The 70,315-nt window shown below is 45.0% G+C and overlaps 4 protein-coding genes across 8 annotated transcripts; 3 read left to right on the top strand and 1 right to left on the bottom strand.

Moving 5' to 3' along the window:
• Positions 1-12,640: 12,640 nt before the first annotated feature.
• LOC139340707 (progonadoliberin-1-like) lies at positions 12,641-13,135 on the bottom strand. Of its 2 annotated transcripts, none has more exons than XM_070976632.1 (3): positions 12,994-13,135; positions 12,806-12,907; positions 12,641-12,730 (listed from the first exon to the last, which is right to left on the bottom strand). In XM_070976632.1, exons 1-3 carry the CDS (start codon positions 13,129-13,131, stop codon positions 12,683-12,685), a joined length of 288 nt encoding a protein of 95 aa, XP_070832733.1. In that variant the 5' UTR covers positions 13,132-13,135; the 3' UTR covers positions 12,641-12,682. The 2 variants fall into 2 exon arrangements, with proteins under 2 accessions (XP_070832733.1, XP_070832742.1); XM_070976641.1 differs by having other exon boundaries at positions 12,806-12,904.
• A 15,760-nt stretch (positions 13,136-28,895) lies between these two features.
• LOC139340687 (zinc finger protein 271-like) lies at positions 28,896-36,035 on the top strand. Of its 3 annotated transcripts, none has more exons than XM_070976620.1 (6): positions 28,896-29,109; positions 30,951-31,084; positions 31,308-32,260; positions 32,352-32,535; positions 32,639-32,767; positions 34,439-36,035. In XM_070976620.1, the coding sequence occupies exons 2-6, from the start codon at positions 30,967-30,969 to the stop codon at positions 35,134-35,136; spliced, it is 2,082 nt and encodes a 693-aa protein (XP_070832721.1). In that variant the 5' UTR covers positions 28,896-29,109; positions 30,951-30,966; the 3' UTR covers positions 35,137-36,035. The 3 variants fall into 3 exon arrangements, with proteins under 3 accessions (XP_070832721.1, XP_070832712.1, XP_070832704.1); XM_070976611.1 differs by having other exon boundaries at positions 28,902-29,109; positions 32,636-32,767; XM_070976603.1 differs by having other exon boundaries at positions 28,918-29,510; positions 32,636-32,767.
• Positions 36,036-36,349: 314 nt separating this feature from the next.
• gaa2 (alpha glucosidase 2) lies at positions 36,350-47,386 on the top strand. 2 transcript variants are annotated; one of them, XM_070984091.1, is made up of 21 exons: positions 36,350-36,519; positions 37,323-37,447; positions 37,677-38,240; positions 39,034-39,179; positions 39,308-39,473; positions 40,088-40,184; positions 40,660-40,779; positions 41,050-41,168; positions 41,253-41,384; positions 41,462-41,572; positions 41,665-41,778; positions 41,870-41,954; positions 42,056-42,173; positions 42,336-42,469; positions 43,397-43,548; positions 43,741-43,889; positions 43,987-44,128; positions 44,262-44,360; positions 45,068-45,232; positions 45,791-45,937; positions 46,360-47,386. In XM_070984091.1, the coding sequence occupies exons 2-21, from the start codon at positions 37,352-37,354 to the stop codon at positions 46,420-46,422; spliced, it is 2,919 nt and encodes a 972-aa protein (XP_070840192.1). In that variant the 5' UTR covers positions 36,350-36,519; positions 37,323-37,351; the 3' UTR covers positions 46,423-47,386. The 2 variants fall into 2 exon arrangements, with proteins under 2 accessions (XP_070840192.1, XP_070840184.1); XM_070984083.1 differs by having other exon boundaries at positions 36,383-36,417.
• Positions 47,387-51,913: 4,527 nt separating this feature from the next.
• On the top strand, positions 51,914-66,416 carry micall2b (mical-like 2b). Its single transcript, XM_070982036.1, has 16 exons — positions 51,914-52,073; positions 53,908-53,956; positions 55,930-56,071; positions 56,148-56,335; positions 56,618-56,745; positions 57,210-57,944; positions 58,028-58,233; positions 59,300-59,363; positions 59,900-60,042; positions 60,239-60,303; positions 60,610-60,733; positions 60,876-60,978; positions 61,963-62,036; positions 62,115-62,229; positions 64,421-64,467; positions 66,062-66,416. The coding sequence occupies exons 1-16, from the start codon at positions 51,931-51,933 to the stop codon at positions 66,136-66,138; spliced, it is 2,403 nt and encodes an 800-aa protein (XP_070838137.1). The 5' UTR covers positions 51,914-51,930; the 3' UTR covers positions 66,139-66,416.
• Positions 66,417-70,315: the final 3,899 nt, after the last annotated feature.

The following is a 70,315-nucleotide window of genomic DNA, read 5'->3' as shown; positions in this document are numbered from 1 at the left end:
CCAACAATGGGCAAAAGAGCCAACACTTGATCACCAGGACTGAATTGATGCCTCTCAGCTCGTCTGTCATACACAAGCTTCATCTTTTCCTGTGCCGCCGACAGCTTCGGCCTTGCCAACTCTCCTGCAACATACAATCTGTGCCTAAACCCATTTACAGTCAACCAAGTTTTTCGGGGGATCACTGCCTCTAAAGTTGTAAGTGTGGTCGACATTAGCAGAGCTGTACAAATCTGTAAAAGATCAGACACAAGTTTGTTCAATGCACAGTGTGGTTTGTGTTCTGTATACAATGTGGTGTACAGCCAATGGACATAAAGCTAATACATAAAGAATGTGTTTTTTAGCCATTGAATGTACATTTTACTGAGCAGGAATTCAGTTGGATGTGTTGTGCTTTAAAGCTGATATTAACGTATGACATACACCTTTATGTAACAATATTTAAAACACTGACGTGAAAAGTGATATGGAGGAGTAATTAAAGATGCCTTCATGTACATGCCAAAATAATCAGCAGGACACTGCAGGGAATCGAACCCCATCCCAGTATAACCAGGAGTACCATTACCAGTGCCTTTTGCTTTTTGGTGCTACATTGAAGGTAAAGCAAAACCTGCATTAGCAACAGCACGTTTGTGGCCAGGGTACTTATTATGCAATAATTTGATCTCATTAGGTCATACAATGTGGTGACTAGGCACTTCCTGCAGTTTTGAATAGTGCTAATATATCTATGTAACGGAATAATCTTCAATAAATTTGTGATTAACCATGCTGTTGTAACACAGGAAAAAAAACCTTGTTCTTTTTAGATTGAACAGGCATTTAAAGATTAACAATGACAGACAACAAACACAATGTCAGCACAGCCAAGGGACCACGCACCGAGTGTGCAAAGTGTGAGAGGCTGCACCAAGTCAACGGCAACCATTGCAAGAGAGGCATCTGACAGTCAACAGCAAAAAGTGTCCATTCACAATGTCACAGCTGGAGTTTATGGACACGTGCTGTCCAAGAACGGAATAGGAGCAGCTCAGTCTAAGATCGAGGCAGTGGAAAATACACGTCCACCGACTAATGCTGCTGAGGAGAGGAGTTTTTTGGGTCTTGTGAACTATTGTGGCAGGTTCATCCCTAATCTAGCCACAACATCCGAACCACTGAGGAGGCTCACAAGGCAATCCTGTAAATGGACTTGGGGATCAGAGCAGGAAACAGCATTTGTGGAGTTAAAGAGACAGCTGGCCAGTTCACATGTAATGGCATACTTCAAACAAGATGCAGAGACTCATGTGGCTGTGGATGCTAGTCCAGTGGGATTAGGAGCGACACTGAGCCAGAAACAAAGTGATGAACACACAAACCTGTCTGCTATGCCAGCCGTGCCTTGTCTGATGTACAGCGTCACTATTCCCAAACTGAAAGAGAAGCACTCGCTATCGTGTGGGGATGTGAGAAATTTCATGTATTTCTCTACGGAAAGGACTTTGTGCTGGTCACTGACCAGAAACCTCTAGAAAAGATCTATTCACCAAAGTCCAAACCAGCAGCCAGGATTGAAAGATGGGCTTTGCGGCTGCAGCCCTGTCGCTTCAAGGTCGTGTACAAAGCAGGCCCACAGAATGCAGCTGATTGGCTGTCACGCCTGACAGTCACATGTCATGTTAGCACATGAAGGCCATCAAGGAATAGTTAAAACAAAACAGAGACTGAGAACAAAAGTGTGGTGGCACTGGAGTTGATCGACAAGCAGAGGAGCTAGTGAGGTCATGTCATGCGTGCCAAGCAAATGTGACAAAAAGTAGAGATAAATCTGCAAGATCCAGATTCACCAAACACCAAAGTCAGTCAGCACGTGATGAGCACAGCATCAAGTGTTACAGATGTGGGCGTGCCGGACACATGAGCCGTGAGTGCACAGTGACGAAGAACAAAAAGTGTAATAACTGTGGAAAAGAAGGACATTTCACAAAGATGTGTCAGACAAAGAGGATGCATAAAGTAAACAGAGTCCCAACCACAGTAACACACCAAGGACCAGTGACAGTGAAGATGAGCATGTGTTCACAGTGAATGACTGTGCTGCCGAGGGGACACTGTCCATATTAATAAATGACCAACCAGTTGACATGTTGATAGACTCGGGGGCTTCATGTAATATCGTGACAGAATCCAAGTTTGAGCAGCTGAAGTCAGAGTTACATCAAGCTGCAGCGTCCAGAGAAGAGAGTCTATCCATTTGGCTCTACAACACCACTACATGTAAAAGGTGTTTTCACAGCTGAATTCAAAGCTAATGAGACATCAGAAACCATCACAGCAACAGTCCAAGTGATTGATGAGGCACAAGTTTGTGTGTTAGGCAGACACACTGCTGTGAAACTGGGACTTCTACACATTGGACCTATTGAACATGTGAATACAATCCAGCCACAAGATACGACAGCTTCCACAGCTGACACAGAGGACAAATACAAAGACTGTTTTCAGGGCTTAGAAAACTGAAAGACTTTCAGCTGAAGCTGCATGTGGACGACAGCGTACAGCCAGTTGCACAACCTGTTTGCAGGATACCTTTCAGAGTGAGAAAACAAGTGGAGGTGAAACTGAAACAACTCGAGGAAGATGATGTCATTGAGAGAGTAAATGGACCGACACCATGGTATCACCTCTTGTTGTTGTGCATGGTAAGAAAGAGCCTAGACTGTGTGTGGACATGCACAGGGCAAATGAGGCCATAGTGCCAGAAAGGCACCCAATCCCCGTCATCGACGACATACTGGAGGACATGACAGGAGCCACAGTATTCTTGAAACTCGATCTGAAATGGGGGTACCATCAAATAGAGCTGGAGCCAGAGTCCAGATCACTCACCACTTCTGTAACACTCACAGGCCTGTGGTGTTATAAGAGACTGATGTTTGGTATCTCATCTGCGCCTGAGATATATCAACACATCATTGGACAAGTACTGCAAGGCATCCCTGGAGTGCACAACATATCAGATGACATCATCGTATCAGGAGAAACCATACAGCAACACGATGAGAGGCTGCACCAAGTCAACGGCAACCATTGCAAGAGAGGCATCTGACAGTCAACAGCAAAAAGTGTCCATTCACAATGTCACAGCTGGAGTTTATGGACACGTGCTGTCCAAGAACGGAATAGGAGCAGCTCAGTCTAAGATCGAGGCAGTGGAAAATACACGTCCACCGACTAATGCTGCTGAGGAGAGGAGTTTTTTGGGTCTTGTGAACTATTGTGGCAGGTTCATCCCTAATCTAGCCACAACATCCGAACCACTGAGGAGGCTCACAAGGCAATCCTGTAAATGGACTTGGGGATCAGAGCAGGAAACAGCATTTGTGGAGTGAAAGAGACAGCTGGCCAGTTCACATGTAATGGCATACTTCAAACAAGATGCAGAGACTCATGTGGCTGTGGATGCTAGTCCAGTGGGATTAGGAGCGACACTGAGCCAGAAACAAAGTGATGAACACACAAACCTGTCTACTATGCCAGCCGTGCCTTGTCTGATGTAGAGCGTCGCTATTCCCAAACTGAAAGAGAAGCACTCGCTATTGTGTGGACGTGAGAAATTTCATGTATTTCTCTACGGAAAGGACTTTGTGCTGGTCACTGACCAGAAACCTCCAGAAACGATCTATTCACCAAAGTCCAAACCAGCAGCCAGGATTGAAAGATGGGCTTTGCGGCTGCAGCCCTGTCGCTTCAAGGTCGTGTATAAAGCAGGCCCACAGAATGCAGCTGATTGGCTGTCACGCCTGACAGTCAACCAGCCAGTACAGAAAGGTACAATGGAGGACCACGTTTACTGGGTGGCTCAACATGCAGTGTTGCCTTCACACCACGACAAACGGAGGAATGGTCAGCAGCAGACCTCACTCCAGTTACTCTACGGGACTGTATCAAAACTGGTAACTGGAGTAAATGTGAACCTGTTTATCAAACAGTCAAATCTGAGCTTTCCACTGTGGGGAAAACAGTGATGAGAGGTTCCAGAATTGTAATTCTTCAGGCCGCACGACGACAGACGCTGACGTTAGCACACGAAGGTCATCAAGGAACAGTTAAAACAAAACAGAGGCTGAGAACAACAGTGTGGCGGCCTGGAGTTGATCGACAAGCAGAGGAGCTAGTGAGGTCATGTCATGCGTGGCAAATCAACAGTCTGACTTCACAGGAGGTTCCTATCGGCCAGAGCTCCCAGCAAAACCATGGCAGATGCTCGCATTAGGCGTGTGTGGACCATTTCCATCAGGACACCATCTGCTGGTACCGACTGACTATTCCTCCAGGTGGGTGAGTGTTGACATCCTTCAGAAACCCACCTCTGTCAACATAATAAATGGTCTGAGACACTCATTTGCAACATACGGGCTCCCAGAATGCATAGGGACAGACAATGGTACTCCATTTGTGTCCAAGGAATTCAAATCTACAGGAACATGGGAGCACACATCGCCGTGTCACGCCATACTGGCCGCAGGCAAATGGCGAAGTTGAAAGGCAGAACAGAACTCTTTGTAAGGCCATACGTGCAGCTCATGCTGAAGGAAAGGACTGGCACACTGAGCCAGTGTGTCACAGGCTGCAGCCCGGCCGAGCTACTATTCAACCGCCAGATCAGAACCAAACTCCCTGAACTGTCAGAATCCCAGCTGCAGCCTACAAGACACGATGCTGCTGTTCGCACAGCTGATGCTGTGAGGAAGGAGAAGGGACGTATGAATGCAGACAGAGTCAGAAGAGCAAAAGAAAGCAGGGTGACAAAGTGCTCTTACAGCAACAGAAGAAAAACAAACTTTCAACACCATCTGAACGTGACCCCTATTCAGCGATGGATCGAAAAGGTCAATCAGTCCTTATTGAAAAGGATGGCAAGAAGATGATGCGTCATGCATCATTTGTGAAGCTATGGGTTGAGCCTGAAGAAGACGCCGCTGAGCCGAATCGTGTAACTGGAACTGCTGAAATAGCGCCTGATGACGCTTCCCAGCAGGACAGTAGAGCTCAAAGGACCAGCAGGCGGCCAGATCATCTCACACACTTTGTGGCTTAGACAGACAGTGACAAAGGGCAGAATAATCCCCGCTACTTGTCTTAATGGCAGGGTAGAAGGGGAGGGATGTAGTATCTGGCAACACACGTTGTGTCTGCGTCATGAGGTCAGAGAGTACGTCACTTGTATGGCAGCAGGAGTGAAGCAGATAAAGAGCATGGTGATGACTGTCCCAGCGGAGTATGGTTACTAATGCTAAAAAGAAGTTGAAAACATTACACAGGTCCAGCTTTGTGACAGTAAAAGCACTCTCTGTCCTCCCTCCTTGGGCTACGTGCTTTGTGAATGCTGCTGTGCTGCTGTAGTATACTGGGACTGATCAACACAGACTGACTGGACAACAGTCTTGTGAGTGAGCGCATATTCGTCCACAAGCACAGCAGCGGAGGTGAGAGTGGCGACTTCCTGTTCAATCAAATATACCACCATGCTCAGACAAACATTTCTCACTGTAGGTCTGATGAGGGGCTTTTTATCATTTCTAAATGTCTGCCTGTGCTGCAGGGACCAGCTCATAAGCACGTAAAATTGCAGCTTTAACAGAATCGTAGTGCGGGCTGTCCTCCACTGGGAGCGCAGCTGCAGTTTCCTGAGCTTTCCCACCTTACACTGCACAGGAGACACCGCACCTCTGGCGGCCACTGCGATGCGGTAGCGATGCGTTCGCTAAGTAGGAGTGCAAAGTACAAAGCAAAGTACGAGTCTACTTCAGTTTCTCGGAACACAGTAATTACAGCAATGTGTTTGCTAATGTCAAAAGGTTTTTGAGAAGTGGTAGAGGAAGGAGATACCTGGGGCATCAGCGAATGCTCTCGGCGCGCGGGTGTCTCTGTGAGCCTCGAGCCGCGGCTTTATCAGCCTCGATTTCCAGCCGTTTTATCTCCAGCTGGATCTGCCTCTCCTGTGTCTTTTCCTGAGCTTCCATCTGGCGACGTGCAAGCTGTACGATTAGCTTCGCCTCCACTCTGGAGTCAGTACTAACAGACAGCGGACGAGCCACCACTTTTTGTTATGACCCAGCTCGCTACGGGTGAGCCTCGGGCTCTAGCTGGCGTAGCCGCACGGCTTTGTCAGCCGTTTTATCTCCAGCTGCCTCTCCTGTGTCGTTTCCTGAGCTTCCATCTGGCGACGTGCAAGCTGTACGATTAGCTTCGCCTCCGCTCTGGAGTCAGTACTAACAGACAGCGGTTCATACCGAGGCAGCGTGGACGGAGTTTGCGGCCGCTCAGCCGTTCCAGTCTCTGCTGCTGAGACTGTTGGAGCACCGGTAGGATCACTCTCCAGCATCGCTGGCTCTGGTTGAGCCAGCACCAAGAGGATCTCTAACCCCACCCGCAATTTGAGCCAGATCATCTCTGTGGCAGCTGTCCAACTTGTCCGGGAATCTTTTAACATATATCCCGGACGAGACACAACTTTTTGTTACGACCCAGCTCGCTAGATATGAGCCTCGAGCTGTAGCTGGCGTAGCCGCGCGGCTTTGTTAGCCTCGATTTCCAGCTGTTTTATCTCCAGCTGGAGCTGCCTCTCCTGTGTCGTTTCCTGAGCTTCCATCTGGCGACGTGCAAGCTGTACGTCCAGCTTCGCCTCCGCTCTGGAGTCAGTACTAACAGACAGCGGTTCATACCGAGGCAGCGTTAACGGAGTTACTGCTACTGAGACAGTTTGCGCACCGGGAGGAGCATCTTCCGCCGGCACCCCGATCATCTCCAGCTCTACCAGTTTATCTAGAACAAGAGCTTTAAGCTCCCTTTTCAGAATTTGTTTCTGGAACGAGAAACTGAAATAAGTCGCAACTTGCGCCAGATCATCTTTGCGGCAGCCGTCCAATTTGTCCAACGAAGGACTGGCCAGAAACTGCTGCAAAGCGAACGACATCACCACCACACAGACAGTAACTAAGACAAAACCATGTAAACACTCTGGTTTAAACTGTAACTGACCTTCGGGAATCTTTTAACAGATATCCCGGACGAGCCCCCGCTTTTTGTTACGACCCAGCTGGCTAGGGGTGGGGAAGTAACAATGATTTAAATCAAAGTATTCAAAACTGTTTTAAATTACAAAAGACCAAGACAACGAAAAGAGCGAGTGGGTGCTTTTCAAACAAATGAAATAATCAAAACCAAAAGAAAACTCTCCTAAAATGAGAGTTAAACTAAATATAAAAGAGACCTAACTAATACTAACCAAAGAAAACTCTCTATAAATGAGAGTTTAACTAAATATAAAAGAGACCTAACTAATACTAACCAAAGAAAACTCTCTAAAAATGAGAGTTTAACTAAATATAAAAGAGACCTAACTAATACTAACCAAAGAAAACTCTCTATAAATGAGAGTTTAACTAAATATAAAAGAGACCTAACTAATACTAACCAAAGAAAACTCTCCTAAAATGAGAGTTTAACTAAATATAAAAGAGACCTAACTAATACTAACCAAAGAAAACTCTCTAAAAATGAGAGTTTAACTAAATATAAAAGAGACCTAACTAATACTAACCAAAGAAAACTCTCTATAAATGAGAGTTTAACTAAATATAAAAGAGACCTAACTAATACTAACCAAAGAAAACTCTAAAAATGAGTTTAACTAAATATAAAAGAGACCTAACTAATACTAACCAAAGAAAACTCTCTATAAATGAGAGTTTAACTAAATATAAAAGAGACCTAACTAATACTAACCAAAGAAAACTCTCTAAAAATGAGAGCTACCTAAATACAACACCAAACAAAATGGAAAACAAACCCTCCTAAATGAGGCCTACTATTCAAATGGAAACAAAACGAGAAGCAAAATACAAGAGAAAAGCACCCCTAAGCCTACTGAAGCTAACAAATCAAAACTAAGTGTATGTACAAATCAGCCCCCCCCCCCCCCCCCTAAACCTAGCTCAGTATCGAGTCTGGTTGCCAAACAATACAAAGAGTTGAACTCTGACAAATCTGTCACCTGCTGCTACACAAGTTGAGAAACCTGCACCTTTACCTCACTGTGACCTCTGTCTGTCCAGCCTTAAAGCAGTTCAGGTGAGACCAGAAGCTGCGTCTCTTCTTTGCCGCTGCCTTCTTTGCTGTCTTGGTCTCCCTCTGTTGGAGCTGCTGCTCCAGATGGTTCACCGTCACCTGCAGTCTCTTCTGGTTCTCCTCCATCTCTCTCATCTCCTGGAGCCAGGTCTGTTCATTCTTGACCAGCTCCTCTAGGAGCTCCTCCTCGACAGATTCGGTGTAGTCTGTGGCCTCGTTGAGCAAGTTAGAGAGATGGTCTTTCTCCTCTTTGAGATCCACGATTTTGGTCTCCCTCTGTTGGAGTAGCAGCTCCAGATGGTTCACCGTCATCTGCAGTCTCTCCTGGTTCTCCTCCATCTCGCTCTTCTCCTGGCACCAGGTCTGTTCGCTCTTGACCAGCTGCTCTGTGAGCTTCTCCTCGAGAGCTTCTGTAGCATCTGTGGCCTCTTTGAGCGAGTCAGAGAGATGGTCTTTCTCCTTTTTGAGATCCACGATTTCGGTGTCCCTCTGTTGGAGCTGCTGCTCCAGATGGTTCACCGTCATCTGCAGTCTCTCCTGGTTCTCCTCCATCTCGCTCTTCTCCTGGAGCCAGGTCTCTTCGCTCTTGACCAGCTGCTCTAGAAGCTTCTCCTCGAGAGCTTTGGTGTGGTCTGCAGCCTCTTTGAGCAGGTCAGAGAGATGGTCTTTCTCCTTTTTGAGATCCACGATTTCAGTGTCCCTCTGTTGGAGCTGCTGCTCCAGATGGTTCACCGTCATCTGCAGTCTCTCCTGGTTCTCTGCCATCTCGCTCACCTCCTTGCGTAGGATGGTTTCTGCCTGTTCAGCGCTGTTCGTCTCTTGAGAGCTGGCTTTCAGAAGCTCATCCCGTCTGCAAATTTCTCTTTCCAAGTTGGAGACAGTGTAGCCGAGTCTCTTCTTTTCAGTCCTCAGTTGATCCCTTTCATACCACACCTGGTTCAACTGGATCTTCAGATGGTTGATCTGGCTCTGACTGCGTTGAAAGGCATTTTGCAGATGGGAGAATTCAGCGGGATGGACTGGATGGGCCTGACGAGCAGGACCAGCCAATGGACCCCTTTGGTAGCTTCTGGGGTTGCCTCTCTCCGCCATTGGACTGTCTAGTAGGCTGTAGTTGTCTGTAGCAGAGAGCAGTTGTCTGTAGTAGAAAGCAGTTCTCTGTAGTAGACACTAGTCACCTGTAGTAGACAATCTCGTAGTACAATGTGTTCGTCAGTAGCAGAATAATAATCAATCAATAAATGAATCGATGTAATAATCTGTACTGAGGAACGCGTATCTCTCTTGTGTGTAAATCCAAGGTCGATACTGCTCTGCTGGGGTTCGCAGCTGAATTTATTGGTCTGGCATCAAAGCCAATTCCATTCTAGAACTACATCAAAGCCACTTCAATCCCATTGGCTGCACACATGATGACACTTTGGTGGGCGGGGCTAATCCAGGAACACATGGCTCCTTTTTTTTTTTTTTTTTAAGATTCTTCCATCAGGCTGTGAGATTTCTGAACTCATCCTCTGCACTTCACCATAGAAACTGTTTTCATTTTTGGACCTTTTATTCATTTATTCATCCATTTTTGTTTTGTGAGGAGCATAAAGGGAATATAGCTGTCCTTTCATTGTGTTGTACAATGACAAATAAATGAACCTTGTACCCTGAAACATCAGAACAAGAGACAAACAACAGTTCAAGAGAGTGTCTTTGAGGAAAAGTTGAAGGTTCAAGAAGCCTGTGGACATATGTAAAAACAGGGAAACATCAGGATGTCATGAAATCTGTTTGGTAACTGCAAGACATTTCAGCACCATGAGATGGAGCCAGAGGCTAAAACAGCTGGTCCTCAGAGAAAGAGACCACTTCAGTGTGTGGACCAAAATCAATGTGTTCAGTCCATCTTGTTTGTTTAATTGCAGATGAAAAGTGGAAACTACCCCACATATCATCTTTGGTGTCATCTTTGATGGCGGCCTCAGTGTTAGTTACAGTTAAAGTGTAAAATTACTCACAAATCAGTCATAATGGGCTCTGTCCGTGTCACATTTATATGCTACAATATTATCTCATTGTCACTGATGCATTACCATGTGAGAAGAGCTGCTTTCACTCATTTTACATCCTCTGAGGTGTCTTATTTCACTCCATGAAAATATTTTGGATTCTTTCAGCTCATTGCAGGTTTTGAACCTTCATCTGCAAAGCAACTCGAAACTACAGCTGTCAGAAAAAAAATAACATATTGTCCTCCAAAATGTAGGAGACTACAAGTATAAAGTAAATGCTCAAGGAAAGTACAAGTACCTCAATCTGTTTCAAGAGTTTTTATTCTGTAGCTGATGTTTCCTTCAGCCCAGTAACCTTCAGCCTTCCACTCTGAATTCACCTGAAGTTGGTATTATTGAATTCAAAACACAGTTATTTAGGTTGAATAAAACTTGGCTGCACTGCACAAATGTTTCCAACTGGTGGCTCAGTGGTTTCATATTAATTCTAATCTTAAATCTCATCTGTGTTACTTGCATTAAGTCTACTTTTTCTCCTGTGGCTTTAAAACCATGAAAGCGTCTTTTCTGCCATCAGCGGCAGCTCATCTCTGCGCCGCTTGCTGTAAATGTGAGCTGTCATGAGTGTTATGTGCCGGTGAGTGTGACATGCTGTCAGTGCTGATCAGGTCTGTCCACTCATATCTTTGACTCCCTTAAAGGTACAAATCCCACAGCGTAAAAATCCTGCTTTCAAAACCTGATTTACAGTAACAACATTTCCTCCTTAAATAACCCACTAAAAACATGCAGAAGGTCACCGTCTGACCAACGCTGACGAAAGAGGATGAGTCCGCGGGCACCGGCGTTGGCTGGCGGCTGGCCGGAAGAACACACACACACACACACACACACACACACACACACACACACACACACACACACACACACACACTGAAGCCACCACACATCAACTATTTGACCAATCACGTGCGGCTTGAACGGAAAAAGTTGAGAAAAAAACGAAAACAAAACAAACAAACCAAAAAAAGCCCAAAGCGGCTCGCGCTCTGGATCCAACCGTTCACTTCAAACCAACACACGACCGACACATCACTACTACATTACTACTACTGTGTTACGGCAGAAAGTGTTCAGCACCTACCTAATAGGGGGTTTGGGGCTTAATCCCCGATGATGATGATGATGATGATGATGATGATGATGATGATGATGATGATGATTATTATTATTATTAATAATAAACTGGGCTGTTAAACATACAGTTTAAATGGAGTTTGAAGGAAGAGAAATCGTCTTGTCTGACACGAACGAAGTGGATCTTTACTATTCATGAATATCTATATTTTGAACTCCAAAAAGAGTTCATGGTTCATTGAAAAATGAATTCAGTCCACGGTGCTCTTCTGTCGGCTGGGAGCCGATGGAGCGATTTGTGCTCCTCTTTACAGCCAATAACACAACAACGCCTGGACATGATTCATAGCACAGTGCTTTCGATAACCTGACAGCGGATCTGTGGGAAGGTGGCGCTGGGTGGAGAGACACCGAGCGCCGAATTCAAACGGCCTGTGTGGACGCTGCAGGCAGGGCGCTGACAGATCCGAAGTGTTTCACACTTTGTATGTGTGTGGCAGCACCAGAGACCCAAACAAGTGAGTTTTTAATAATATGGGACATAACTGTGAAAATCGTTTTATTTATTTATTTTTTATTTGAATTTCTGATTGGGCGGTCTTACGCGGGCCCGCCCATGCCCGCCGTGGCTCCGCCCATGCCCGCCGTGGCTCCGCCCCTGCTTTGACCCACTGTGACCTGCTCCTGAAGCTCTGGGCTTCGCCTCGTGTTCGTTCACTGCTGCACTGCCTCGAATTGTTGTGTTTTACTCGGTTTTCTGTGTTCTGTGAGTGTCTGTTTCATTTTCCGTCTCATCTCACGCATTGTTTTTATTTTCATGCTTTTCTTTCTTCGTCATTACGAGGTTTGATTCTCCGTCACATTCATTTTCTCTCCCTGCTTTTATGTCTTTTTGCTGGAAGCACCTGATGCACGTGATTTCTTTGTTGTAAAGCACTTTGAGCTGCAATTCTTGTTTGAAAGGTTCAATACAAATAAAGTTTATTATTATTGTAATGAGAAAACTAACAGAAGACCGTGCACAGTACATTTTCAAATGTACTAAAATACACTTCAATTTAAACAGCAGCTTTCGCTCCTGCAGCTCGTCGTTGGTGCTCACACAGCTCACACAGCTGATGTTTGTCACATCGTCACTGTGTTTGTCTCTGACACTCCTGATGCTGTCGATCAGCTAAAGCAGCCAAAGCACACCAGCTTTCCATTCAGCCTCACACTGAACGGGATTTTTAGAGTTAATGTGCATATTTTCTGTTGCTCCAGCTGTGTTCAACGTCATCAGGAAGTTTGAAACTGCTGGAGAATAAACAAGAATCACCAGGAATTTAAATCCTCCAAGAACAGAAAACATCCAGTCAGTCAGCCAATAACCACAAAGCCTGTGATATGCTAATACAGTGATTTATTGAGGAAACAATCAGGCATCATTTCTTAAATGTTCTGTGTCCATTGTCCCTGTTGGAGACGCTGTCCTGAAAGACAATCACAACCATGAGATCAAACCTCTGAGCACCATCAGGAAAACTACAAAGAATTAGAAAACTTACCAGAAATCCTCTCATCCTGTACATTTTGGGATAAAGTGGCTCCTCTGCACAGCCCAGAGTGCTGCAGGGGGGGTCCACGCGTGGAAAGCCCTCGAGCATCTGCTGAAAACAAACATCACGATGAATTCAAGCAAAGCGCAGCGGAGTGGAGAGGAGAGGAGAAGGCAGCGAGGCTGACGCTGGCTCACGTTTCCCGGCGAGTCGGAGAGGCCGTCCAGCTCCCTCTTCCCTCCCGGGCTCAGTCCATACGACCAGTGCTGACAGCCGCCCTGCGACAGCACCGCGCCCACCAGCAGCAGCCACAGCGCCAAGCTCTGAGGAGCCATTCTGAGGGGAGGGGGCTTCAGACGACACACAAGCATGTCACTGATCCTCACTTCCTCTGTCACGCTCAGCCTGAAGTGACTCTGACTGACCCTCTGACTCCAGGTCTGCTTTCCTTTGTGAATCCTGCTGCAGCATCAGCTAAGGTTTATATGAACCTTCCTCTGAGTCCAGCTCTTCCTCACAGGGGGTCACAAAGTGGGATTAGGCAGCACTTACTGGCGACCCGCAGAGCTGTTTAACAGATCACACATGATGAGGGACGAGCTTCAAACCACTAACCATCAACTTTCAGCCATTTCCTGCCTGCCTTTCTGCTGCGTCTGTGCATTTTGAAAGTCATCCACTGATGACGGAGACAAAGTAAATGAGGAGGGGGCTCAGTCCAGTGCACACCTCCAGCAGGTGCGTTTGGTGCGTGTTGATGTGCACTAACAGCTCCTGGCTGAGGAGCGAGGGGTCAGCAGTCAATGCAGGTGAAACACAGTGAAACTGGTTTTTCAAAAACTGGGAATTAACTGTGATTGTGCTGAGTGGTCCAGCAGGATGTGATGATGATGATGATGATGATGATGATGATGATGATGATGATGATGATGATGATGATGATGATGCTGTGAACAGATTCACACACACACGACCAAAAGCATGAAAGACAAAGACTTTTCTTCTTCTTCATAGCAGTTTATTTATAACAGTCATTTATGGAAATTAATTTCCACGGTCGAGTGCAATAATCACTGGGTTTGACTCACCTGAGCGTTTCCAGCCATGGCCTGTGCCATGCCACAGTGAGTAACACACACTCGCTCTGTTGGTCGGTGTTGTGCATGACAGCGGAAGAAGTATTTAGATCCTTTACTTGAGTAAAAGTACCAATACATTAATGGAAAAATACTTTTAAAAAAGTACTAATTCTGCAGAGAAATGGCCTCCAGTGACTGGTGCATCATCACAGATCACAGAGAAACATGTGATCAAGTATGTGATGTAGATTAAAAATAACATGTTATCCATTATATTTAATACTAAAATACGCATATTGTTCTACATTAAGAGAAAATAGCAGTTATGTCTCCAGTAAACATTGTTAATGGATCCTAAAAGTTAAGAGGATGAACATGAAATAAGACATTCAGTAATTATCTGTCCACACGTCACCTTAATTCCAGTTTGTGAGACGATCCTGCAGCCAAACATCTACTCTGAATAAAAAATCAACGGCAGAGAGAAAAGAAAGGGAAGCGAGGAGACAAGGAGAGAGATGAAGGAGAGAGCCGATCGTCCATTCGTGCACTTTGTGTGTTCAGCAGCTCTTCAGCAGCTTCAGACTGATCAGTAACCGTCCTGCCTGTGAGGAAGATGAAGATGATAATCCCTCCTGCATGAGTCACAGCCATCAGTGGGAAAACGTCCTTGTTTCAATGAAAGAAGGACCGAGACGTCCATTTTTGACAGGATGCTCGTCCTCTTGGTGATATGTGATGATCTCTTCATTTTGACCTTTGACCCAGTAGCGGATGCAGAACGTGATAGATGGACGGGCGTGGATTAAGTCTGGGCGGGCCTGATCCACCAGTTCGCCAAAATTGATGAGGTGTGTGTGCGCACGCATGATATATATATATATATATATATATATATATATATATATATATATATATATATATATATATATATATATATATATATATATATATATATATATAAGAGCAATCATAGCGACCCCTGTTGGCAGCCCAAGTACTTGCTATAAGTGTGGTCGACATTAGCAGAGCTGTACAAATCTGTAAAAGATCAGACACAAGTTTGTTCAATGCACAGTGTGGTTTGTGTTCTGTATACAATGTGGTGTACAGCCAATGGACATAAAGCTAATACATAAAGAATGTGTTTTTTAGCCATTGAATGTACATTTTACTGAGCAGGAATTCAGTTGGATGTGTTGTGCTTTAAAGCTGATATTAACGTATGACATACACCTTTATGTAACAATATTTAACACACTGACGTGAAAAGTGATATGGAGGAGTAATTAAAGATGCCTTCATGTACATGCCAAAATAATCAGCAGGACACTGCAGGGAATCGAACCCCATCCCAGTATAACCAGGAGTACCATTACCAGTGCCTTTTGCTTTTTGGTGCTACATTGAAGGTAAAGCAAAACCTGCATTAGCAACAGCACGTTTGTGGCCAGGGTACTTATTATTCAATAATTTGATCTCATTAGGTCATACAATGTGGTGACTAGGCACTTCCTGCAGTTTTGAATAGTGCTAATATATCTATGTAACGGAATAATCTTCAATAAATTTGTGATTAACCATGCTGTTGTAACACAGGAAAAAAAACCTTGTTCTTTTTAGATTGAACAGGCATTTAAAGATTAACAATGACAGACAACAAACACAATGTCAGCACAGCCAAGGGACCACGCACCGAGTGTGCAAAGTGTGAGAGGCTGCACCAAGTCAACGGCAACCATTGCAAGAGAGGCATCTGACAGTCGACAGCAAAAAGTGTCCATTCACAATGTCACAGCTGGAGTTTATGGACACGTGCTGTCCAAGAACGGAATAGGAGCAGCTCAGTCTAAGATCGAGGCAGTGGAAAATACACGTCCACCGACTAATGCTGCTGAGGAGAGGAGTTTTTTGGGTCTTGTGAACTATTGTGGCAGGTTCATCCCTAATCTAGCCACAACATCCGAACCACTGAGGAGGCTCACAAGGCAATCCTGTAAATGGACTTGGGGATCAGAGCAGGAAACAGCATTTGTGGAGTGAAAGAGACAGCTGGCCAGTTCACATGTAATGGCATACTTCAAACAAGATGCAGAGACTCATGTGGCTGTGGATGCTAGTCCAGTGGGATTAGGAGTGACACTGAGCCAGAAACAAAGTGATGAACACACAAACCTGTCTGCTATGCCAGCCGTGCCTTGTCTGATGTAGAGCGTCGCTATTCCCAAACTGAAAGAGAAGCACTCGCTATCGTGTGGACATGTGAGAAATTTCATGTATTTCTCTACGGAAGGGACTTTGTGCTGGTCACTGACCAGAAACCTCTAGAAAAGATCTATTCACCAAAGTCCAAACCAGCAGCCAGGATTGAAAGATGGGCTTTGCGGCTGCAGCCCTGTCGCTTCAAGGTCGTGTACAAAGCAGGCCCACAGAATGCAGCTGATTGGCTGTCACGCCTGACAGTCACATGTCATGTTAGCACATGAAGGCCATCAAGGAATAGTTAAAACAAAACAGAGACTGAGAACAAAAGTGTGGTGGCACTGGAGTTGATCGACAAGCAGAGGAGCTAGTGAGGTCATGTCATGCGTGCCAAGCAAATGTGACAAAAAGTAGAGATAAATCTGCAAGATCCAGATTCACCAAACACCAAAGTCAGTCAGCACGTGATGAGCACAGCATCAAGTGTTACAGATGTGGGCGTGCCGGACACATGAGCCGTGAGTGCACAGTGACGAAGAACAAAAAGTGTAATAACTGTGGAAAAGAAGGACATTTCGCAAAGATGTGTCAGACAAAGAGGATGCATAAAGTAAACAGAGTCCCAACCACAGTAACACACCAAGGACCAGTGACAGTGAAGATGAGCATGTGTTCACAGTGAATGACTGTGCTGCCGAGGGGACACTGTCCATATTAATAAATGACCAACCAGTTGACATGTTGATAGACTCGGGGGCTTCATGTAATATCGTGACAGAATCCAAGTTTGAGCAGCTGAAGTCAGAGTTACATCAAGCTGCAGCGTCCAGAGAAGAGAGTCTATCCATTTGGCTCTACAACACCACTACATGTAAAAGGTGTTTTCACAGCTGAATTCAAAGCTAATGAGACATCAGAAACCATCACAGCAACAGTCTGAGTGATTGACGAGGCACAAGTTTGTGTGTTAGGCAGACACACTGCTGTGAAACTGGGACTTCTACACATTGGACCTATTGAACATGTGAATACAATCCAGCCACAAGATACGACAGCTTCCACAACTGACACAGAGGACAAATACAAAGACTGTTTTCAGGGCTTAGAAAACTGCAAGACTTTCAGCTGAAGCTGCATGTGGACGACAGCGTACAGCCAGTTGCACAACCTGTTTGCAGGATACCTTTCAGAGTGAGGAAACAAGTGGAGGTGAAACTGAAACAACTCGAGGAAGATGATGTCATTGAGAGAGTAAATGGGCCGACACCATGGTATCACCTCTTGTTGTTGTGCATGGTAAGAAAGAGCCTAGACTGTGTGTGGACATGTGCAGGGCAAATGAGGCCATAGTGCCAGAAAGGCACCCAATCCCCGTCATCGACGACATACTGGAGGACATGACAGGAGCCACAGTATTCTTGAAACTCGATCTGAAATGGGGGTACCATCAAATAGAGCTGGAGCCAGAGTCCAGATCACTCACCACTTCTGTAACACACACAGGCCTGTGGTGTTATAAGAGACTGATGTTTGGTATCTCATCTGCGCCTGAGATATATCAACACATCATTGGACAAGTACTGCAAGGCATCCCTGGAGTGCACAACATATCAGATGACATCATCGTATCAGGAGAAACCATACAGCAACACGATGAGAGGCTGCACCAAGTCATGCAACCATTGCAAGAGAGGCATCTGACAGTCAACAGCAAAAAGTGTCCATTCACAATGTCACAGCTGGAGTTTATGGACACGTGCTATCCAAGAACGGAATAGGAGCAGCTCAGTCTAAGATCGAGGCAGTGGAAAATACACGTCCACCGACTAATGCTGCTGAGGAGAGGAGTTTTTTGGGTCTTGTGAACTATTGTGGCAGGTTCATCCCTAATCTAGCCACAACATCCGAACCACTGAGGAGGCTCACAAGGCAATCCTGTAAATGGACTTGGGGATCAGAGCAGGAAACAGCATTTGTGGAGTTAAAGAGACAGCTGGCCAGTTCACATGTAATGGCATACTTCAAACAAGATGCAGAGACTCATGTGGCTGTGGATGCTAGTCCAGTGGGATTAGGAGCGACACTGAGCCAGAAACAAAGTGATGAACACACAAACCTGTCTACTATGCCAGCCGTGCCTTGTCTGATGTAGAGCGTCGCTATTCCCAAACTGAAAGAGAAGCACTCGCTATCGTGTGGGCATGTGAGAAATTTCATGTATTTCTCTACGGAAAGGACTTTGTGCTGGTCACTGACCAGAAACCTCTAGAAACGATCTATTCACCAAAGTCCAAACCAGCAGCCAGGATTGAAAGATGGGCTTTGCGGCTGCAGCCCTGTCGCTTCAAGGTCGTGTATAAAGCAGGCCCACAGAATGCAGCTGATTGGCTGTCACGCCTGACAGTCAACCAGCCAGTACAGAAAGGTACAATGGAGGACCACGTTTACTGGGTGGCTCAACATGCAGTGCCGCATGCCTTCACACCATGACAAACGGAGGAATGGTCAGCAGCAGACCTCACTCCAGTTACTCTACGGGACTGTATCAAAACTGGTAACTGGAGTAAATGTGAACCTGTTTATCAAACAGTCAAATCTGAGCTTTCCACTGTGGGGAAAACAGTGATGAGAGGTTCCAGAATTGTAATTCTTCAGGCCGCACGACGACAGACGCTGACGTTAGCACACGAAGGTCATCAAGGAACAGTTAAAACAAAACAGAGACTGAGAACAACAGTGTGGCGGCCTGGAGTTGATCGACAAGCAGAGGAGCTAGTGAGGTCATGTCATGCGTGGCAAATCAACAGTCTGACTTCACAGGAGGTTCCTATAGGACAGAGCTCCCAGCAAAACCATGGCAGATGCTCGCATTAGGCGTGTGTGGACCATTTCCATCAGGACACCATCTGCTGGTACCGACTGACTATTCCTCCAGGTGGGTGAGTGTTGACATCCTTCAGAAACCCACCTCTGTCAACATAATAAATGGTCTGAGACACTCATTTGCAACATACGGGCTCCCAGAATGCATAGGGACAGACAATGGTACTCCATTTGTGTCAAAGGAATTCAAATCTACAGGAACATGGGAGCACACATCGCCGTGTCACGCCATACTGGCCGCAGGCAAATGGCGAAGTTGAAAGGCAGAACAGAACTCTTTGTAAGGCCATACGTGCAGCTCATGCTGAAGGAAAGGACTGGCGCACTGAGCTGGACGTTTTTCTTCTGGCTTACCGCAGCACCCCGCAGTGTGTCACAGGCTGCAGCCCGGCCGAGCTACTATTCAACCGCCAGATCAGAACCAAACTCCCTGAACTGTCAGAATCCCGGCTGCAGCCTACAAGACACGATGCTGCTGTTCGCACAGCTGATGCTGTGAGGAAGGAGAAGGGACGTATAAATGCAGACAGAGTCAGAAGAGCAAAAGGAAGCAGGGTGACAAAGTGCTCTTACAGCAACAGAAGAAAAACAAACTTTCAACACCATCTGAACGTGACCCCTATTCAGCGATGGATCGAAAAGGTCAATCAGTCCTTATTGAAAAGGATGGCAAGAAGATGATGCGTCATGCATCATTTGTGAAGCTATGGGTTGAGCCTGAAGAAGACGCTGCTGAGCCGAATCGTGTAACTGGAACTGCTGAAATAGCGCCTGATGACGCTTCCCAGCAGGACAGTAGAGCTCAAAGAACCAGCAGGCGGCCAGATCATCTCACACACTTTGTGGCTTAGACAGACAGTGACAAAGGGCAGAATAATCCCCGCTACTTGTCTTAATGGCAGGGTAGAAGGGGAGGGATGTAGTATCTGGCAGCACACGTTGTGTCTGCGTCATGAGGTCAGAGAGTACGTCACTTGTATAGCAGCAGGAGTGAAGCAGATAAAGAGCATGGTGATGACTGTCCCAGCGGAGTATGGTTACTAATGCTAAAAAGAAGTTGAAAACATTACACAGGTCCAGCTTTGTGACAGTAAAAGCGCTCTCTGTCCTCCCTCCTTGGGCTACGTGCTTTGTGAATGCTGCTGTGCTGCTGTAGTATACTGGGACTGATCAACACAGACTGACTGGACAACAGTCTTGTGAGTGAGCGCATATTCGTCCACAAGCACAGCAGCGGAGGTGAGAGTGGCGACTTCCTGTTCAATCAAATATACCACCACGCTCAGACAAACATTTCTCACTGTAGGTCTGATGAGGGGCTTTTTATCATTTCTAAATGTCTGCCTGTGCTGCAGGGACCAGCTCATAAGCACGTAAAATTGCAGCTTTAACAGAATCGTAGTGCGGGCTGTCCTCCACTGGGAGCGCAGCTACAGTTTCCTGAGCTTTCCCACCTTACACTGCACAGGAGACACCGCACCTCTGGCGGCCACTGCGATGCGGTAGCGATGCGTTCGCTAAGTAGGAGTGCAAAGTACAAAGCAAAGTACGAGTCTACTTCAGTTTCTCGGAACACAGTAATTACAGCAATGTGTTTGCTAATGTCAAAAGGTTTTTGAGAAGTGGTAGAGGAAGGAGATACCTGGGGCATCAGCGAATGCTCTCGGCGCGCGGGTGTCTCTGTGAGCCTCGAGCCGCGGCTTTATCAGCCTCGATTTCCAGCTGTTTTATCTCCAGCTGGATCTGCCTCTCCTGTGTCTTTTCCTGAGCTTCCATCTGGCGACGTGCAAGCTGTACGATTAGCTTCGCCTCCACTCTGGAGTCAGTACTAACAGACAGCGGACGAGCCACCACTTTTTGTTATGACCCAGCTCGCTACGGGTGAGCCTCGGGCTCTAGCTGGCGTAGCCGCACGGCTTTGTCAGCCGTTTAATCTCCAGCTGCCTCTCCTGTGTCGTTTCCTGAGCTTCCATCTGGCGACGTGCAAGCTGTACGATTAGCTTCGCCTCCACTCTGGAGTCAGTACTAACAGACAGCGGTTCATACCGAGGCAGCGTGGACGGAGTTTGCGGCCGCTCAGCCGTTCCAGTCTCTGCTGCTGAGACTGTTGGAGCACCGGTAGGATCACTCTCCAGCATCGCTGGCTCTGGTTGAGCCAGCACCAAGAGGATCTCTAACCCCACCCGCAATTTGAGCCAGATCATCTCTGTGGCAGCTGTCCAACTTGTCCGGGAATCTTTTAACATATATCCCGGACGAGACACAACTTTTTGTTACGACCCAGCTCGCTAGATATGAGCCTCGAGCTGTAGCTGGCGTAGCCGCGCGGCTTTGTTAGCCTCGATTTCCAGCTGTTTTATCTCCAGCTGGAGCTGCCTCTCCTGTGTCGTTTCCTGAGCTTCCATCTGGCGACGTGCAAGCTGTACGTCCAGCTTCGCCTCCGCTCTGGAGTCAGTACTAACAGACAGCGGTTCATACCGAGGCAGCGTTAACGGAGTTACTGCTACTGAGACAGTTTGCGCACCGGGAGGAGCATCTTCCGCCGGCACCCCGATCATCTCCAGCTCTACCAGTTTATCTAGAACAAGAGCTTTAAGCTCCCTTTTCAGAATTTGTTTCTGGAACGAGAAACTGAAATAGTTCGCAACTTGCGCCAGATCATCTTTGCGGCAGCCGTCCAATTTGTCCAACGAAGGACTGGCCAAAAACTGCTGCAAAGCGAACGACATCACCACCACACAGACAGTTACTAAGACAAAACCATGTAAACACTCTGGTTTAAACTGTAACTGACCTTCGGGAATCTTTTAACAGATATCCCGGACGAGCCCCCGCTTTTTGTTACGACCCAGCTGGCTAGGGGTGGGGAAGTAACAATGATTTAAATCAAAGTATTCAAAACTGTTTTAAATTACAAAAGACCAAGACAACGAAAAGAGCGAGTGGGTGCTTTTCAAACAAATGAAATAATCAAAACCAAAAGAAAACTCTCCTAAAATGAGAGTTAATCTAAATATAAAAGAGACCTAACTAATACTAACCAAAGAAAACTCTCTATAAATGAGAGTTTAACTAAATATAAAAGAGACCTAACTAATACTAACCAAAGAAAACTCTAAAAATGAGTTTAACTAAATATAAAAGAGACCTAACTAATACTAACCAAAGAAAACTCTCTAAAAATGAGAGTTAAACTAAATATAAAAGAGACCTAACTAATACTAACCAAAGAAAACTCTCTAAGAATGAGAGTTTAACTAAATATAAAAGAGACCTAACTAATACTAACCAAAGAAAACTCTCTAAAAATGAGAGTTTAACTAAATATAAGAGACCTAACTAATACTAACCAAAGAAAACTCTCTATAAATGAGAGTTTAACTAAATATAAAAGAGACCTAACTAATACTAACCAAAGAAAACTCTCTAAAAATGAGAGTTTAACTAAATATAAAAGAGACCTAACTAATACTAACCAAAGAAAACTCTAAAAATGAGTTTAACTAAATATAAAAGAGACCTAACTAATACTAACCAAAGAAAACTCTAAAAATGAGTTTAACTAAATATAAAAGAGACCTAACTAATACTAACCAAAGAAAACTCTAAAAATGAGAGCTACCTAAATACAACACCAAACAAAATGGAAAACAAACCCTCCTAAATGAGGCCTACTATTCAAATGGAAACAAAACGAGAAGCAAAATACAAGAGAAAAGCACCCCTAAGCCTACTGAAGCTAACAAATCAAAACTAAGTGTATGTACAAATCAGCCCCACGCACTAAGTGAACCTGCTGCTACACAAGTTGAGAAACCTGCACCTTTACCTCACTGTGACCTCTGTCTGTCCAGCCTTAAAGCAGTTCAGGTGAGACCAGAAGCTGCGTCTCTTCTTTGCCGCTGCCTTCTTTGCTGTCTTGGTCTCCCTCTGTTGGAGCTGCTGCTCCAGATGGTTCACCGTCACCTGCAGTCTCTCCTGGTTCTCCTCCATCTCGCTCTTCTCCTGGCACCAGGTCTGTTCGCTCTTGACCAGCTGCTCTGTGAGCTTCTCCTCGAGAGCTTCTGTAGCATCTGTGGCCTCTTTGAGCGAGTCAGAGAGATGGTCTTTCTCCTTTTTGAGATCCACGATTTCGGTGTCCCTCTGTTGGAGCTGCTGCTCCAGATGGTTCACCGTCATCTGCAGTCTCTCCTGGTTCTCCTCCATCTCGCTCTTCTCCTGGAGCCAGGTCTGTTCGCTCTTGACCAGCTGCTCTAGAAGCTTCTCCTCGAGAGCTTTGGTGTGGTCTGCAGCCTCTTTGAGCAGGTCAGAGAGATGGTCTTTCTCCTTTTTGAGATCCACGATTTCGGTGTCCCTCTGTTGGAGCTGCTGCTCCAGATGGTTCACCGTCATCTGCAGTCTCTCCTGGTTCTCCTCCATCTCGCTCTTCTCCTGGAGCCAGGTCTGTTCGCTCTTGACCAGCTGCTCTAGAAGCTTCTCCTCGAGAGCTTTGGTGTGGTCTGCAGCCTCTTTGAGCAGGTCAGAGAGATGGTCTTTCTCCTTTTTGAGATCCACGATGTCAGTGTCCCTCTGTTGGAGCTGCTGCTCCAGATGGTTCACCGTCATCTGCAGTCTCTCCTGGTTCTCTGCCATCTCGCTCACCTCCTTGCGCAGGATGGTTTCTGCCTGTTCAGCGCTGTTCGTCTCTTGAGAGCTGGCTTTCAGAAGCTCATCCCGTCTGCAAATTTCTCTTTCCAAGTTGGAGACAGTGTAGCCGAGTCTCTTCTTTTCAGTCCTCAGTTGATCCCTTTCATACCACACCTGGTTCAACTGGATCTTCAGATGGTTGATCTGGCTCTGACTGCGTTGAAAGGCATTTTGCAGATGGGAGAATTCAGCGGGATGGACTGGATGGGCCTGACGAGCAGGACCAGCCAATGGACCCCTTTGGTAGCTTCTGGGGTTGCCTCTCTCCGCCATTGGACTGTCTAGTAGGCTGTAGTTGTCTGTAGCAGAGAGCAGTTGTCTGTAGTAGAAAGCAGTTCTCTGTAGTAGACACTAGTCACCTGTAGTAGACAATCTCGTAGTACAATGTGTTCGTCAGTAGCAGAATAATAATCAATCAATAAATGAATCGATGTAATAATCTGTACTGAGGAACGCGTATCTCTCTTGTGTGTAAATCCAAGGTCGATACTGCTCTGCTGGGGTTCGCAGCTGAATTTATTGGTCTGGCATCAAAACCAATTCCATTCTAGAACTACATCAAAGCCACTTCAATCCCATTGGCTGCACACATGATGACACTTTGGTGGGCGGGGCTAATCCAGGAACACATGGCTCCTTTTTTTTTTTTTTTTTTTTTTTAAGATTCTTCCATCAGGCTGTGAGATTTCTGAACTCATCCTCTGCACTTCACCATAGAAACTGTTTTAATTTTTGGACCTTTTATTCATTTATTCATCCATTTTTGTTTTGTGAGGAGCATAAAGGGAATATAGCTGTCCTTTCATTGTGTTGTACAATGACAAATAAATGAACCTTGAACCCTGAAACATCAGAACAAGAGACAAACAACAGTTCAAGAGAGTGTCTTTGAGGAAAAGTTGGAGGTTCAAGAAGCCTGTGGACATATGTAAAAACAGGGAAACATCAGGATGTCATGAAATCTGTTTGGTAACTGCAAGACATTTCAGCACCATGAGATGGAGCCAGAGGCTAAAACAGCTGGTCCTCAGAGAAAGAGACCACTTCAGTGTGTGGACCAAAATCAATGTGTTCAGTCCATCTTGTTTGTTTAATTGCAGATGAAAAGTGGAAACTACCCCACATATCATCTTTGGTGTCATCTTTGATGGCGGCCTCAGTGTTAGTTACAGTTAAAGTGTAAAATTACTCACAAATCAGTCATAATGGGCTCTGTCCGTGTCACATTTATATGCTACAATATTATCTCATTATCACTGATGCATTACCATGTGAGAAGAGCTGCTTTCACTCATTTTACATCCTCTGAGGTGGCTTATTTCACTCCATGAAAATATTTTGGATTCTTTCAGCTCATTGCAGGTTTTGAACCTTCATCTGCAAAGCAACTCAAAACTACAGCTGTCAGAAAAAAAATATTATTTTCCTCCAAAATGTAGGAGACTACAAGTATAAAGTAAATGCTCAAGGAAAGTACAAGTACCTCAGTCTGTTTCAAGAGTTTTTATTCTGTAGCTGATGTTTCCTTCAGCCTGGAAACCTTCAGCCTTCCACTCTGAATTCACCTGAAGTTGGTATTATTGAATTCAAAACACAGTTATTTAGGTTTGAATAAAACTTGGCTGCACTGCACAAATGTTTCCAACTGGTGGCTCAGTGCTTTCATATTAATTCTAATCTTAAATCTCATCTGTGTTACTTGCATTAAGTCTACTTTTTCTCCTGTGGCTTTAAAACCATGAAAGCGTCTTTTCTGCCATCAGCGGCAGCTCATCTCTGCGCCGCTTGCTGTAAATGTGAGCTGTCATGAGTGTTATGTGCCGGTGAGTGTGACATGCTGTCAGTGCTGATCAGGTCTGTCCACTCATATCTTTGACTCCCTTAAAGGTACAAATCCCACAGCGTAAAAATCCTGCTTTCAAAACCCGATTTACAGTAACAACATTTCCTCCTTAAATAACCCCCACTAAAAACATGCAATCAAAAGTATTTGACCAATCACGTGCGGCTTGAACGGAAAAAAGTCGAGAAAAAAACGAAAACAAAACAAACAAAACAAAAAAAGCCCAAAGCGGCTCGCGCTCTGGATCCAACCGTTCACTTCAAACCAACACACGACCGACACATCACTACTGTGTTACGGTAGAAAGTGTTCAGCACCTACCTAGTAGGGGGTTTGGGGAATAATCCCCGATTATTATTATTATTATTATTATTATTATTATTATTATTATTATTATTATTAAACTGGGCTGTTAAACATGCAGTTTAAATGGAGTTTGAAGGAAGAGAAATTGTCTTGTCTGACACGAATGAAGTGGATGGCTGGAGTGGAGGAAACATGTGAACGCAGTTTATGCACCTTTACTATTAATGAATATCTATATTTTAAACTCCAAAAAGAGTTCATGGCATGCACCTCCATGCCTTGAAAAATGAATTCAGTCCACGGTGCTCTGGACATGATTCATAACACTGTGGTGGCGCTGGGTGGAGAGACACCGAGCGCCGAATTCAAACGGCTGGTGTGGAGGCTGGTGTGGGAGCTGGTGTGGAGGCTGCAGGCAGGGCGCTGACAGAGATCCGTGTCTCACTCAAAAAAGCGCGGACGATCTTGTTTCACACTTTGTATGTGTGTGGCAGCACCAGAGACCCAAAGAAGTGAGTTTTTCATAATATGGGACATAACTGTGAAAAATCGTTTTATTTATTTATTTATTTTTTAATTTCTGATTGGCTGTACGCCCGCCCATGCCCGCCCGTAGCTCCGCCCCTGACGTACAGGTGGGTTTGACTCAGGTGGTGTGAGAGACATACACCTCTATAGATTTCTAATGGAGATTAGCAAGTGCTATGCTAACCTAGACTCGTGATAAGTCTTAAATATAAGGTTAGCAAACTTGTCCAAGTGGACATACTTCTGCTGGATATGTAAATAAGCAACTGCTAAGAACTTTGTATTAACTTCATGAGGTGATGATCTGTTTCCCTCATTGAAAACTTACTATATGGACACGGCCTTGTGCTTCTTTTTTTTCTTTTTAGGAGAAACTTTAAGACGGCCAGAACCTGAAGACAGCACCTCTCATGAGCCGCCTCAGGAAAAGCCAAAACAAGACCGGGGGCCTCGCAGACTCAAGAAGTGCTACGACTGTGCGATCTGTGGAAGAGCGTTCTCCCACAACACCACTCTGCAACGACACCTTGTGATTCACTCAGGGAAAAGACCGTTCAAGTGCTTCATATGTGGAAGAGGATTCACCCAGAGTGGAAACCTCAAAACACACATGAAAGTTCACAGAGGTCAGAGGCTACGAGAAGCTTTTGATTTGATTATGCAGGGAGATTTTAAGGTTTTCAAAGCTGGTGTGACTGTGCCTTGACTATGTAAAACTCTGAAAATAAATGTCCGTTTTTCTTACAGGAGAGTTACAAAGTTGGATGTTAGTTCAAGAGAAAAGTCCTCCTAAAGAATCTCCTATAACAGTTCATGTGTGTGGAGAGTGTGGAACGGACTTCCCTCAGAAACGGCAGCTGGAGGAACACCGCCAGAGCCACAGAAAGCCTTACGCATGTCCTGACTGTGACAAGACATTCAAAAACAAATATTATTTTAAAATACATAAGCACATTCACTCAGGAGATTCACCTTTCCTGTGTTCAGAGTGTGGAAAGAGCTGCGTCACTGCTGATTCGCTTAAAAAACACACATTGACTCACACTGGAGAAAAGAGGTTCCACTGCGATCAGTGTGGGAGGGCGTTCTCACAATCCTCCCACCTCAACGTGCACCTCTGCCCAGTCTGCGGTAAGAGTTACTCCAAGGCCTGTGACCTGAAAGTTCACCTGCCAGTTCACACTGGAGAGAAACCATATACTTGTGGGATATGTGGAAAGTGCTTCTATTACTCTCAGGGCTATCGGGCGCATCTGAAGATTCACGACAAGAAGCCAAAACCTCCAGCAAAACCCCTGCGTAGGCCACGACAACAGCTGCTAGTGGTAAAAAATCAATGACGTCAGCCGGGAATTCACATTAGTCTGTGAATATATGGAGGGTAAAAGTAGACGTATCATGGTTTGATCTTCTTTTACTGTGTAAAGTAAAACGTCTTTCATATGACTGAAGTGATTGGACAAACAATGTGAATGTGGTGTACAGTCAGCTCCATTATTACATGCTTGTATTTGATTACATATTTAATAAATCATTGAGAAACATGGTTACTTTCACTTGTTTCTCTGTGTTCTCTCTCGTATACGCTCTGCCCTCTAACAGGCTTCACTGTTGGTTTACCTTTGCAAGGCTCCACTTTGGAACCTGAAAACAAGTTTTGTCCTCCAATCAAAAGCTTGTAGTTTAAGCTTGAACTTTAATTTTTGTACATTAATACATAAATATAAGCTGCTTTATGTATTCAGTTATTATGACCATGCAGCAGAATAATAGTCTACCATTGTTGGGAATTTAAAATTAAATTATTCATCAAAACAACAGTAATAAAATGAAAAGTTAATTTAAATAACTTCCAAGAACATGAACTGCATGTTGTTGTTTTTTTTTGTTTTACGTTGATATTGTTGTTAACATCAGAACATTCTTTCTTTATATGAGACATTTTGCATTTTCAAAGCAGGAAAAGCACAAAAGGTCAAAGGTTAATCATGGCTCTGTTTCAGCAATTACTGTAACACAATGCAACAGATAGTAATTCTGTACGTTACACCTGTATTTGACAGTTCAAGTGTCTGCTGGGAAAAGGGTCCTTTCTCACGCCGCAGTGTGTTTCTTTATCATTTTTCATAATTGTCTTACAACAACATCACCCTTCCTCCATCCAGCAGTGCTCAGTGTCTGGTCTCCTCAGCCACGTCCTTCACTTCCTCCAGGCTGTCCTGGTGTGCTCTGTCCCAGAGTGTCTTAGCAGCCCAAAATGCCTGGGATGCCTTTCAAGGATCATGGAAAAATGAATAAATACATAAAGTTTGGAAGTTTCATTTTGCTCCCACCACAAAGTTACGTTCATGAACACAGTAACAAAAATACAACGTAAATACACACAATAATTCTTCTTGTATTATTGACATACATTAGGTATAATATAGCTGCATCATTGCATCAATTTGTATATTTTAAGAATGAGTAATTGTTGAGTAGTTTTAACTAGTGTGAGCATTATTTTACGTGATATGTCTGTGCTTAGAAAAAGCTTTTATTGTGATTTTGAAAGTCAACCGGAAGTCCCGACGCTACTGTAGGTAGCTAGCAGCTGAAGCTAGAAAGGTTATCATCAGACCCAAACGCTTGTTTAACTTAACTCATGAGTTAGGTGGCATTCCCTTGACATAGCGCCTGAACGTACTGAGCACCAAAATGAGGGAGAAGTAGAAATATTGCCAAGTCGTTTCAATAAACTTCAGTCGAGCGACTACTTTTTACCTGAGGGAAAAATCTATGCTGAGGTTGGTCAAAACGTCTATTGTCTGTTGTTAAACGTTAGCTAGCTCAGTTAGCAGGTGTGACACGAGCGACGGTAACAGTTGCAACGGAATTAACGTATTATTTTCACGTTGGACTCGACGGCGACTCTGTCGTAACTCTTACTATTGTTGATTAGCGGCTGTAGCTTTGGGGGCTAATGGTTAGCTGATAACTAAGACCAGCACAGCTGCTAAACGCCATGTCAGTGGCTAGCTAGCTAATAGTTTTCTCTCAGGCAGAGGTGGTCGTTGACCAAAGCGCTGGTCACCGCAGCCGCGTCACGACCGAGACATCTCATCCAGAGGTCAGTTACCGGTCTCTGTGCTTCAGGGCGCGTTTACTCCCGATCAAATGGAGATAATGACACCATAGATACCAACAGGTTAGTCAATTAGGTTGCTGCCTAACTGAAATTACAATTAATGTGAGACCTCAATGGATGGAGCAGAAATGAGTCCCACCAAGCTAATGCTACGGAGCTAACAGGGCTACTCAGTGAAGATGCAGCATCAGAGGTGTCCCCTTGATATTCAGACCATTTGAAAACACCATCATTTTCTGACACTGACAGATCCATAACCTTTAATGTTGCACCTGAATATCTGCCTCGTTAATCCACCACATTGTAAGGACCACTCCTTTTCAAGGTAAACAGTCCATCAGGCCCAGCGGGTTCAAGACCCCCCTCACCTCAAAGCAGTCACCCTGAGGAAGTGTCCTTGAGCAGGACGGTAGCCGCCTTCCAGGGTGGAGGCACTGTTGTGTCGCTGACCGCCCCAGTGGAGGGACACAAGTGACATTTACCCCACTGAGACTCGACGCTGGAGGCACAAAAGACAGCCTCAGTCAGTGAATGAGTCACAGCACTATGAGATGAGACACACCTGGGTTAACATAGTGATCAAATATGTGGCGTGGCACATTTTGAATGATCTTTAAAAACATCTGGAACAATAGTGATTGATCCATGTCCCCACCCCCAGTGTGTCCCAAATGCTGGAAATCATCCTGATGAGCTTTTGTCCAAATTACCCTGAATATGAAGTCTGCGATATAAGAACAAATAAAGGAAAGTGAAATTGTATGTTTTTGCCCGTCAGATTTGTCCATCAAGGCAGACTTGATTTACGCTCGTTAAAACCATCTTAATTGTCTCACAGCCAGTCTGTAATAACTAAGATGCACATCACTACCTCACATTGCATGCACATAAATACTGCAGATGCCAAATCACTCGTGACTTTGTGAGCTGGCTCCATGTGTGCAGACGTGTGATTGAGACCTTTATATTAAAGTCTGTTAATTAACTCCTCTTTGTAAAGATTTGCCGTTTTGTAATTAGCGTTTTTCAACTTTTCTTCAGGAGCTAAGAAAGAAAATATTGAACACTAAGGCTGAAATGAGAGAGAAGTTCCTGATGATTCAGACGGTTGATTAAAGTCAGGCTGTACAAGCGGGTCTGGTGTGAGAGACGGCCTTTATAGCACAAAATTGTAATCTGAGACGAATGTGGGCCCAGAACAGTTCCATGGATTTGCATTATAATACTAACAAATTATTTCTTACTGCACCTCATGAATGTAACATTGCATGACGTCATTAATTATAGTTATTGCATGGCGTGTGTACAGTCTCCTCCTCCCTGTAGCATGTGTGTGCTGTGATGAATAAAGTACTAATCTTATCTTATCAGCAGTGGTTGCTTAGTTTTCTGCAGCCGTTTTGAAGCTTTTAACCATATTTGGCTGCGTATGTTCAGTCACTTGCTATAAACTGTTATTTGAGTGTGTGTCCATTGACTCTTGGTTGTCACCTCTGCCAGGTTGCATATTTGAGAGATGGGCTCTGAAAACCCAGAGGACTTCGGACCAGCTGCGATCCTCGCTGAGGAAGATCAGCAAGAAATTGGAGGCCTGATCAACTCTGATGGAGAAGAAGTGGATTTCTCAGATCTCAGTGAGCCAATAAGTTGTCATACACAGTGTACTTGGTGTACTTTTAGAAAAGAACAACTACACACTGAGTGTTTTACTACAGGAAAGCATCACACTGACCTACAGTCTGTAGGTTTCCTCCACTTGTCTGTTCATCATCAGTGTCATATTAACTGTTTCGGAAATGTTTCCCCACCTTTTTGTCTTCATAAATTCAATCCTTTCTCATCTTCTTCCTCTCACAGGAGAGGGTGCCATCCCTGGGATTGTGCCCGCCGAGGCTGCCTCCAAGACATTCGATCAGAGCGAGAATGAAAAGCCGCCGTCTCTTCACAGCTGCTCAGTGTGTGGGAAAGACTTCCCTTACGCCTCTAAACTTCAGCGCCACTTGCGCACTCACTCAGGAGAGAGGCCTTTCCCGTGCTCGATGTGTGAGAAGAGATTTCCAGAGAAGGGGCTGCTCATGATCCATGAAAGGGTCCATACTGGGGAAAAGCCATTCCCATGCACTTTCTGTGAGAAAAGATTTGCTAGCCAGGGCGAGCTCAGACTGCACCGGCGGACGCACACTGGCGAGAGGCCGTATCACTGCTCCATCTGTTTGAAGAGCTTTTCCCGACACTGGCATCTGAAAACGCACCTGGAGGCGATGCACTCTGAGGTTGTGGCAGGCTTCACGAGGAAGAAGTTTCCGTGTTCGGACTGTGACAAGAGCTGTAACTCAGCAGCTGAGCTCAGAGATCACCAGAGGACTCACACCGGAGAGAGGCCCTACCAGTGCTCTTTCTGTGACAAGCGGTTCGCCTTGTCGGGGACGCTCGTGAGGCACGAGCGCCTGCACACTGGCATCACGCCCTACCACTGCTCCGACTGCGGGAAGACCTTCGCTCAGCAGTGGACTCTGACGACGCACATGCGGACTCACACGGGGGAAAAACCGTACAGCTGCACGCAGTGCGATAAGTCCTTCGTGGCTCCGGGAGAGCTGCGGAGGCACACCAGGATCCACACGGGGGAAAAGCCGTACACCTGCGCGGACTGCGGGAGGCACTTCTCGCTGGCGGGAACTCTCAGAAACCACAAAAGGTCGTGTACGCAGAACAAGAGCGTGTCAGTTACAGATGTCGCCTCGGACCCAGTTCAGGCTGCAGTTGGTGAATCATCTCAGCGAGACCTGGACAACAACGTCAGCTCTGAGGTAGTGACAATACACACAATCTGTTTACTTATACTCACATAATACCTCTTTACAGCGACCCAGCACCATTTTTGCCTCCGTGCTCTTACAGGTATCTGACGGTCAGAGTTTGCCCAGTGCAGTTGAGCCTCGCGCCTCAGAGGGTATTAACTGTGACAAAGCAGCTCAGTGTGAAAATCACCTGAAAGACCCAGAAGGCCGAGCAGAGGACGTCGCTTCCAGTCCACATATGAATGTCATAGTGAAGGAGGAGGAAGAGGAGGAACCTTTGTGTGGTACGGAAGCATGAGATTCCACATTTACTTGTTGTATCCTGTATTAAACTGAGCATGATGGTGATTTTTACACGTGTGGCTTTTTTCCACTTGTCCCCAGCAGAAGAAGCTCCTGACCAGGTGTTCGTTAGTGAGGGTAGCACCACGCCAGAGCAGACTGAAAAGCAGCTGCAGGAAAGCAACACGGAAATTAGGATTACAGTAAAAGAGGAAGAAGAGGAACTTGTCAACAGTAAGCAAAATACGACTCAACCTAGTTTCACTGAAAAACTGGAGTAGTTCCCTGAACTAACTGGATGGTTTTCCCTTTAGTTCACATCACTGAATGCACTTATTTCTTCTCCCATAGCTGCTCATTGTGCAGCTTCATTACAGCAGCTGGAACTATTACAGCAGGGCAGACACTGTGTGATAAAGCCTTATTTTATCCCAAACTGGACGGCCTTCACTGTGCAGTTTGAGCAGTTCCCTGCTCTGGTCTCCCACACGGCTGCTGTCCACAAATTCTGCTAAACCGACCAGGGCTGACCTGCATTCGTGATGAAGGTTTTATGCCTACAGCTTGTAACTCATTCATCCATTCACACACCAGAGGCAGCAAGCAAGATGTTGGCAAAGTGACCACAGATGACTTGGCGGTCACTCTGCCTCCTGTCCGTGATGTCGTTAATTATGATGAATAAAAGCAGTGTGTGCCAGCTTCACTCACTTCACGGTTAAATCAGCAGGCTTGCTGACGACTGTCATTGACTGATTTACCACCTGTAGCTAAATAATGTGAAATTGAATTCTCGGCCTTTGTCTGGTTCATGTGCTCTTTTAATGTGCTCTTCTTTGTACTGTGTTTACCTTTCAACCGAAGGTGGTTTCTTAGAGGATGAACCATCCCTCTATTTGATATTTGAAGTGACAGAAAGTGGACTGTCTTTGTTTCAGTTCACTCCGACTGACTCTTTGGTGTCTCTGACTGACGGGTTTGAAAATGAGAACCCTGCACTTGTGGTTAGTGTTGATTTTGTGTTCCTTCTTACCTTTGATGCACATGTTTCAATTCCGTGTAAAACACCAAAGATGACAAGCCGGCGTTTGACCTGCTCGCTTTGTTCTGGCATCAGAGTGCATGTTTAGAAACAGGAACTTAACTCCTGAGTTTTCCCTGGATGTTTTGAGGGGCAAAGGTTGCAGAACGTGCATGGCCATGTGGTTAAGTGAAAGAAAAATCAGGATTTGAAGGAAAAAAGCTTTGCAGTGTGACCTGTTAACAGATACTAACAGGTGGGTCACATGAGATGCAGGCTATTGGAAAAAATAAATGATCACATTGTTTTTCTCATGAGCAACAGCAATCCATCTCTTACCTTAACTATGAAGGCATCATTCTCACATTGCCTCCACACAGGAGTGCCACATGTTATGTGTGTGCGCTTGGTGTTGAAACAGTTGCTGTTAAAAGTAAAAATAATTTGGGGTAAATAAAAATAAAGCCTTTGTGTCTTAGTTGGAATTTTCAATGAAGATGGCAGCAGAGGGTTAGGTTTAGCCCTTAAATAGTCTTTGAATAGATGATTAAAGCCCTGAACTTCAACCTTAGAGATGGTTTATCAACCAGTGTGCAAAATGAATATTACCTGTGTGGACATTTCTTAAGTTGGGGTGTCTGTCCATAGCTTTTTATTGTACCAGCTAAACCGAAATTTTCATGTGCTTCACTCCTTGACTGGACAATCATGCTTATACAGCAAACGAGTTGAAGCTTGATCACTTGTTTTAATCTCACTTCAGTCTTTCATCATGTTTGATTCCACAGTGAGCGCCTCAACAAGCAGAAAGGTTAATATCTGTTGTTTTTTGTCGTCAGTGTTACGAAATGGCATGTTTCACCGTGTGATTTCTGTTCATGCAGTGTCTGGAGAGGATCCCGATCTCGCCGCTGACAGTGAAAAAGACAGTCCTCCAGCCTCACCAGTGCAGGAACAGTTCAATGACAATCTGACGAAGAGCTCTTACTGCTGTGGGCTCTGTGGGAGAGACTGTCACAAGATGTCTGCTCTTCAGATCCACATGCGAATTCACTCGGGAGAGAAACCCTACCAGTGCACTCTCTGTGGGAAGCAGTTCACCCAGAAGGGTCAACTCAAAGGTCACCAGAAAGTCCACACGGGAGAGAAACCGTTCGCCTGCCCGGACTGCGGGAAGAGCTTCGCCCACTCGGGGGCCATGAACAGACACCGGCTCACGCACACGGGGGAGAGGCCCTACCACTGCTCTCTGTGTGACCGGAGCTTCAACCAGTCCGGCCGCTTGAGGGAACATGAGAAAATCCACTTCGGCGAGAAGTTTGACTGTCCGGAGTGTGACAAGAGTTTTACACGAGCTTCAAGCCTCAAGAACCATTTCAGGCTGCACACGGGAGAGAGACCGTACGGCTGCGACATCTGCGGGAGAGGATTCAGCCGCTCACAGAGCCTGAGGCTGCACAGGAGGAAGCACGAGCCCATTCAGACTGAGGACGAGGCTGCGTTCAGCGTCAGGAACGACGATCTATCACAGAGTGACTGCAACTCTCCTATTAATATGTGTATAACAGACAAAAATGACTGATGACGTATTTATATGAACCATAGAGATATGTACCAGTAGTAGTATTACAAGATTTTAGGCAGTAAATCATGAACGAAGAGGGAGAAGTAAAGGACTACCTCTGTGAGCAGACCATCATTATAGCTTTATGTGGTCGTTCACAAAAAGAGCTACAATATTTAACACCCAGAGCGGTGCAGACGAATGAGTAAAGACACACACGTCAGGTGATGTTCAGCAACTCACAACACAGTTTCAGACAAAATGACCAAACAGATATTTCCTACAAACGCAACTTTCGGAAAAGTCGTGCTTAGATGATAAATTTTAGAGGTCGTATTTATTCACGTTTATCACTCTTACGTTAGTTGCACTGAAATACCGCACTCACATTAGTATTTATGGTAGTAAAAAGGACTCGTTTAAGATCTGTGATTTCACTTCTCCATGCAGTATTTGTCATTCGGACTAATCGTGTTTGTGGAAATTGGACTGAAGAATAAGTGTTTTTGTACCAGATGTTATGACGGCCGATGAGAAGTCTTGGAATCAGGTGAAACTGGAATTCATTCTTTGGTCATGAGCTACTGAAATGTCTGAAAAAGTTTGCCAGTAATGAAGCAGTGGAATCATATTCATCAGGTTTTTTGCCAAAACCATTTTGCCTTAGTGGTGGTTAGTTTTTTATCTGTTTTGTACAGCAGTTAATGAACAACCAAATCATGAATCAGGCTCACCTGGTTTAGACGCACTTAAAGGCCAAGTAACCATTGTGAATAAAGGTAACATCCTCTGTGGCTGTGATACAGAAGGCAATAATCTGAAGCCATGTAGATGGTACGTTTTGCCCAGTGCTGCCTCTAATTGTCTAATTGTATGGGACATGTTATACTGAACAATAAAAGTAAAAGTACTAAAGACTTTTGCCTGGGGGTTTCTGACTGCAGGAATTAATGTATGAAAGGTCATTATATCTCCTATTTGCCACGAACACGTTCATTTACAGGTTACCGAAACCCAAGCTGCTCCTGAAGGCAGCACAGTGGCACGGAAACACCGAAACATGCTCCTGACCCCGTCGATTAAAAAAAAAAAAAGGCTATGTGGCATTCTGAATTACTTTTATCTTTATTTAAAGATTGTGTTATCTTTAGTCTAATGTTTTTATAGCACAAGAGAATTCGACATATATATCGATATATATAGTATATTGTTGGACGGGGCTCTCCACCCGGAAGTACTCCAAATTACGAGGAATATGAATGTGACATTAAGATAAACAGACGCGCACGATGCAGACGTGTGAGGTTATCGGCGTTACGGATTATTTAGCTAACGTAACGACGCCACAGGAATTGTTGTGTGAGCTGTATTTATTCTGTGTGTAAAACTCAGGATATTTAGGTAAGCAGCGCTCATGCTAACGCCCTTGTAAGCTAACGTTAGCTCATGTTAGCTAAAGTTACACTGCCGTTAAAGTTAGCTAACGCTGATTAACGTTACAAGGCTACAGTATACTGTGTCAGCCCGGGCGAGTATTATTTATTGTTTTATCACAATAATTATTCCCCCGGTGTTGCCAAGACTCAATTTAATTAAGCTGTCAAAAGTGTCCTTGGTGAACTTTGACATTCACATGATTATCTGTGCAGAGCTAGCTAAAGTTAGCTAACTTACAACATCGTGTCCCTTGGATAAAATGTGCAGCACACATCTCAGTGTGGACATGCCTAATACCGCAAAATTAGATTCTAATAACGGGAGCTGTCACCAGTGTGTTGTGTTTGAGGCATTCACCAAGTCAAGATTAGGTTTTATCTAAAAGTGTAGCTGCAATGAATAAGATGTGTCCTCAAGATGAAGGCTAACGTACCACAGCTAAAGACGCAGCGTGTTTGTTATGATCATTAATTATACTTGAGGTGACTAATGACGGTGTAAGTGCACATCTATGGTCACTTAATGTGACCTTAAATGTTTAATGTGTGTTTGTTTTAACTCCTATGAGCTTGATGAAATGCTCTTGCCTGTCTTACTGTTAAAATGACAGTAATTCCCATTATAGTCCCATATTTTGCCTTCTGATTTCAACCACTGAAAGGAACTATGACATCAAAGAAAGTGTCACTACAAAGAGTAGGAAGTGAAATTTGCTGTTGCACTGAACTTTGCTGAGCTGTTTCTGTCTGTTTCTCTTGTGTGTTCAGTCACTCACTTGGACAAACACACTGTCAGGATGGTGTCATACAAGCGGCTGAACCCTGAAGATGTTCGCTTTTCCAGTACAATTTTTTCAGAAGACCCTCGTCCGGCTGTCCAGGAAGACGTCCCAGTGAGTTTATGTGTTTTATATGTCCTGCTTCCCCTGCCTCAAACCTGCAGTCACTTTTGGATGTGTGATGGAAATCAGTGGAAATTACTGCTGCAGAAACTTGAAATGAGACTTTAGAAAAAATCTCATCATGGTAACTAGAAAGGATCAGCAGTGTTTTGCAGAATAGAGGGTTATTCTAGGTGTTTCTCAGTGTGTTACTTATCTGATTTGCTTGTTGTGCTTTAAGGTACCAGAGCCAGAGGAAACCTCCTTGCTTCCACGGAGGCGCTCGTGCTCTGTCACCACAGGCCTCCTGGTGATCGGCTGCCTCCTGCTTCTCCTCTGTGGAGGCTGGCTGCTGGGCACCGTGTTCTGGCTGCACAGGCCGTCCAACCAGCAGCCGCACAGACCGCCGCCGCCGGCTTCTGCACAAACACCAGGCTCTGGATTAAATGACACCGCAGCTGCCGCCCGCCGTGAGGCTTGCAGCTTCATTCCTGAGGCGTGGAGGTTTGACTGCTACCCAGAAAGAGGGACGGTTGTGACCCGAGAGCTGTGTGAGGCGAGGAACTGCTGCTTTATTCCAGCATCCTCTCCCTCCTCCGCTGCCACCCACCCCTCGGGGAAAAATGGTATCCCTTGGTGTTTCTATCCTGCGGATTTCCCTTCCTACTCGCTTGTGTCACTAAACGACACATCGCTGGGACAGAAAGGCATGCTGGTAAGGGAGGTGAAGACCTACTACCCAGCAGACATCGTCACTTTAGAGGTGGAGATACGTCACGAGACAGACTCACGGTTACGTGTCAGGGTGAGTCAGATTGCATGCGCTTTCTGTTTGTACAGTAAGTTTATCTCTGACACACTGACGCAGATGTTTTAAGTGATGTTGGCTGATTGGACCTTTGTGCAGGTTGAAGTTTGCTAAGGTCACCAAATTCATTCATATACTGAATGAATGAAAATAACAAGCTGCCCACAAGCACAACAGAGCACATGGAGGAAACATCATCAGGCTTTTTCCTCAACAACATTTTGACTGGTCATAGTAGGAAGAGCACAGGTGTTACTGTTAACATCAATGACGGCTCCATTTTATTCACGTGTCACAGTAAGCATGCATGAGACCAGGACCCTGAAACTGAAGCTCATGTCAGTCATGTTATATTTCCATGTTTCCTACTGCGACAGTTCATGAAAAAGCCGATCGAGCGAGGTCTGTTCTCTGTCCTCACCTGTCCAGTCCAGAGCAGAGGTCTCATCAGCCAGAATAAGTTGAAGCACCTGCTGGTGTTCACCACAGGGTTTATCGACGCTGCCTGCAGTGTCATATTATTCAAAGTTATTGTGGAAAGCAGCGTCATGTTCCTTCACATTAATTCATTTCACTGTGTGACTGAAGACTCAACATCAGCGTTACCAGTTCACTGTCCAAACGTCCTCACTCAGTCATTGTTTGTTTGATTCTCTGAGTTCAGGGAAAAAAGGTTAAGAGGAATCTACACATATCTGCACACACCAGTAATGCAGACATCAAACTTTGCGTGTTTTCAATGCGCACATTGTGCTGCACATTACCTGATCTGTAATTGAATGTTTTCTAGATTACCGACCCCTCTGAGTCACGGTATGAGGTTCCGATCTCTGTTCCCACCGCCACCAAGAAGGCACAAAGTCCAGCCTACGTGGTAGAGATTTCACAGCAGCCGTTTGGCCTTGTTGTGAAGAGGAGCTCTACCGGAGCAGTGCTGTAAGTCTGACTTGAATAGGCTCCATTAAACTCTCTGATGGCACGTTCAGGTGTGACAGTAGCCGACTGTACTATGACGAAATATTAACGATATAAAACTGTGTCCTCTTTCAACTGCTTCCTGTTAGTCTGAACACCTCAGTGGCTCCTCTCTTCTACGCGGATCAGTTTCTCCAGCTCTCCACCTCCCTGCCCAGTCAGTTCATTTATGGCCTGGGGGAGCACCGCTCCACCTTTCTGCACGATGTCCACTGGAACACGCTCACCATGTGGGCCAGAGATGTGCCTCCTATGGTATGAAAATCCCTGCTTCTGTCAGTGTTCTGGTTCCAGTTATTTTACCCACAGACACAGATATTCAGTGACAAACAGCAGATGTTTGATTTTAGGTGTTAATGTGTTAACTAATAACGTTCAGGATGGCTCAGTTCAGACAGTGACAGTGAGTCAGCGTGCACAAAGACTTTTTTACAGCGTACATTTTGACATGTCACAGCAGGAGAAGCACATGTCAAATAAAAACCAATGAATGGCATCAGCAGTCCTCTTAGTCCAGGCAGTGTGCCTGCAGGCTCAGTGGATTAGCTTTCTGGGACATTTGATGGAACGATGCCGCCTTCGAATGTAATTCGTGAGCTAATGGTTACAACGTGGAAAGTCATGTACACGCACGATATGTTTGGCGTTCAAGTGGTAAAGTTGTGAAAGCACCTCTGTGAGGCAACGCCAGCATGTCGGCATCTAGAAACCACTGAGGTTAACAATTTGGTAAGCTAGCGAGCAGGAAATGTACTGCAGGAAGTAGGAAGTAGGAAGTAATGGAAGTAATGATGGAGGACTTGCTGATTGATTGTGTACCTTTTGTAAGAATTTCTCATGTTATCGTTGTGTCTCTCTCCACAATGTAGGAGCAGACAAACCTGTACGGGGCTCATCCGTTTTACCTTTCAATGGAGGACGGAGGGAACGCGCACGGCTTCTTCCTGCTGAACAGCAATGCAATGGGTCAGTCTGCTCGCCGCGCTGCTCTTCCTCTTCAGGATTCACTACGTGCAATAATGCACACGAGTGTCAGAATTGGTGGATTGCAGAAGTGGGATAATATTCTTGCAGTGTCATAAAACTGCTCAATAAGCACTTTCATGAAAACAGAAGTCTGTGCAGCGTCACATGAAGAGCTCACTCATAGGTGATGTTGTATTTTCTAACAGACACTGAGCATCGTTACTGAGAGGTCCACCTGGTTTTCTGTCTGAGTGTCAGTCAAAGTGCAATTTCACTGTTGATGAGCAGGAACAATCAGCCGTGTTTTAAAATATTCATATTTCTGTCTTTGTTTCTCATTATTTACTTTCTCTGTTTATCGGCTCTCCAGCTTCATAGTTTTGCAGATCTTAGTGTCTCAACTTGTCGCTGACTCTGATTGATTTTCTCATAACTCACAAAGGTTTTTTCATCAGCAGTTTTTGTGTTTCATCAGATGTGGTCCTGCAGCCTGCCCCGGCCCTCACCTGGCGAACGATTGGTGGAATCCTTGACTTTTACGTTTTCCTCGGTCCTGATCCCGGTTCAGTTATTCAGCAGTATGTGGAGGTCGTAGGTCAGTCGGGGTTTGCTGGGATGTGGGCGTTCAGTCGCTGCAGTACTGTACCTGTTACTTAAAGACGTAGTTCCACCTGTCAGCTTCAGTTCTCCTGCTGATTGTAGCATCTGGCTTTGTATCATGTTGCCTGAATGATTGAAATGTCCAGAAACAGACTGGATACGCAGGTATGACCAGCTCCACACGACTGCTGACCTCAGAGTTTTTCTCTTCCCCTCACTTCCTGCGTTCGCTCTCCTCTCCCCTCACCCCTCCGGGCTTTCGCAGGCTACCCAGCGATGCCCATCTACTGGGCTCTCGGCTACCATCTCTGTCGCTGGGGTTACAACTCGAGCGACTCCACCTGGGAGATCGTCAAGAGCATGAGGAATTATGGGATACCTCAGGTAGAGTTGAACCAGTGGACTGTCACAGTATGGCTGGTTGAGTTCTTCTGTGAAATGTTCACGTGAGCGTTGATTTGTTCGCAGGACGTCCAGTGGAACGACATCGACTACATGAACCAATCCATGGACTTCACTTTCGACTCCAGGACGTTCGGCACGCTGCCTGAAATGGTCGCGGACCTGCACTCGCACGACCAGCGCTACGTCATGATCCTGGTAGTTTGCATTCGCTTTGGTGTGTGCGCTGCGTGTGATTTGGCGTGTTTGTGTGACAGTTATGTCCCGACGTGCAGGATCCAGGTATCGTCAGCACGCAGCCAAGGGGCTCGTACTGGCCGTACGATGAAGGGCTGAAGAGAGACATTTTTATTAAAGACGCTGAAGGAAAAACACTCATCGGGAGGGTGAGACACCGGACCGTATTATCCACAAATGAGATGTCAGGAGGAAACGTTCAGGATGTATGAGTGAGACAGTTCTCCGTCTCTGCCTCCAGGTGTGGCCTGGTCTGACAGCGTATCCTGATTTCTCTGACGATGCGACGCATGAATGGTGGTACGACAACCTGCAGAGACTCCATGAGAAGGTGTCATTTGATGGATTATGGATTGTGAGTGGACGCAGTTGAAGAGCTCACTTTTACCATCATGACTCTCTTAATTCCACATCTCCTCCTTGAGCTTCGTCTCTTTTGTTTTTAGGACATGAACGAGCCGTCAAACTTCCTGGATGGTTCTACCAAAGGCTGTCCATCAGACAGTCTTGAAAACCCTCCTTACACGCCCGGTGGGAGATGCAGCTCTCAAGCATTTATCACACAACAGACATTTACACAATAAAAGTACGATTGACTGTCAGAATGTGAAGTTGTGTCTTCTTCCTTTCAGGCATACTTGGCGGTTTGCTGAGAGCCAAAACTGTGTGTGCCACTGCCAAGCAAAAGCTGTCCACACACTACAATCTCCACAGCCTGTATGGACTCATGGAAGCGAAGGCGTCTGCAAGGTCAAGACCTACAACACACATGCACACACACACACACACACACACACACACACACACACACACACACACACACACACACACACTGAAAGGCATTTTCTCTGCCTGAACACTTTGTGTCCTCTCCTTCGATCCTCTGCTTGTCCTCTCTGTCCTCTTGTCCAGCGCTCTGAAGCGGATCTTGGCCAAGAGACCTTTTGTGATCTCTCGCTCCACCTTCCCCAGTCAGGGGACGTACTCTGGTCACTGGCTGGGGGACAACAGGAGCCAGTGGAAAGACATGTACACGTCTATAGCAGGTGAGACCATTTAGACTTTTTTATGTATTAAACATACCCAACATTGTATTGCCTCTGTCAGTGAGCAGTGAGTATCAAAGTATTAAAATGCAAGCATTTAAAATTAGTTTGATCAAATCAACACTTAGTTGTTTTTTCCTGGAGCTCACGTTTAATGTTTGTATGTGAACAGTGGAATCACTGTTTGTATGTGACTGTTGTTGTTGCTTCTGGTGGTGAATCCACAAAGTTTTTCCCTCAGCTCTGCAGAGCTTGTTGACCTCTTTCGGCCTCTTTATCGTGGTTTTGTTTTTTCCATTTGCCTGCACTGTTTTTGGCTCAGCCTCACGGCTTCTGTCAACCTTGCAGGCGGCTGTTATCAGTAAAAATGCTCCTATAAACCTGCTGTTTTCAACCAGCTTAATGCCACATGCAACATTAGCAACTAGCTGGTGAGCAAAGTTGAAGCTAGCTAAAGAGCTAAAGCTAAAGAGACAGGTATTTTTTTGAGAGTTTTAGGGGATCAAACAGAGTTAGAGCTGTGGTGGATGAGAACATGACTCCTGAAGGACTCTAATGTTGTTAAATCGCAGCTTTATAAGCGGATGATGTCTCTCATTTTGTGCCTTTTGCGCCTTGAATTAACTGATGTAGTTTTAGATGTTATTTTATTGCCATGTTAAACAGAAGCAATACTAGTCAGCAATTTGGATTATATTTACAGAATTTTATGACACATTTAGTTGTTACATAACTGATAATTTGAGGGTTGTGCGGTTCTAAAAAGGTTTCTTGCGGCAGCTACACATGCTTTACTGCACACACTGCTCTGTAATTATTCTGTCAACTTTTCTAAAATGAGAAAAACACCAGTATTTAGCTTTCCTAGAATTGTGCACGAAATCGTCCATTTGCTGGTTAAATGACGGTTCTCTTTCGTCTCCTCAGGTGTCTTGACCTTTAACCTCCTGGGCATCCCGCTGGTGGGAGCAGATATCTGTGGCTTCGGCGGGGAGCCGCAGGAGGAACTCTGTGTCCGCTGGACGCAGCTGGGAGCTTTCTATCCCTTCACACGCAACCACAACAGCATCAACATGAAGGTAAGAACGATGCGGCTCGATGCAGCCACAAAGCAGAGAGCGGAAAATACCCAGAGCTATTAAGGCATTGTAGCAGCAGCTGAAGCACCACAACACCACGGCACATCCCGTGGGTCTGATTACACCAGGTTTAGAGCGCTGTAGTGTGTCCTTCGATCCCTTTTAGAAACTCTTACTGTGTTTACTTTGCAGCATCAGGACCCGACGGCGTTCAGCCCTCTGGCTCGTACCGCCATGAAGCAGGCTCTGCTGCTGCGTTACTCCCTCTTCCCCGTCCTCTACACGCTCTTCCACCACGCACACGTGCACGGACACACTGTTGCCCGGCCGATAATGTTTGAGTCAGTGACGCTGTTTGATTGATCTTGACCTCATTTGATTTTTAGTTTTGGCTGGACTGAGATGACCGTTGACGAATACTCTGTATGTACTCAAAAGGTTCCCAAAAGATGTCAAAACCTACGGGATCGACAAACAGTTCCTGTGGGGGAAGAGTTTACTGGTGACACCTGTATTGGATCCTGGAGTGGACTATGTGGATGGTTACTTCCCAGAGGGTGTGTGGTATGACTACTACACGGTGAGACACACAGTCCTGCTGTTAGCTTTCAGCGTAGGACACACAGGTGTACAGCGCTGTAGGAATAAACTGCTGTAAACGGTTGACTAACAGTCTCTGGCCACATGTGGTCCTCTGCTTCCTCCCACCTCAGGGCGACTCTGTGCGCAGTAAAGGTGAAGACCTTCGGCTGCAGGCTCCTCTAGATAAGATCAACCTGCATTTGCGTGAGGGCTCTGTTATACAAACCCAGGTGAGCACAGGTGTCGTCATTCAGTCTACACCGCTGTTCTTTCTGAGTGGTTCTGAACCTCTGCACGACCTTTGACCTCCTCAGATAAAGGCTGGCCTGAAACCTCTGGCTGTCAGTTCAAAACAGCCTGTGTCAAGAATTTAGACTAAAATCTCAACATGTGACTGTTGCTACGATGCACATCCACAAATCAACCAATCAGAGGAATACGACATGAAATGAACGTCTGCTAAAGATATTTCTACCTCAGACTTACTCTGCTGAGTCTGCCGCCCGCTTCTCCTCCGTCTGCAGCCTGTTCTGTGGCTGCAGTTAAAGAGCAGGCACTTTGTCAATACATGTTTTTCCTTCAGTGTCACAAACACTGAAACTGCCAGTGAGGAACAATAATGTCAGGCAGCATCTGGACGATCCACTGACTGTCGAGCGTTTCCACTGGGACCATTTCTTCAGCAGAACGTGGTTCCAGTGAAGCCGACAGCGAGGTCTGTGGATTAGTTTTTCAAACGGCATGTTTATCTCGACTCCGAGGCTGCTTTTGTGATTTTGGTTAACTTGCCCTTCAGCCTAAGCCGAACAGCCAACCTTGATCCTACACGACATTTCTGGGGATTACTAAATATTTGACATTTTGGTGAGCAGAAACACACCTCAGTCAGTGTTTCTCATGTCAAATTTGTTTTCTGTGTCTGTGTATGATCGCACAGGCGCCCAACACGACGCTGTGGGTAAGCAGCGGTCAGCCGCTCCATCTAGTCGCAGCTCTCTCTGCTGACGGTTCAGCCACTGGAGATCTTTACTGGGACGATGGCGAGAGCATGGACACCTACGAGACCAACCAGTACTCCTACATCGTCTTCAGCGTCGCTCAGGTGCTCACACTCAACTAGCTTTACCTCAAAAGTGAAAAGAAATCCGTCCTCTGTGTTCAGACCTGGACTGGCCATCAGGAGCGCAGGGAGAAGTCCTGCGAGCTGATTGGCCAAGAGTGTCAGGCCAGTGTTAAAAATGCTAACTGGGTAAAACAAAGAGTAAACAAAGGGAAGCTGTGTCACTCAGAACCAGACCATCAGCTGCCTGTCATCACGTCGCACACACTCATGAACAGTGTGCACGGCCGAGCAGAGGGATCAAACGACGGACTCACAGACTCTGAGACATCTATGAATATTTTTTCCTGTTCCCTTAATTATGGAAGTTACTAACTATGAAACTGAAGAAACGATGCTGTTTTTAACTATTTTGGATGTTTTTTTTTAAAACTAAAACCAAAACACATGTTCCTCATAGAAGCCTTAGACCCAGTGCACCCAGTCCGTTGACTAATATTTAATATAAAAACACTGATTAGTGAAGCTTTACTGTCTCATTTTGATGCAGCATTCACTAATATGTGTTGACTGATATCCATTGGTCTGCTTGTTATGTAGAACGTGATGACCTCAGAAGTGCTCCACAGCAACGTGGAGGCCACGTACATCACGGTGGAGACGGCCTCCTTCTACGGTGTGAAGCAGAAGCCGAGCAGAGTGCTGGTGAACTCCCAGGATGCAGCGTTCACCTACAGAGCCAACCAGGTGAGGTCAGAGGTCAGAGGTCAGGAGCGAATGAACACTCTCAGAAAATGAGAGACTGTTGTTGTGCTTGATGCTCGCGCTGAGTCAGTGTCAGTGGTGTTTAATGGCGTAGGTGGATGTGGCTCAGAGGGTGAGGCGGTAAATGTGCCTGCTGACAGATCACATGCTCCCAAACAACACGGAGAACATTATTAATCACAAGATACACTCAGTGTTGTCAGTTTCACTTCCTGGAGGAATCATTCCTGTCCTCATTGTTTAGTTGCACCATCGTTTATTTCACACAAGAAGGAGAAATATTATAATTTGAACGTCTTTATGTATTTTTCATAGTTAAATCTAAAACAATGCAGCATGTTGTATAAGCTGATTCTGTGTTTTTTAGTGTAAACTGAAGACATCCTTCTTGCTTCTCTCTGCAGGTGCTGACTGTTGCAGATCTCGGTCTGAACCTCAGTCAGAACTTCACCATCAGCTGGATGTGATGGATCAGACGGCGTTTCATCACTGGCTTCATTGGCTGTCGGCTGTTTACATCACAAGCTGGTACACGGTCCGCTCGATGAGTACTGGACGGTGACAGCGAGGTGAAAGTGTCTGCATAGTTTGAACAGAATACAATCGCTGTCCTACAGTAGTCTGGACTCTGCTTTAAATATCTGTGGAGGATTGAGTATTCGATGCCTCACAGCTGAACTCTCACCTGACTCAAACCAAACGCTAGGCTTCGTCTCCGCCTTTCATTTTAGTTTCGTCTTCTAATCCAGCTCAACAATCAAATGCACATTTTTAAAACTCATCAGCAGAAGGACAATGTGCAATAAGTGGAAGGGAGGATGCTCTGCCTTCCTAAGAATGTGTCTGAATATAGCTCATGATCTAAGACATCGTGCTTGAAAGCCTGTTTTTGCACTAATGAGTAAACTGCGGTGTTGTAAAGGTCGATCCAGGTGCCTTATGATTCCTGTTTGTGTGTTTCTGAGCGTCTCTTGGTTTGTTCCAGACGATCCTCGGTTCAGCTTCGTGCTGTCAGCCTGTTTTCAGTGCTTGAAGACCGTAGCGCTGCTATGCACGAGGATTACTTGCATAACTACAGTATAAATAGACCCGCTACAAGTTTTCTGCAAACATGTTACTGTGGATTTCCTCAGCACTGGTTCTCTGACGCCTCTGAAGGCAGAACGCAGCTCTTGAGCTCATTCTGCTTATATTTGACCTCGATGCTGTGAAAATCTGGTTTGAAGTTATTGTTAAGAAGAAAAGCGCATGTGTGCTGCAAAAAACGCTGACATACTTTGAAGCATGTGAACCTACCGGTACAGAGTATATTTTACTGTTGTTTGTCTCAAGGCGAGTGGAGCTGTGACTAAATATTTGCAGTATTTTATGATGAATTCCTGTGTTTAATTTTTTGTGTGATTGCTTAAATGTAATTAAATGAACCATATGAAAACTGCTGTTGCACTGGATCTTTTTTCTGTTGGAGCAGCAGCAGGTAGAGAAAATGGAAATTTGGTGACTCCCAGCTGATGTCTTGACCCTGATGTGTTGCCACCTTAAAGATTCAAGGCAAAGAAAATTCCTCATTTCATTAGAAAAAGTCTACTTTTGAGGATTTGGGATCTACAGATTTCATGTGAATATGTTTGATTTTGAGTTGCTGGAGCTGTTGTGCCACTAGAGGACACAGTTTCTCAGTGCTGTGACAATCGCCTGTTCATCACAACAGATACTGTTGTTCCCCCAAAGGCTGAAAATATGTGATGGTAGATTTTATATATACGTTGTTTTTAATTTTACAGAAATGTAAGAAAGCTCTCCTCCTCGTCTCTCAGATCAAATCATCCTCAAACAGCACATCTAACCCAGTGCGTGCTCAGAAAGGTTGAAGTGTGCTCGAACTACAGACGGTTTAGGGATAATATTAAAATATGGCCATCTTATCTGCTGAATTACAACCTTTGTCAACTGAGAAACGTCACGATGGGCAGTTAATGTTTACCTGCAGTTACTCATGGAGCCATTAACTGTGTGTTGGCTCAAATTAAGTCTCATATCCTGTATTTGACTTTTTTCCGTCTTCCTCCTGTTGTCTTCGCAGCAGAGGGGATTGCCACTTATTTCTCACCACCTCCTCTTCTCTCTCTCCTCCTCCTCTGTCAGTGTTTCCCTTTAATCAGCTGCATCCCTCCGCAGCCTCCCTATCTTAGCCTCCACCACTTTAAACCCAGTGGTTATGAAGATCGAGCAGTCTCAGGATGTCTGCTGTGAAGATATGTGGGGTCATCTGAGGGCAGCGCTGAATAAGCTTGTCTCTTCTTAAGAATTAAATCGGCCTAAACAACGTCTACTCTGAGCTGCTCTCCGTAGAAACCACCCAGAAAACAAGCAGGAAACGGAAAGAAGCCAAAACTTTGAGTGGATCTCACGAGCCGTGACACCCAACAACTGTTTGATTGTCTCCAGCACAGACGACACACACATCAGCTTCAGAAAGTGAAAGCAAACAACGATCCCCCCCCCCGATAGCGCTGCTGAATTATCCTCCACTACTGATATGCTGGCGATAGGCCTGTTTATATTGGCCCTGTGCAAACGTTCACAGGCTAACTGCTTCCAGATGGCACTTTGTGGAGGGCACATATATCGTTCAGCAGAGGGGGAGGAGGGAGAGCTGAGAGAGAAAGAGCAGCGGGGGTCTGTCAAAAGCATTCTGCTCTACTGACGAGGGCATTTCCTGTCTGGATTTGGGAGGATTAAGTATTTGTGCGTGTGTGTGGGGGGTGTTTGTATGGTCGGCCTGTGGGGAGAGGGACAAAGTCCAGGACTTAACAGGACTTTTGGGGGATTCTGCACGTTTGATTGGAGTAAGTGCTCATAGGATGTTTGGGAGGATGGAAACATTCAGTATATGAATCAGTTTACGTGTTTTTGAGAAAATCTTCTTGTTCCCAGACATTTTTCTGTCACGTTGAGTCATATTTATGTAGCTTATTTGACACAGAAAGCTTCACAATATGCTTCAGAAAACAAAACAAAAGATGTTGAGTTTGACTATTGTGCACAGGAGTCACGAGGGTCATAAAAAAGCCAAAAGCAGCTTCATTGTTCAATTGTCTTTTCTGTAGGGGTGTTTTTTTTAGTTAGTTAATGGTGTCAAATCGACAAAAACAGAGCATCTCCTGTGTGTGTGTGTGTGTTTTGTGAAGTCTAAGATACGTGAAGAAATGTCACTCGTGGATTATCCTTTGAGTTTTTCTAACAAGTCAAAATCTTCAGAAAGTAAAACTACAGCTCTGTTAGCTCCGCCTACTGCGGCGGCACTGAGCTGCTAACATGTTAGCATGCTAACGTTTGCTAGTTAGCGCTACATGCAAAGCACAGCTGAGGCTGATGGGACAAATTGGAAATTTGAACAGTGATGACTGAAGTGATTACAGCCATCATGACGGGGACATGAATGTCTGAATCATGTCTGATTACAAGCCGGTCAACAGATATCAAGACAAGTCAAACAAAACCACAAATGTCAGCCTCATGACTGTTTGGCCTCCACACCTACACTCAGGAGAATTTGGTCTTTGTCAAAGGTGTGGTCAGATCTGCGTAATGTTTACCCTCTTATCACCTTCACTTTTGTTCTCTTTCGTATCTGTTTTCGGTAACGTGCTGGCATGCTAAAACTCTTCAACACTGTCTCCTCATTACAGTATCTGATTCTGGTCTGAAAGTCCTTTTCCCTCAACTGGCAGGTTCCCTTCACTGTCTGAAGCTTTAATTCATCATTAAGGGTTCAAGTGGTCTCCATTTAACTGTTCAACATCCGACTGAGAGTGAAATGACAGCCATGTGAGCGATGTAAATATAGAAAAAAATAGTTTGACCCTTGACACGGAGAGGAACACGATGATTCAGAACATGTGGAGTAATCTGAGATTAAACACATCACTGTCACAAGATCTAAGAAGTTCATGCGAAGGATCAACCATGATTAATACGGCCATGTTTAACCAGAACAAACCCAGGGAGCATATGTCTGCGCCAAGGCTGCACAATCCCTCCAGGTTTTCATTTTAATAACAGTTCAGTTCAACACGGCGTGAAAACACAGTGATGATGAGCTGACGGCAGCTGTGATGTTTGGAGAAAACCTGAATGCTATCGAGGAATTTTAGAGGTGCAACTTTAAAGGGAAGCTTCACAACACTGACCTCTTCTGGTTGAAAGTTTGGCCACGCCCAGCTGTGATGTCACAGTGTACTGGCGACACTCAGGAGTACACTGTGACATCACACCAGCAAGATGAGAATGATGATGAACAATTGCTAACATTTGACAGCAGGCACGGAGCAACATTAGCATTAAAGCCCATTCATTTTCCTTTTAGCTCTGTTTTTGGTCGCCACCAACCCGAGAAAACTCCCTGGCTTGTGACGTGCTCTGAAATGTTCCCCAGCTCGGCTTTGTATCTGCTGTTTGTTGCTGGGCAGGGAGCACACAGCAGGTTTATCACCTCCCTAACCTTCACTGCTGAAAACTGGAAACAGACTTGATGAGAGCAGAGAGAGTCAAACAGTAAGAAAAAAGTGGGGCTGAAAGACGGCAAAAAGCTCAGCAGTTTAGGGAATCTGCAGAAACTGTGATAATTCTGTGGGCTGATCCATTGCTGATATGAAATATTGATTAGTGCAGCTTTAAAGTGAACTGAGCTGTAGCTCCACCTGTAGGCAAATGAGCTCGGATATGTTGATGTTTTCATGCTGTCTAAACCCATTCAAGAATGATGATGATTCAAGGATATGGCAGCCAATCACAGGAAACTGATGAAGAACATGAGAAGATGATGTGGTGGAAAAACTGTTTGACAAAAATAAATATTTTGGTGGGAAATGGTGATGCTTATATGACATAAACATGCTTGTACTGCTTTATAAATGACCACATGGTGGCGCTATTCGCCTCAGTAGCTTGTTTCCTTTCCCAGGGCCTAACCTTCCACCTAATTTAACAGAAATCTGCAGATTATTGTTTACAAACTGTCAAACACTGCAGTGAAGTCGGTGCAGTAAAGGCCTCTGTGCTGTCTGATAATAATGCCTGATGCTTTATGAACAGAACGTGTGTGCAGGTGTCGGATGACTTAGTGAACAGAGACACCACCCGCCTCCACCTACACACCCAGCAGACAGGACGGGACAGGCTGACTTACACAAGCAACAACCACACCTGGTTAACTGGTTTCACAGTTTATCCTCCGCAGACTAAAATAGCTCCATGTTCTAATCCTTAAACAGCCATTAGCTGTAATGCAGCACACAGAAATATGAAATCTAAACATAACATGGTCACCTTTGTTATTTGCAGGTGGTTCAGCAGGACACACCCTCAGGTTTGTTTCCGGGTATCTGTGGGTTTCTCATGACAAAACTGCACACAAATCACACGTGGTGGTGGTGGTGGGGGGGTTTTAGAAACAGCTGACTCGTGTTTTCTCTGTGGTATAAATGTCTTTAAATGAGCCAAAATGAAAGAAAGAAAATCCCCACAGGAGTGAGGACTGCTACGAAACTGGACTCCTGATGTCATATCTCTGACATCTTATCTAAGGCCCTGTGATTAATCTTATATAGGCCAACACACACACACACACACACACACACACACACACACACACACACACACACACGGAGAGGGTTAAAAGAAACACAGCAGCGCACTGGACTCCACCCACGCCGCGTCACTGGCGACCTTTCGCAGGTGTCTCATCCACTTTGTTTCCACTTTCTCAGTCGAGAAAAGTTGATTCCCACTCACTCACTCACTCACACACACGCGCGCGCGCGCGCCTGCCGTCTGTCACTTCCCGGATCCAGCGTGTCCAAGCTGCGGTGGAAAGTTTCACAAGTCGGCTGTCGGAGGGAGGGGGAGCTCGCTGAGCCGACAGCGGCGCTGCTGCGCTCACACGCGGATCAGTGCGGGATCGAAGCTCCGGGATGTCGGCCGTCAAGGCGCTGCAGCAGTGGTGCCGGCTCCGGTGTGAGGGCTACCGGGATGTGTCCATCACCAACATGACCACGTCCTTCAGGGACGGCCTGGCTTTCTGCGCCCTCATCCACAAACACAGACCCGATCTCATGTAAGTACTGGAAGCACACGGCTGGACAAATGCAGGAACTGGGAGGCTTTACGAAGTCAAACGCACCCTGACCAGTCTGTCTGTGTCCTGGCTGCTTACAAGAGCTCATTTTGGAAGAAGGAGTCTGTTGCTTTTACTTTCCAGCTTGGTTTCAGCAGTTCTCCGGTGAAAGAGATCAAACTTCAGCCTCATGGGTCTGCAGGAAAAGCAGGAGCAGAGGTTCAGCAGCAGACCGTGGAGCTCAGGGACCAAAGGGGCCAATATGCAGCCACATTGGCCCCCAGGAGGTCTGCAGAGAGGGCCGGTAACCATATAGTGGTGCTGGAGTCTGCATGAGTTTGAGCTTGGTTTTACTTTTCTGCAGGGCAGCACTTTACTGTCCTGTTACTCCACATTTCAGAGCTGATAGATTTAAGCCTCGAGACTTGGACTCTAGTCAGACTTAAACAATAAAGACTCGAACACCACAACAGTCACATCTCAGGTTCTGAGAGAAGACGACATCAGGCACGCAGCCAATAATCTCCATAAAGGTTATGAGTCTTCTAAGCAGCTGGATGCTTGATTGTGAAATGTAATCACTTGAGTGTTGAAAATGAGATTTATTGCACTGAAATATTTCTCTGTGAAGTGGTTTGTGGGCTGATCTGCTCGGTCACACCAAAATTCAAGACATGAAGTTTCAAGCTGAACATGCAGGGAGCCGAGGCCGAGCAGTCGAGCCTGAATGGACTCAGTCAATTATCTGCTTATAACAGCAGTTCATCTGGCAGACTTAATGATTCGCCCTGTGGATTGAGCGGAGCGGGTCTACTGTAAATCACTTCACAGAGCTGTCCTTGACCAGCGTGTCACGTGAAAATGGACTTAGACTTAAAAACAGCCATTTTTGTGTCTTGTAGGTGTAAATCAAACCTCTGCTGCTCTACTACTTATGTTCATCATTTTTGAATAACCTCTACATTCATTTTGGATGATCTTTAGTCCTTAAGATGTAAGAAAATGGCCACCGTGATGTCTTAACTGTTTCAGCTCTTTGTGGCTGCTGTTACTGTCGTTGAAGTGTGTGCTGAAAAAAGCTGTGGGATCTCAAACAGCTCGTCTCTGTGTTAAACATCCTTTTCAATCTGGTGCCTCCATCAAATGTTTGGAATCCAGTTTTTACAAGACCCCCCCCCCCCCCTTTTTTTTTTCCTCCAGGACTTTCTGATAAGGACCAGGGAATTTCCACCAGGGAATAACGGTTAATATTTTGTCCTTGACAGCTGAGAGGTCTTCTGGCACACAATGGTCTGAATAACATCTGCCTGCATCTGGCTTTGCCTGAATTTTTCAAATATTCAGGACTTGACTCGTCATCTCTGTTGAACTTTGGCCAGTTTCACACAGAGACGCCTGGTTTTGTTCCAGAGAGGCCGTTATGACGGACAGACAGTAGTTTCATTTTAAGAAGAGACGCAGCTGTTCCAGTCTTCCCGCTCCAGCTTTTACCGGCAGCCAGACCAGTGTGGTTGCACATGTCATGTTTATGTGGGCAGAAACACTAAATATTGATTAATGGCTTCTTTTTGTTCAATATAAACACATTCATGCCTGAATGTGGGCTGAGCTTTGTGTAAGTTTCAGTCTAAAGACGCTCAGACTGCAGATTTGTGACACTGTGTGCGACGAGCCGATCAGTCATCCTGTCAGTCATGCTATATGTTGACGTGAAGGCTGTCCATGACTAAATAACACATGTTCAGTCCAGACTGCTTGTAAACAAATGGATGCGGAAGGAAAGCTGGAAGCTAACGTGTGTTTTGTTACTCATTTATTTTCTCTTCTGTTGCAGCGACTTTGATTCACTGAAGAAGGAAAATGTTTATGAGAACAACAAACTGGTAAGACATGTTTACATTCTGCATGTTGACCTCTGGATGGTTAGAGGTTTTTGCTCTGACACACAGTTTCCTGAATACACAGATGCTTTCGGTATGGTGGATTTATTAATGCTGATCCTTCACTTAATTAAAGTACTTTTTAGCCATGCTAGCAGCGCGGCTCTGCGGATGGTAGCGTTGGATTGGTCGAGGCGTTCATGGTCCCCAGAGGATGAATCCTCATCACCTAAAGGTTCCTTGTGGAGTTTGTTTACATGAAAATTCACCAAAATGCACCTTTAATTAACCCCTGACCTTCCCTCTAGCGCCACCATGAGGTTGACATTTATGGCTTTGAGTGAAATGTCTGAACAGCTATCTGATGGATTGCCTTTAAGTTTGGTACAGACATTAACGTCGTGCTCAGGATGAACTGGAATAACTTTGGTGATCCTCTCTCGTTTATATAGCGCCATCATTAGGTCAAAATTTCAATTTGTTTAGTGCTAATTAGCAAATGTTAGCATGCTAACCCTCAGTTAAGGTTGTGAGCATGCTACACATATGTCAGCATGTTAGCATTGAGATTAGCATTTAGCTCAAAGAGTTTAAGACCTTGCCTGAATAAAATGTCCAAAGTTAGAAAAATTTGTTTTTTTAGATAAATAATAAATGATCGGAGAATAAATAAGCAGGACGAAGAATCTGAGCCTTTCACGCCAACTTTTGGCACTTGACACAATGACATTTATTTACAGTAATTTTAGATTAAATAGCCTTAAACATGAAAGTTCACTCTTGACCTCAGAAGAAGTATTTTGCTAAATCTAAAATAACGGTCCGTCTGTTGGCTGTTTCTGGAGCTTTCAACCACAAACATCCGAGAATCTCTCACAGTGGACGTCACTGTAAACTCTGAGAAATTGTGACAGACGTGCTAAACAGTTTTCTGACATTACCAAATCCGTCACAAACAAATTGACTGCTTAATGGATAATGAAAGCCATTGTTTCCTGCGGCTCTGAAGTGCTTCAGTGTGTGTGTGTTGGCTCTGGATGTTGCTTCAGCACCACATGTTGTTAATGGGGAGTTTTTGAAATCGAAAAGCGTCAGTGTTCAGGCATAGCTGAGAGGAGAAGTCATTGCCAAATCCAGAGTGCTTCAATCTGGCCGCTCTGACGTTGGCCAGTTTGTTGCATTCTTTACTTTCATTTTCTCTCCAGAGCGTCGTTACAGGACTCTGAGCTCTGCGACTGACAAAACACCACAAACTTTAACATGATGTCCAATAAAATTAAAGAATTAACAGTGATTACGTGACGCTATTCTGGATCTTAAGTGAAACCGCAGGTTGATGAATCAAACAATAAGAAGCTTTAGGATTAAAGTGCCACAGGGCAGAGCAAAGTGAACTGTTTTTATAGCTCTCTTGATCATCTGATTACTGATTAAGTTACGCCTCTGGTGCTCGTTGGCCTGTCTCTGCTTGTTGTTTTTTTTCTGCTTCTGTGGATTCGCTGAATGAGATTTTTGTTTGGACATTCCTGAGTCTCTCTTAACACATTCTGTGAGGTGTAGATTCAATCTGCGCTCACAGGTCTGCCGTTTGGACAAAGTGATTTTATTTAGGTGGAGATGGACTTAGGTTTTAAGTCCACATGGGAAAGACGGGCACTCACATAGACAATAAAAATAAAGCACACTGAATCTGACTAAACTTGTAAGAAGATCCTGACAAAATAAAGCTGAAATCAAACGAGGAAACACTCCTTTTCTTTCCCACAGTCTCAAACGTGGCCTTGAACCCTGACGTCACTCAGCAAAGGTCGTGTATGAAGTGTGTTGAAATGCCTCATGTTTTTTGTTGCACTCTCACAGAGTCTGACTGTGATGTGATTTATTGGCCTGTTTCCATCCTCGGGCCCACGGTCTGAATTCTAAAAATCCACCCTGAGCATGGTCTGTCTGTTGGATAAAGTCGATGTTATTTGCAGGCGTTCAGGGTCGCGGAGGAGGAGCTGGGAATTCCAGCTCTGTTGGATGCAGAAGACATGGTGGCTCTGAAGATTCCCGACCGCCTCAGCATCCTGACGTACGTCTCCCAGTATTACAACTACTTCCATGGACGCTCCCCGAGTGAGTATCAGTGTCTCGCTGCCGTTGTCTCCCTCTTGCTGTCTCATCCGCCTGACTGTTTGTGTCTTTGCTGCAGTTGGTGGAATGGGAGGCATAAAGCGCTCAGCTGAAGGCCCCGCAGAGGAGGCGCCTGGGAAGAAGAACCAGCCGGTGGCGTCTAAGGTGTTTCCCTCTTCCAAACCCGCCAGAGAGAACAGCCCCCCACCCTCCTCTAACATCACAAGACCCCCTCCCTCCCCAAAACAAACCAGAAATGCCACGCAGGTAACTTCACAGCCTGAATACTTCACACAAGTGTTGCTAAGTTATGATTCACATTTTTTAAAGTCCAGAAAGTGTAAAAAAAAAGGCTTGATTGTGGATTTACTTCACCGATGAGAAATGAGTTTGTCAAGCCAGAGATGACCTTAAAGATGACCCACATATCTGCATCAAACTGCTGCTCCAAAACAAAAAGTCCCACGTCGCCTCAGATCAGTTACAGGAAGAACCAGATCAGCTGTCCTGAATGAAGTTTCCACCTCTCCCTCCGCTCCCCTCCTCCAGGATGTTCTGGTTGAGAAATCCCGTCAGACAGGCACTCTGAGTAACAAATGCGTGTCCTGTGACAAGCACGTTCACCTGGTGCAGCGACATCTAGTGGACGGGAAGCTGTATCACAGGAGCTGTGCAAAGTAAGTCCCTGTGTGAGTTCATTTAATCAACTGATCCTTATAATCTGCAGAGCCTGGAGAGTGACTAAAGATTGTTTTTAATTAAAATCACTTAATGAATTGATAAGTCTGGAAAGGGATTTATTTATCGGTTAATTAAATTTACATTTAAATTATGCATTATAAGAGTACTGCACTTATTTAGCACTGCAGGCCTATAGCATTGTCAGACTCATGGAGAGTTTAGAAAAAGGATCAGATAAAAGATGAGCTGGTGACCAACTCTACAGCTCGTAAAGGCTTTTCTTAGCCAGCTGAGGATCTTTCATTTCCTGTTTGTGTGATTTTCTAAAAGCTTCTAGTTCTGTGAGATAATAATAATAATAATAATCCAGAATTAATAAAACTGTAGTAGGCTCTTGGCCTTTGACTCTCCCTCTGAACTGCTTAGGAAGGAGAATTTCTACCTGCTTTCTGTCTTTCAGGTTGCTGTCGCCTGCAAACACAATGGCAAACCTCAGAGATTTTCCCACAAACACCCCTGTTTCCAAAGTCGCTCCTCTACCAGACTACACTAAAACCAACACAAATACCCCCACTCACACCCCCTCCAGACTGGGACCAACATGGCTGACGGAGAAGCACAGCACGCCTCTCAGCTCCTCCAGCACTTTGTCCACTCCGTCTCCTGCCCGGCCTGCTTCAAGCGTCTCTCCTGCTGCTAAAGAGAGTCAGACGTCTTTAGTCTCCAAACCCACGGCTTCACGGACCACTTATGAATCTCCCGTCACCACAACCACATCCATCACCACCAGGCCCACCGCTGCTCCTCGTACCGCCACCACGGCGGCAAAGACGCTGCAGTCTAAGCTCAAGTTCATGCAGTCGGATAACACCGCTAAAGACGAAGAGAAAAAGGCTACAGCCATCAACTCTGACATGAACAGAGGGCTGAATGTGACGGGTAAGCAGGCCGCAGCAGGTCACACTGTGACTGTGGTCGTGAATGTCGGTGGTCCTGGCAGAAAAGAGACGAATGTGAGCTTGAACACAGGTGGGGAGAAAGCTAAAGCAGCAGGTGTTGCTGGAGATCCGAGAAAGGTGGGTGAGAGCAGCAAGACGAAAGCATCGGCAGCAGCCTTCATCTCCAAAAAACTGACTGAGGAGAACAACAACAATAAGCCGTCGTGGACGACTGTGGTGCTGAAGAAAACTGAAAAGTGAGTAATGAACCACACATCCGCACCTTGTTTTGGACTGACGTCCACTGGTCAAGCTTTAATATCACTTCACCTCTAATCAGACCTTCTCAAGTCGAGACTCCGAAGAGGGAGACGGAGGGCGTCAGAGGGCGAGTGAAGCTGAAAGCAGACCCGTCACTCCTCGCTGACCTGCAGAGCCCGGACCTCCCAGACCCTGCTCCGACCCCGGCCAGCAGGAGCAGCCTCAGAGCCAGAACTCCAGACAGAGGCGCTTCGAAGCCCGGCGGGGCATCAGCCAACACCTCAGGTAGAACTTTGTCCTCAGTAACCGTATGATGCACGCTGGTATCAGTTCCCAGACACCGATGACCCCTCACTAAGTGACATGTTTTAGGGATATTTCATGTTTTATTCAGTGCATAGCAATGACAGGACAGAACAGCTGATGAATTGTACAATTAAGCCGAATAGTGAACGCAATGACTGCAGGAAGTTTGTGTGAAACAAGCGATTTGATGAAATTCAAGCATTCCCTGTGTGCAAAATTCTGTCTTCATTCTGTATTTTTTTTATATTAATTAGTTTATTATTGATTTAATATTATTGTTGATTATTATTTATTTTGGACAAATTCTGTGTTTTCTTCTTCCTGACACTCAGCCATTATTCTGAGAGAGAGAGAGAGAGAGAGAGAGAGAGAGAGAGAGAGAGAGAGAGAGAGAGAGAGAGAGAGAGAGAGAGAGAGAGAGAGAGAGAGAGAGAGTGTGTCTCTGTGAATGTAGTTTGTGTTCAGGTCTTCATCCTGCACTTACCCTGTCTGAACTTTAAAATTAATAGTTTCAATTAGTTCTCACACCCCTTAAAATCAAGAGGCCGTCCTGACCCCACATGAAGCTTTGGCGACCCCTAGTGGGTGTTGGGAACCAAGGGTTTAAAAAATGAGACTGTAGGACACAAATCTGTGGACTGTGTCGTCCTGCATTAGATGAAACTGCTTGCAGTCCTACGTTTGACCCTAAAACTCACAGCAACATTAATATGATCTTTCATCGCGGTGTGATCCTCTATGAAAATAAAGACTGAAACAAAGTGAGCCACCAAACAAACCAAGTCCAGTTTGGAAAAGAAGTGGGAAGAAAAACCTTCAAATTAAGTGAAAATAACTGCATCAGTTTGACTCATCAAATGCACTGAGGGCATGGATTCTTCCAGCATGCTGCTGTTACACTGTTTTAACCTCAGTGTAACGGAGCTCCTTGTTCCTCTGGTGACGCTTCCTTCATAAACAGCACAGTAATACAGTGAAATAGGAACTGAGATAGGAACTGGCTTGTGGATGGGACTATAAGTGTTGATTTCTTTTCTCTTGGCAGCATCAGAAAGTGAGTCTCCTGCGGACTGGAGGTCGAAGCTCAAACCCATCTCCAAAGAAGCCAAGTAAGACTTGTTTTATTGACCTGTTCTGATTTGTGGCCATGTTGTGTTTCCTGTTGATTCTTTGCCCTGATTTCAAACCTCCAGCAGGGCGTATCTGTACGTGGGCGTGCTCACAGCGTCTCACCATCATCAAGCATTAACTGTATGAGCGCGTTTTGCTCCCGATGTCCTGTCCGTCCGTCCATCCATCCTTTGATCCAGTCTTTCATCCATCTATCCAACCATTCCTCCCGCAGGAAGCCTGTACCTGCTGCTCCTCCAAATGGCTCGGCCATCATTCGTAGTCAGAGCTCTCGGCCTCTCCTCTTCCGCCACATGCATGTGAGCCCCAAATGGTGTCAAGACTGAGTAGAGTCCTCCGTGGTGCAGCATATGCTCAGTGCTCAGAGTTCCTTTCCCCACATGACCTTTCCTCCCACTCTCATGAATCAAAACCGGAGTGCGACAGAAAAGGACTCGTAGGAGCAGATAAATCGCCATTAATTAAATTCTGTCTCTCGTTTTGTCTCCTCCGCTCATCCTCCATCCATCCACAGACCGGCTGCTCCTTCACAGTCCTCCCCTAAACCCTGGGCTAATGGAGCAGGAAAGTCACCGACTCCAGAGCTTTCTGTCGGGCCTTCTTCCTCCCCTCATCTTCCCAGCCCGAGCATTTCTGTCACTCCACCAGCGCCGAAGGGTAACACCTGTGTTCACCTGTGTTCACCTGTGTTCACCTGCTGCTCTGTTTAAATATCATTTGGACATAAAAACAAACAGAAAATACAAACTGTCTTCTTAAAGATGACCTGAATATGAATGAGACTCTCCAGCTTTCTCTCTCTTCTCACACTCTTCATCTTCTCCTTTCTGCCTTTTATCTCTTTCTGTTTCAGGATTCCTGAACGGCGAGGGAGACCTAACTGCAACTGGCGCCAAGTCAGAGTCAAAGATTCCCAAGGTACCGAACCTCGGAGAGAAAATACGTTTGCTTTAGCTTCTGTGGTGTCCTTTTAAATTGAAACCCTTTTTGTGGAGTCAGAACAAACATTTAGAAGAAGATGACGCCTTGAGCCAGTGGTTTTAACTCTTGTAACCGCGGCAAGAGCAGCCGCCAAGCTGAGGCTAACAGAGTTAGCGAGCTAACGCGGATTAGAAGTGATTGAATGTGCGCCAAAACCAAAGTGATAAGAAAACTAAACTACACTGGGATCACTGATGGCATCACTAATGCATGTGTGTGTGTGTGTGTGTGTGACGTGTGTAGGCTAAACCTGACTACATTCTGAAAGAGGACATCCTGAAAGAGCTGCAGGACATCGAAGATAATTTGAACGCGTTGGAGAAGAGGGGAGTCGAGCTGGAGGTGAAGCTGCGCAGCAGCGAGGAAGGTGAGACACGCACACCGACTGTAAAGAGCGAAAGCAGGCAGGTGTAGAGGAAGGAGTGTATTATTCACTCTGTGTGTGTGTGTGTGTGTGTGTGTGTGTGTGTGTGTGTGTGTGTGTGTGTGTGTGTGTGTGTGTGTGTCAGAGGGTGAGGATGACTCTGTCATGGATGGGCTCATGGTCGAGTGGTTCAACTTGATCAGGAACAAGCAGGTGGCCATGCGCCGGGAGTCTGAACTGGTCTACATGTGAGTACACACGCACGCACGCACGCACACACACATGCACACGCACGCATGCATGCACGCACGCATGCACACACTTAGAAAAGGGGCATGCCACTATTTAGCGATTAGTGAAACAGACTTGTGGCCAGAAGGTTGACAGTTTGAATTCCCAGTGTCCTCCCGCCTCCGTCCCACAGCAGGACGTCCTGGAACAGGACAGGCCGCCCCCCCACCGGCCGCAGAGTGTGAAGCAGGATCCTGCTTAACAGCACACATTTGTTCCTGTCACAAATCAGCGTTAAACATCCTGTCATTTTCTTACTAATGCAAAACTGATTCTAAACACTGTAAACGACCTGCTCGCCCAAATATCAGACAGAGTTCACCACCTCAAATAATCCATCAATTAAATTCTGCAGTGTTTGACAGGACTGTGTTTTCCATAATTATGCTGATTGATGTCACCTACAAGAATTTAGCAAAAGTTACATGAAAATGTTCACAAATACCATAAATAAATGTCCAGCTATGTTTGTACTAAATTTGATGAGTGCTGGATAAACTTTGCTAAATTTGTTCAATCTTTGTTGTTGTTGTTGTTGTTGTTGTATACTAAAACCACCCTGACTTAAAAAGAATTGGGATGCTGTGTATTGAAACGTGCTGCATTAAATTCAAAATAAACAGATATTTACAGAAATGAATGAAACTGACGAGGTAAGACATTAAATATATTGTCTGGTATGTGTCAAAAAGGATTTTCAAATCATTGCATTCTGCTTTTATTTCTGTTAAACACAGCGTTGCAACTTTTTGGGAGTTGGTATTATAATTTGCACCCCTGACGTACTTGGAAAATGTGTTAAGGCAGTAATGGGCCTTAATACGAGTGCTGTTCCAGAAACAAGAGCAAAATAAAACTTATCAAACAAGCAGAACAAAGACAGAATTCTAGGCTGTAATAACAAATAGAATAAAGCATTTGATGGTTGTTTTAATGTGCAGTGGAAGAACCCAGGACCTGGAGGAGCAGCAGCCCAGCGTTGAGCAGGAGCTCAGGAGGCTGATGGACAAACCAGGTGAGGGTCTGGGAGGAGAAACACATTCGGCGTGAAACAGATCAGATGTCAGACTGCGATGTGTTTGTGCTTGAGCAGAGCGTCTGAAAACAGCGTGGGACCGGAAGAGAGAAGAGGAGCTGATGGCCAAGCTGGTGGAGATCGTCAATGACAGGAACGCTATCATAGACTGTCTGGACGAGGACAGACTCAGGTGTGTGAACCACCGAGTACTTTGTAGTTTTTAGGCAGAGAACAGCACTTCTACAACACACAATGTTACATATTCAAGAAGAAGTTATCTGGAACATCGTGTAGTGTATGAAATTCAGGGTTTTAGGGTGTTAACGTCCATATTGAGCGAATCGTGTGTAATATCGTACAGGGGAGTCTTAACCAAGCGGTTTTATGGTCAAAAAGCAAAATTTTCTTGACTGGTCTGTTCAGTATCATCACCTCAGTTTAACTGATGATTCGTTGTACTTGCTGAAAATTAGCCAAAAGGCAAAAATGCAAAGGACTCCAAAAACATGACAATTTCTCCTCAGTTTAATCAATCCAAACATATCTGTCCTCTAAAATTGGGGCACTGTGTATAAAAAAGGTCCATGGTTCGTCCGATTTTTAGTTGATGGGATGCAAAACCCTTGAAATTATTGATTAAGTTGTGTATCGAGGAAGAAAGCCAAATATTCACCCTACAGCCTCTCAAACGTTCTTCTGTTTGCATCACTGTAAACTGAATATCTTTGGGTTTGGGTCTGTTGGCCCAACAAAACAAGCTATTTGACGTCTGGTTGGACAAACTGTGATGAGCATGTTTCACTTTATTCTGACACTTTAAAGGCTGAGTCAAGGATAGGAAATTAAAAGAAATGAAGTGATAATGAAAACACAGTTAGCGTTAGCCTCATCTCATCGTTCCATTTCAAATCCAATTTACTCGAGTGCAGCAGACAAAACAAGGAAGTGTGTCGCTGCTCTCGTACTTACAGACCGCCGTGTCTGTGGAGCACCTGTTGAATGGTTGGACACGCCATCTCGCTCAGTGGTTTTTATTCATTTGTCTTGTTTTCTACAGCGTAGATTAATACTGAAGACACCAACACTGTGAAATACCTCATGTGGAATTACGTGGTCAACAATAAAGCACAAACAAAGCAATGTAAGATTTATATTTTAGCCACCTTTTCCTTTGATGGTAGCTTGGATTGGTTTTCAGTTAACAGCTGTGCCTTGTTACAGGTTAATCAGTGGAAGAACTCGTCCTCTTAATGTGTTTCGTTGTGTCGTGCAGAGCTCGTGTTGTTTTCAGTAAATAGCTGTTTGACTACTGCTGCGGTTCATATTATGGCAAGAACCGCTCAGCTAAGCAAAGAGAAACTAAAGTCCATCATCACTTTAAAACATGAAGTTCAGTCCGGAAAACTTCAAGAACTTTGAATGAGTCTTCGAGTGCTGCCTCAAACGCTCTGATGAAAGCGGCTCTCATGAGGACCGCCCCAGGAAAGACCAAGAGTCACCTCTGCTGCAGAGGAGAAGTTCATTACAGTTACCAGCCGCAGAAATCACCAATTAACGGCACCTCGTATAACAGCTGCTTCACAGAGTTCAAGCAGCAGACGGCTGGGTGAATCAGGCCTTCGTGGTCAAACCGCTGCAGTAAGACCAGCAAGAGGAAGACAACTGCTTGAAACAGAGGGAAAGGACATTAGTCTCTTTGTGAGACACAGAGATGGTGAATGGATGGTTTCTGCGAACGTGGCTCTGACTGTGAAGCATTCGGAGGAGGTGTGATGGTGGTGAGATGTCAGCGATTTATTCAAAATTCAAGGCAGACTGAAGCAGCATGGCGACCGCAGCGTTCGGCAGAGACGTGCCATCCCATCTGGTTTGTGGGACCATCGTCATCATCATGACCCAAAAAAAACACCCCCGGGCTCTGCGAGGCTCTTTGGCCAAGAAGCAGAGTGATGGAGCTGCATCACATGACCTGGCCTCCACAGTCACTCAGTCTAAACCCGAGTGAGATGGTTTGGTTGAGCTGGATCACAGAGTGAAGGAGAAGTGCTCATCTTACATGGGAACTCCTTAGAGAGTGCAGGAAAAGCTTTCCAGACGACGACCTCAGGCAGCTGTTGAGAGAAAGCCGTTTGTAAAGCTGTTAACAAAAAGCCAAAGGTGGCTGCGTTCAAGAGCCTAAAATAGAAAACGTTTGGCTTTGTTTAACTTGTTTTGCTTACTACATCCTTCAGTATGTTTTCTTTCACAGTTCTGGTGTCTTCAGTATTAATGGACAATAATACAAAAATAATAAAAATATAAAAACCAGCACATGGATGGTCACACAGGTTTGAACTGCTGCTAATCTGTTAATTCGTGCCTTTCTTGCTTCATTTTCTCAGGGAGGAAGAGGAGGACGAGCAGCTAAACAAGATGATGAAGACTTTCAGTGAGTGTCTCCACCACCTCCACAGGCCGTCTGACCCCCCCTCCACTCTGTTCATTAGTTATCTCAGCCCCGGTGTCACTGCAACTTCGTTGGCTTATAAATTATCCAATTGAGGATTTCCATCATGGACGCCTCTAATTGAAGTAGATAGAATTCTCATTGTGTGTGTGTGTGTGTGTGTGTGTGTGTGTGTGTGTGTGTGTGTGTGTGTGTGTGTGTGTGTGTGTGTGTGTGTGTGTGTGTGTGTGTGTGTGTGTGTGTGTGTGTGTGTGTGTGTGTGTGTGTGTGTGTGTGTGTGTGTGCATGCTGCATTTTTAAGGGTGCCACTGGGCGATGTTTTCATCTCATTCGATCTAATGACTGCTAATGGAAAAAGCATCAAACAAAACGCTCCCCCTCTTTGTGTCAGCAGCGTTCCTATTAGACAAATGGATAATGTAGCTGGTTAATTTGACCCTCTGATAGAACAGAGTTAAAGCCGGCTTCATTTGCAATTCATGACTGAGAAAGCAGGACTGAAATTGAGGAGATTTATTGAACTTCAGTGAAAGGTCGTTATGCTACGCCGAATGAATGCCGACCGTGGGCTAAAGACTAGCCATTTCAATTTAATGTATTCATAAAGTTAATGCCAAAGTTTCACAGTTCATTCCTGCTCTGAGTCATGTAGGAGTTCACACACGTGTTCTCTCACATCAGAAAGATGCTTCTACACCACGACCACAGAAGAAGACACTTTTCGATGTGCTGGCAGGTGTTTGTTAAAATCTTGTGACCTAATGTTCAGTCAGCAGGTCGGCTGACTCTGAATCAGTCCAACATTAAACTGCAGCAACAGTGGCAGCAGTGCCTTTGCTGTGTGGACTTGGTGACAGAGAGCTAGCTTACGAGCTAAACAAGAAGTTTTCTACACACATAAGCACAACAATACATGCTGCAGCTGAAGAGCACTGATAAATGGAAGAGAAATGTTCCTTGTGTTGTTGTCATACATCAGGAAGTCTGGATACGTTATAGTTAACGTAGCTTCACTGTCTAGCTTCTATGTTGCTTCATATTTAAGCTGCAATAATTTGTGTTTTTCTTGGCTGCTTCGGGGCAGCACACCACAACAAACTATAAATCACACGTTTGGATATTACAGGCTCATAAAACTGATGTGGCTAACAGGTTAGCAACCTGCCTGCACACCTGTTCAGCTATGCATCCAGGTGAGAGGGAGCAGTGTTAGCATGGCCATCTGTCAAATGTACGTGCACTATTCACAAACTTTAAGCTCTGTTCTGGTCTCCACCAGATGTTCACTATGTGGAAACAACCATGACTACGTTACGTACAAACTGGGAGATCGCTGTTGAAAAGGTTTCAGCTTTAAGCTGCTGATCTACTGCGAGATCGACTCAAAATGTGAAGCTCTCCGTGTTCGCTCGTGCTGAAAACCGTTCCTTTAAAATCTGAGCGTCTCATCCTTCAGTAATTGAAAATGTGAAATCTGAATTTAGAGATTCCACCAAACTCTCCCTCCTGGTCTCACCTGTCATGTTTACCTGTGTGTCATCTGGTGACTAACCCCCCCCCCCTTCCTCTCTGACAGACATGAAGAAAGACAAACAAAAGAAAAAGTCTCCGATGTCCAAACTGTTCGGCTGGGGGAACAAGAAGGAGGGATGAAGCTGTTCAGAGCGCAGCGCTCATGTTTGCTTTGAGGTTTCTTGCTGCTCTTGTCGTGGTCTTAATGTCAGTGCAGACAGCCTGTGATTCATGGGATAACACAGGCTGTGTGTGTGTGTGTGTGTGTGTGTGTGTGTGTGTGTGTGTGTGTGTTTGTACACACTATGTGAGTGTGTGATCTGTCATTTTAAGCGCTTATAGGAAATTGCCCTTCCCTCTGTCGACTACATCACTCAAGATCTGATGTTAACACACACACACACACACACACACACACACACACACACACACACACACACACACACACACACACACACACACACACACACACACACACACACACGCACACACACAGATGATGCTGAGGGGTTAATGACTCACCAGCCTTGATGTGATTGGGTTCAGTGCTCCAGTTGTTAGTTTTAATACCCTTCTAGTCTTAATCTGCCTACTAAATGCTGTCAAACACACACACACACACACACACACACACACACACACACACACACACACACACACACACACACACACACACACACACAATTCCTCCATTGAGTGTGTATATATACAGTGTATACACACACAGCAACGCTACAGATGCTAATACAAGTCAAAGTTCGGAGGTCAGACGGCTGTTTTTGCTCTCTGGTCGTGTTTCAGTTTGCACTAAGTGACCGTGTGACTCTCTTCAGGCTCGTCCTGTCGTGGATTACATGTTTAACTGCATTTCTCTTCTCATCTTAAGTTCTCTCTGCGTGTTTCTGCCAAACACTCATTTTTCCTCAGACAACAAACTCTCCGTTTTTTCTTAATCTCTGGATGTTTTTCTCATGAATTACATCTTAATTTAGTATCTTCAGGCCTCAAATTAAGAGTCTGCGGAGGAATAATCACTCTTTAGCTGAACTCACAACCTGCAGTTACACAGCATGTGAGGAGGCAGTGCTTTGTTTTAAGGGGTTACGAGCCAAGAAAGGCTGGAAGCCGCCGTGTAATTCAGGAACAGCACATGTGGAAGAGACGGGCTCAGAGGTTCAGTTACTAATGATTTAGAGCTTTAAACTGTATTTTCAGGTCTTCATTCAGTGAACATGATCCTTGAAGAATGAAGTACAGTGTGAAAAGCTCTTTCTCATTAGATGCTCTTCGCCGTATATAAATGGATATTTGTAAATGATGGACTGAACGCTCATGAGTTCATACAGATTTGATGCTCAGACATAAAAAAAGTCACTGGATGTTTTGCTTTTTGGGTATTTTTGGCCGTTTTACTTTCCCTCCATCATCTTCTGCTATGGCTGAATTTGTGCTTTAGGTTTTTACAGCTGACTCGAGGAAAAGGATGAATGTGGTTGGTGTCGTGTGACTGAACTGGTCCATATTGGATCTGGATTTGGACACGTTTTAAATCTTTTCTTGTTTAATTTGTCATAATATATTCCTTGTTTTAAGTCATTTTGTTTGACGGGCACTGAAGCAAACTTTGAAATCCTGTGTACTAGTTGGTACTGCACATACTAAAAATTGTACTGTATATATGTTCATGTCCTTGTCCCCTTTATGTCCCTTTATCTCAGCTGTATATATTGTATAAGGTTTGTAGTTACAACAGGCTGATTATTAAATGGACAAACTGGCCTGCATTTTAAACAGATTACTGTAATAAATGTACTCAAATTTTAATAAAAAGATTGCATTAATTGATTATGGTGCTCTCTGTAGAGTGATATTTACTCATATGGGAATGAGACAGTACATAACTTTAATGGTGAATGTAATTAATGCTAAACCACCTCAGTCTCACTTGGCAGCAGCTCTCACAGTGACATTGGTGGTAGTTGTGTAACTGTTTCCAAAAATGTTGGGACACTGCGTAAAACCTAAATAGAAACTGAATGTGATGATTTGCAAAACATTGAAACCCACATTTAAAAAGCACAACGAGCACAAAGGCAACATATCAAACGTTGAAACTGAGACATTTCACAGTTTTTTGAAAATTATATCCTCATTTAGAATTTGATGGCAGCCACGGGTTTAAAAAAAGTAGGAACATTGTCAACAAAAGACTGGAAAAGTTGTGAAATGCTAAAAGAAAACAGCTGCTGGAACTGATGAGAGTTAATTAGGTTGACTGGCAACAGGTTAGTGATGTGATTGGGTGTTAACAGCATCACAGGGAGTCTGCCTGAAGCAAGGATGGGGAGGGGTTCACTGACAGACTGCACTGACAAACAGTGCAACACAGCTGAAACTCATGCAAACCCTGCAGCATTAGTGCACATAAACCAGGTCCAGAAATACTGGTCCTCTGGTCCTGAGCTCATTTAAGATGGATTGAGGCAAAGTGGGAAACTGTCCTCTGGTCTGAGGGGGGGGGCATTAGTGCACATGGCATGGCTAACCTGCACAGAAGGCGCCATTAATGCTGAATGATATCATCAGACAGCATCAAATATTACACGAGGAGATAACAGCAACAATGAAATTTCACAATTTCAACATTTAATATGTTTTTAATTAAATATGAGATTTCAGTGTTTTGCAAATCATCCCATTCTGTCTCTGTTTGTTTTACACTGTGGCCCAACTCTTCTGGAAACGGTTGTATTTAACCTTCATATTACTTAAAATGTGTTGAGGTTTATACCGGCTTAAGGTTGAATTTGAGTTTGAATTTTGGTGTTTTATTCAGACACTGTAATGATTTGATCATATTTGGTTTATCGCTCTAAAGGTTAAACTTCTGCAGTGAAGATGCATTTCCTCTGGACAAACACTAGGAGGCAGCATGAGACTTTCCATGTCACTGGATCCCTGCAGGGCTGACAAATAAACTGAAGGCTCGAACTCAGACATAGACTGAAAGACACATTATTTTTAAATCTTATTCTGAAAGAAATCTGTTTTTGCTCTTTGATTTTTCTTCTTAGTTCAGAAAGTGTCTCAGTCTGGCATAACTCCTCCAGTGAAACTGTTACATAATTGACTGAAAACAGAAATAAAACAGAATCTGGATGACGTTATCAGCCAGTAACAACCTGAAAGTCTCCTTTTGATTCTGCATGTTGCCTGCTGCAGAGGCTGCCTGTTGTCTGCACTACAAACACATCAAACGCGCCAGTTTCAAGTCGGGTTAAACAAATGTTATTTGTATTTCTCATGATTGTGCTCCTTTCTGCTCATTTTTTGCCCCTGAATGCTTACCTGCAAAGGGACAAGAAAAAAGTTTGTATTCATTGAAATACAGAGATTACGATGCTCAAGTGAAACAGACGCTGAGAAGAATCACCAGTCTTCTCAGCTCATTTGTTTTCCATCTTACACTGTTTATATTGTATGCTCATCACCAGCCAACCTTTCACCTTATCCATAATATACTATTAAATAAATAATTTTCCAAGCCAGAGATTTAGCAGTATTTTGGCTGAGATCAAACTTCCTCTGAACCTTAGCTTGTATGAAAGAGAAATATGTCGAGTGTGTATTGACAGCATTAAGATTTCTGACCAGCAGACGCAGAAAAAGACTGTCGGTAAAACAGCCGTTAATCTACTGCAGCAAAACCTCACAGAGCGCTTTGGGGTCAAACGCACACGTGCATGCAAACACAAGAGCGATTTGTCTGCTGCACAGCTAAAATATCCATTTACAGCAGCGAGAGGAGAAGAGAGAAACAACACAATGAAAGAAGAAAGGAGCGGAGAAATTGACTTTTCCTTCCTGCTTGTTGTTTTTTTATGTCTTTTGGTGTGAAAATACAAAAGTGTGTAATCTTTTCCTCTCTAAAGCCAACATTTGTTCCTGTTGTTATGTGTGAAAGTGTTTGTTGATTCCTTCTTTAAACCATGATAAAATGTTCCATCGCCGCACCGCCGTGTGTCTGAATCAATCATGTCTCCGCTTGACTTCGGAACATGTTTATCTTTGAGGTGAAAATGTGCCTTTAAGTCGACTCAATGAGGAACATTCATAATGTGGGAGACTGGGGCTTCCGCTCAGACTGTAAATATACCTTTGAGGTGGTTCATTTACATAACACAGTGGGCCCTCACAGATTCTTCACACACACTTTTGAACAGTTTCGTGAGTTTCGGTGAGGCTCGACTCTGCTCTGCTCTGACATGATGCGATTCAACCATTCAGCACTCATATCTGTTTAATCCATGTCAAAACA

The sequence above is a fragment of the Chaetodon trifascialis genome, chromosome 2, assembly GCF_039877785.1.
Source record: "Chaetodon trifascialis isolate fChaTrf1 chromosome 2, fChaTrf1.hap1, whole genome shotgun sequence".
In the NCBI taxonomy this organism is placed as follows: domain Eukaryota; kingdom Metazoa; phylum Chordata; class Actinopteri; order Chaetodontiformes; family Chaetodontidae; genus Chaetodon; species Chaetodon trifascialis.
This window is presented reverse-complemented; position numbering and strand designations above follow the sequence as displayed.

Excerpts from the sequence above, each read along its gene's own strand:
- LOC139340707 (XM_070976632.1), bottom strand. The coding sequence starts at position 13,131 with ATGGCTCCTCAGAGCTTGGCGCTGTGGCTGCTGCTGGTGGGCGCGGTG. Across the intron at positions 12,908-12,993 it reads TCTCCGACTCGCCGGGAAAC|CAGATGCTCGAGGGCTTTCC; the intron begins GTGAGCCAGCGT and ends GTTTGTTTTCAG. Across the intron at positions 12,731-12,805 it reads ACAGGATGAGAGGATTTCTG|GACAGCGTCTCCAACAGGGA; the intron begins GTAAGTTTTCTA and ends ATTGTCTTTCAG.
- LOC139340687 (XM_070976611.1), top strand. The coding sequence starts at position 30,967 with ATGGGCTCTGAAAACCCAGAGGACTTCGGACCAGCTGCGATCCTCGCT. Across the intron at positions 31,085-31,307 it reads AGTGGATTTCTCAGATCTCA|GAGAGGGTGCCATCCCTGGG; the intron begins GTGAGCCAATAA and ends TTCCTCTCACAG. Across the intron at positions 32,261-32,351 it reads ACAACAACGTCAGCTCTGAG|GTATCTGACGGTCAGAGTTT; the intron begins GTAGTGACAATA and ends GTGCTCTTACAG.
- gaa2 (XM_070984083.1), top strand. Across the intron at positions 40,780-41,049 it reads GCAGTATGTGGAGGTCGTAG|GCTACCCAGCGATGCCCATC; the intron begins GTCAGTCGGGGT and ends GGGCTTTCGCAG. Across the intron at positions 43,549-43,740 it reads ACAACAGCATCAACATGAAG|CATCAGGACCCGACGGCGTT; the intron begins GTAAGAACGATG and ends TTTACTTTGCAG.
- micall2b (XM_070982036.1), top strand. The coding sequence starts at position 51,931 with ATGTCGGCCGTCAAGGCGCTGCAGCAGTGGTGCCGGCTCCGGTGTGAG. Across the intron at positions 56,336-56,617 it reads AAACCAGAAATGCCACGCAG|GATGTTCTGGTTGAGAAATC; the intron begins GTAACTTCACAG and ends CCCCTCCTCCAG. Across the intron at positions 60,734-60,875 it reads GCTGCGCAGCAGCGAGGAAG|AGGGTGAGGATGACTCTGTC; the intron begins GTGAGACACGCA and ends TGTGTGTGTCAG.